This window comes from Gopherus evgoodei, chromosome 2 (assembly GCF_007399415.2).
Source record: "Gopherus evgoodei ecotype Sinaloan lineage chromosome 2, rGopEvg1_v1.p, whole genome shotgun sequence".
Classification (NCBI taxonomy): Eukaryota; Metazoa; Chordata; order Testudines; family Testudinidae; genus Gopherus; species Gopherus evgoodei.
Window position 1 is genome coordinate 177,045,046 of NC_044323.1, and position 58,170 is coordinate 177,103,215.

At 42.4% G+C, this 58,170-nt stretch overlaps 1 protein-coding gene across 3 annotated transcripts; it reads left to right on the plus strand.

Annotated features, from left to right (window-relative positions):
• Window positions 1-6,391: 6,391 nt before the first annotated feature.
• Window positions 6,392-57,330, plus strand: DSP (desmoplakin). Of its 3 annotated transcripts, none has more exons than XM_030552365.1 (24): window positions 6,392-7,082; window positions 18,077-18,179; window positions 20,224-20,372; window positions 21,337-21,511; window positions 26,394-26,522; window positions 28,223-28,273; window positions 29,133-29,294; window positions 30,241-30,345; window positions 31,222-31,317; window positions 32,714-32,839; window positions 34,697-34,849; window positions 35,716-35,870; window positions 36,668-36,794; window positions 37,753-37,963; window positions 38,560-38,777; window positions 39,846-40,012; window positions 40,511-40,649; window positions 41,615-41,808; window positions 43,049-43,211; window positions 45,228-45,311; window positions 46,580-46,687; window positions 47,856-47,954; window positions 49,512-51,806; window positions 53,699-57,330. In XM_030552365.1, exons 1-24 carry the CDS (start codon window positions 6,886-6,888, stop codon window positions 56,873-56,875), a joined length of 8,583 nt encoding a protein of 2,860 aa, XP_030408225.1. In that variant the 5' UTR covers window positions 6,392-6,885; the 3' UTR covers window positions 56,876-57,330. The 3 variants fall into 3 exon arrangements, with proteins under 3 accessions (XP_030408225.1, XP_030408226.1, XP_030408227.1); XM_030552366.1 differs by having other exon boundaries at window positions 49,512-50,477; XM_030552367.1 differs by having other exon boundaries at window positions 49,512-50,009.
• Window positions 57,331-58,170: the final 840 nt, after the last annotated feature.

A 58,170-nucleotide genomic window follows, 5' to 3' on the forward strand; every position in this document is an offset into this window, starting at 1 on the left:
CATACGAAAGATAGAGGAAAAAATATTCTCTCTTGCCACAGAGGGTAGGACAAGAGACAATGGGTGAAAACTACAAATCAGATTTATCTTAAATCTCAAGAAAAACTTCTTACCTGTGAGAAAAGTAGGACAATGGAACAAACTGCCTAGGGAAGTCACGGAATCTCCTTCACTGGAGTTTTTTCAAAAGAGACTGGATAGCCATCTGTCTTAGATGGTTTAGACAAAACAAATCCTGCATCTTTGCAGGGGGTTACACTAGATGACTCTTACGGTCCCTTCTAATGCTATGGTTCTATGATTCTGTTTCATGCATTCACTTTTATTTTGTATAACAACATTCAGGCACCCCGCTGAGATAGAGACAAATTCAGCTTGCCATACTCACATAATTAATAATGAAAAGGATGCTGACCAGTAGTTCAGGCCCAAAACTTTGCTTATTTGGGTTTTTTTTGGCAGGTAGGGAAGGGAACAGTTTTACAAAAGCTGATTGGATAGATTGTGCCTACCCCTTGTGTAATGCATAAAGGAGCCTCCCACTTCTCTGTAAAGAGTTCAGGGACAAATTCACAGATTTCTCCTTGCTAGTGTCCTCTTGGTACAAGCCACCCCAAAAAGGATGGAGATGGGTGGAGAGGAAGAAGGAGGGGCTGGCTCAGCCCCACTGTACACTGGCCAGCAGAGCTGATTTGACGTGTAGGGGAGAGAAATGTTATACCCACACCTGATGTGGATCCTCTAAAGATCTGCATGGTTCTTGGGGTTATGTGGGTTAAAGAAATGGAACCCCTGGCTTCATTCCCAGGGGGGACAAAACATGTCCCCCTTGGTGGAACAATGACTAAGATACTCCAGATGGTGAAATTAATAGATTTTATTCACTTCTATGCGGAGGGGAGAATGACACCCTCAGATTTTACTTCAAGTGGGGATTACTCAATCCTTACTCCTTCAAACTCTTTGAAGCCAAAGAGTGTTAAGGACTACAGGATTGGGACTTAAAGTAGCAACAGTGTGAGGTCTAAGCAATGTTTTTCTATTTCTAATTGGGACATTGACATTTTCCATTGGTAAATGTAATTTTAAGATAAACTTGCAATGACTTGTTATTGTCTTAGTCTGCCTAACTGTCTCTGTTCTACCAAATGAAATATTCATAACAGAGTTTCGTTTTGTAGGGTAAAAATATTTTTATTCTATAATTTATAATCATATGGAGAATTAACCATTTTACAGGTCAAACCCTTCTCACTTTTCTCATTACTGTTGATTTCAGTGGGGCTATCTGCTCAAAGTAGGACAAGTGAAATCTAGCCCTTTTGCTGTAAAGCATGCTGTACATGTCCAGGAAAAAATGACTCATAGAGCCTTTGGGATGTATCACAAACATGCTGCATGTCCATTCAAAATAAAGGAATGTCTCACTAAATTCTAAGCCAGTGTGAGCTGAAAGGTGGGGCAGGACAGGGTTTATTTTAAAACTAAACATAAAAACAATTTTTGAGCTATGTTAACCCAGTTAGCAGATGTTAAATATTTATAAAAATGCATAGGGCACATCCTCAGCAGGTGTAACTGGCAATGCTCCAGGGAAACCAATAGAATTATGCTGATTTATGTCAGTTAAGGTTGTAACCCATGTACCTAATGCTGTGTTAAGAAAGCAGTTGACACTGCTTACTAGATATAACATTAGGCTAAACTGCTCATGTTTATACATGAGAAACCCCACTGAAATCAATGGGAGTTGTGGATGTTAGGCATCCAAACAACAGCCTAACTACAGATGTAGGTGCCTAACTTTATGAACCTTGATGTTAGGCAGAACTATGCCAATAATTCAGTAATCTGTATTTAAATAAACCCTTTTATCAGATTTCAGACTGGAGGGTCTGAGGCATGAAACTCAACCGTCTCCTCATCCCTCTAATAGGTGTCCTTTACTTGGCTCCTGCCTTTACCCTTATTTCCTTCCATACTCCTTCCTGCTTTCCTAACTTTGCTGAAGCATCAAACATAAGTGCTCACTTGTTCTTATTTGCTCATCCTTGGTGTTTTTCTGCACTGCTCCCTTATGCCTGCAAAAACACCCAAGTCATGGGCACAAAACTCAGTCACGCTCTTCCTTCAAATAACCCAACACTGAAAACCATCTGTTCTCTGACACAGTAGATACCATACAAACACTGAGGCCTGGTCTACACTATGAGTTTAAACTGATTTTAGTAGCGTTAAACTGATTTAACCCTGCACCCGTCCACACAATGAGGCCCTTTATATCGATATAAAGGGCTCTTTAAACTGATTTCTGTACTCCTTCCCAACGAGAGGAGTAGCGCTGAAATCAGTATTGCCATGTCGGATTAGGATTAGTGTGGCCGCAAATCGACGGTATTGGCCTCCAAGCAGTATCCCATAGTGCACCACTGTGACCACTCTGGAAAGCGATCTGAACTCGGATGCACTGGCCAGGTAGACAGGAAAAGCCCCGTGAACTTTTGAATTGCATTTCCTGTTTGCCCAGCGTGGAGCTCTGATCAGCACGGGTGGCGATGCAGTCCCAAATCCAAAAAGAGCTCCAGCATGGACCGTATGGGAGATACTGGATCTGATCGCTGTATGGGGAGACAAATCTGTTCTATCAGAGCTCCGTTACAGAAGACGAAATGCCAAAGCATTTGAAAAAAATCTCCAGGCTATGATACAGAGTCTACAGCACAGTGCTATGTGACAAGCGTAACGGAAAGCCAAAGAATCAAATGGACGCTCATGGAGAAAGGGAGGGGGGACTGAGGACTCCAGCTATCCCACAGTCCCCGCAGTCTCCAAAAAGTATTTGCATTCTTGGCTGAGCTCCCAATGGCTGTAGGGTCAAACACATTGTCCGGGGTGATTCAGGGTATATCTTGTCAATTTACCCCCCCTCCCCATGAAAGAAAAGGGAAAAAAATCGTTTCTTGACTTTTTTCAATATCACCCTATGTCTATTGCATGCTACTGGTAGACAGGGTGTTGCAGCACTGAACAGCAGCATCCTCTCCCCTCCCTAGTGGCAGATGGTACAGTGTAGAAGGACTGGTAGCTGTCCTTGTCACCATCCCATGAGTGCTCCTGGCTGGCCTCAGGTGAGGTTGGCTGGGGTGCCTGGGTAAAAATAGGAAGGACTCCTGGTTATTCCCAGCAAATGGTACAGAACGGCTGGTATCTGTCCTCATCAAAGCAACTGGGGGCTGACCTCCATCAACCCCTCCTCCTTTCGTGTCTAAAGAAAAGATTCTGTACTGCCTGGACTATCATAGCAGTGGGATGCTGGGCTTCTCTTCCCCCCCGCCGTTTAATGTCCTGCCTGAATTATCATAGCAGCAGGATGCTGGGCTCCTCTCCGCCCCACCATTTAATGTCCTGGCTGGACTATCATAGCAGCTGGATGCTGCCTCCCCCTCTTTTTATCTCACTAAAAAGTCAGTGTTTCTTATTCCTGCATTCTTTATTACTTCATCACACAAACGGGGGGACCCTGCAATGGTAGCCCAGGAGGGTTGGGGGAGGAGGGAAGCAACGGGTGGGGTTATGCAGGGGCACCCCCTAGAATGGCATGCAGCTCATCATTTCTGCGGGATCTGACATGGAGCAGTTGTGCTCTCTGGTACACTGGTTCTCTAGTACACTTACCCCATATTCGAGGCAGGACTGACTCTATTTTTAGATACAACATAAAGGAGGGAATGACCCAGGAAGTCATTCCCATTTTTGTCTTTGCGCCCCCGGCCGACCTCAGCGAAGGTCAGCCAGGAGCACCCATGACAGCAGCAGACGGTACAGAACAACTGATAACCATTATCTCATTGCCAATTTACAATGGCACAGCAGACAGTACAGAACAACTGATAACCATCTCTACTACCTTGCAAAGGCAAATGAATGCTGCTGTGTAGCACTGCAGTACCGCCTCTGTCAGCGGCATCCAGTACACATACGGTGACAGTGACAAAAGGCAAAACGGGCTCCATGATTGCCATGCTATGGCGTCTGCCAGGGCAATCCAGGGGAAAATGGCACGAAATGATTGTCTGCTGTTGCTTTCACGGAGGTAGGAATGAGTGACGACATTTACCCAGAATCACCCGCGACACTGTTTTTGCACCATCATGCATTGAGATCTCAACCCAGAATTCCAATGGGCGGGGGGGGACTGCAGGAACTATGGGATAGCTACGGGATAGCTACCCACAGTGCAACGCTCCAGAAACATGGATGCACACCACCGAATTATTGTGCTTTATGTGGCCACGTGCACTCGACTTTATACAATCTGTTTTACAAAACCGGTTTATGTAAAATTGGAATAATCCTGCAGTGTAGACGTACCCAGAGTTGCAGTGGGTTAGCATTTTAAATTGTTTACATTATAGATAGCATTTAGACTGCTTACTGAGAGAAGGGACCTGTTCTTTGTTTGAAACAGCTGTCTCTCCTCTACAATGTCACCTGTACTTAGGGCCACATTCTGATCTAATTTACATGGGTGCATTCCCAGAGTAACTACTTTGACTTCAGTGAGATCAATGGGTACCCAACACCTCTAAAAATCAGGCAATGTAGGTGTGTTCCTCTTTTGCGCAGGCATACCCCCAACATGCCCTTCCCATGCAGGCTATTTCTAGGAGCAAGAATGGCTCCTTGCAAGCTGAAGTCAGCACAACTTTTAATGACTCTGAGGTTGTTCTAAATTGATCCTCAAGACTGGGCTTGGGGCCTGAGGATCAAGAAGCCATAATGCATCTTATAGGCACCTTTGCTGACTCCAAATTTTACTGAGAACAGACCAGCCCTAGAATCCAGTTATTAAAAAACAAACACACAAAAACAATGCTTAGATTCTGGAGCACAAGAGGGCAGCCATCAAGGAAAACTAGCAATGAGTGAGTGAGCCCAGTTAGACCCCTGGTTGCTGTTAAAGATATCTCTGCTCCCCCATACAAGAGAGTCACAGACCCTGTCTCCTCGCTGCTTCCCATGCAAGAGATTCTCATACACACATGCTCCAACTTCCTATAGGAGAGAGACACAAAGTCTGCAAATTACTTAACAAACATTTCCTTTGCTGACACAGGAAATGCAGTGCTACTTCAGCAGTACATTTGATTTGGTGGTGGAAAGCTTTTACCCCTTGAGAAATGTTCCCAGAACTGAGCCTTTATTTTATTGACAATGGTGAAAAGATGGTAATTAACCTCAATTTACTAATACACACTGCAAACCCCTAGATCATAGATTATTAGGGTTGGAAGGGACCTCAGAAGATCATCTAGTCCAACCTGCTGCTCAAAACAGGGCCAATCCCCAAATGGCCCCCTCAAGGATTGAACTCATAACCCTGGGTTTAGTAGGCCAATGCTCAAACCACTGAGCTATCCCTCCTCCTTTAAGTATATAAACAGAATTTTCTTCTGGGGGCATGAATTGTGGCCCAAACTAATCTCTGTTATGATTCTATTAATGCAGATTATTTTGGCTCTTTGTGTCCACATTGGTTCTGCCATTTAGAACAGGCTGTACCTATTAGGCACTGGTGCCAGCTTTGGGGGCAGAGCAGCTCTCTACTGCCTTAGTAGAAGCTCCAGGAAAATACTCCTCAGGTAGGAACAATACTTGTGCAGTTTCGCCTTCCCTCTGTGGCTGCCTATTTCTGCCTCAGAAGAGGGTGTGCCTATACCTCCGCCTTACGTCCCCGGATTGCTCCGGGGAAGCTACCAGTCCTCAGTCCCTCCCAGCAGGTCAGTTTGCAGCACTTATCTACAGCTGTGCCTCACCTGTGAATGCAAGGATGGGGGGAGAGGCCCTGCACGCTGTTGTGCAGCTAGCTCAGTGACCCTTAGACTGAAACCCCTTGGGGAGCAGGTCTCCGCTGTGTTTACACACGGTGGGCGTGAGCACGTAGGTACTACCCGCCCCAGAACCCCGCTGCTGATCGCAGGACAAGAGAGAAACACCATCCACAGAGACGCAAAGAACCAGCCGTGCCTCCAGAGTGTTAATAAAAACAGCCGCGCGCTTGCAAAAGCTCGCTGGGCTGGGGGGCTCTACAATGCGCTGCTGAGAACAGGGCGCCTCGCTTCCCTGGGAGCCTTCCCCCACGCGGGGACACTCCCCTGCACTGCTGCGGATCCTCGCCCTGCCTCCCGGTGGTGGGGCCGTTGTAAAGCAGGAACCCAGCAGGGGTGTGTGTGTGTGTTGGCCAGGGGCCCCGCGCGCCGAGAGCAAGCGCCTGGGCTGGGCTCAGGTGGGGGGCGGGAGTCAGACACAGGAGGCGAGGGTTGGGAGCGGCGGCAGCTCCACGCCCAGGCTTGTTGTTGTTTAAAAAAGCACCCAAAAGGTGTGGCTGCGCTTGTCCTCCGCCAGCAGGGAGGGACTGGATCTCCACCACCACTACCTGCAGCAGCCCGGCTTTCCTGCCACTGCTGCCCCAGCCTGGGCACCGCGGAGACAGACGCCTGCGCCCCTACCACGCTCGTTCCCGCTCTGCTTCGTTTTGTACCCGGTGCCATTTCTCCTGCTCCCCTCGCTACCTCTGCTTGGCAGGCCCCTCTCCTTCCCCTCCCGCCGAGGACAGCCGATCCGCTCCCCCCCTTTGCACACCTGTACTTTGCACCCTCTTCCATTCTGCACGCCTGCCCCCACTCCCCTGAACTCTCACCAGTCCCCTGCCTACCCTTCCTTTACAGACACTCCTGCTAGGGGCGCTGGCACTGCCCTCCTTCTCCTCCCCACCTGTCGCCCCTTGCAGCCCCGATCCCTGGGAGCCGGCCTGGCCGTGAATGACTCTGTCCTGATCGCTTTGTCCTCCCCGGTGCGTTCGCCGAGCCCCCGGCCGCCGCCGAGATGAGCATGAACGGCGAGTCCCACCCGCGGCTCAACACCTTGGCCCGGATGGTCAGAGCCGAATCCGGCCCGGATATGCGCTACGAAATGAACTCCCATATGGTGGGGGGCGGGGGTAGCAGCAGCAGCCATGCTACCCACAAAATGTACACCATCCAGAAAAACTATGTACAGGACTTCAGCTCGGAGGGATACGGGTGAGTGCAGCCGAACGGCGGGAGTCGGTCCCCCGACGGGATAGCGGGCAAAAAAAAGAAAACATTGATCGGCTGAGCGCTGGGGGGTCACACATGCAGTTGGGGGTGAGGTTGCGGCTCAGTCCGACTAGAGATCAGGCTCTGCAAATGAGTGGAGAAGCTGCAAAAATGCCTGTTCCTCTTTAGGTACTCTTGATGCAAAGGGGGAGGGGATGAGTTGTTCCACCCAAACTCCTTTCCAATGCAGTTGAGCCTTGTAGTTTGTAACTTACTGCTACTTTTGCATGCTGGTTTTCTACAGGCGATTCATTTCGCCTCAGTAGTTCCTTGTTTGTTTGGTACATTTGGGCAGGGAGAAGAGCGAATAAACACCCCCTGCAGGAAGAGGGACTTTTTATAAATTACTTATTCCATGTGCCGAACAAGATTTGTGTCCTGGACGTTTAACCTGTTAAAATATGAAATCTTTACCTTGCCAGTGGCTCTTTGATCTCTTTCCCTGGGAAATACAAGAACATTTATGGTTATCATGTCTGGCTCTGCAGGCTTTCTTTTTATTCTCCCTTGGAATGGAGATCTGGGCCTCTTCAGAAGCTGTTAAAGCTCTTTGCAGCTCATCTACGCCCATGGTATTTTGCTGTCTGTGAGCGAAGCAAAGCTAACCATAACACAAAGAAGGTTCAGCAGCATTTAGTCATCTCAAAATGGAATAAAAATAAAGGGAGCCATTGAAAGACTGTGCAAACCCCATAATAGGGGGGTGATTTTCTTGGGGGCTGCTGTTCAGCACCCTGGGAAGAGATCAAGTTGCCTTATTATCTTTGTTTCCGTTTGGATCCTTTTTTTTTTTAAATATAAGTTTACCAAATGCTGTTTATTGCTTATTGTTTAATGCTGTTTCTATAACAAAATCCGGCCTGAAATTGTGGGGTTCTAACTCTGAATTTGTATCCAGAGCAGGGATGTGGCAGGGTTGACAACTTGTGTAGAAGTTTCCAATTTCAACAGTATAAAGACTCCTGTAATGGCGTCGCTGTTGCTTATTAACGGGAGACATCCGTCATTGTTGCTCTTAGCATTCTGTCAGGTGCTTTAAAGAGTTAGGACAAGCAAATACAAGTGGATTGTCTAGGTGGACAAAAAGGGAACTAGTTTGGAGTTCACCTTTACTTTTCAAAACCCGGATCCACTTTTTGTCTCTGTGCAGCTTGTAATACACTACACTTTTGAAAACTGTTTGCATGTTGTGGTAATTCAGAATCTTTTAACTCCTTTCCCCCACCTGTCAAATTCTTTGAAGAAAATCCTTTAAAAATAAATCACTCTTAGTTGGCTCTGGGGTTGGTGGAGGTAGCCTAATAACAGAATATTTCCATAAACATTTCTGGTTTATTGTAACTGCTGTGAACCAGGTTTGAAGTCAACACAGAGATTAGTACTATTTACAGCTTATTTGATCAGATCTTGCTACCTTTCTAAGTAAGTTAATTTTTGTGAGTCCTTTGAGGGCAAGCAAAGAATAAGTTTAATTATTACTTGGATCACTTTTCTACTTCATATGGGGGCTCTCTCTGCAGGACTTAAGTACTAGTTAGAGCCACTACAATATGGCATAGTTAAAGCACGAAAATTCCCCTAGTGTAGATGCAATTATACCAGTATAAAAGTGCATATATCTGTATAGTCTGTTCCGATTTGTTGAAGTGAAATAAACTATGCTGATGCAAAGCACCTTATACTGATAAAGCTGCATGCATGTTAGGGCTTTTACTGTCATAACTATGAAACTGAAAAATTACAGCTCTTACTGACAATGTCATGCTAGTAAAACTTTTTACATGTAGGCCAGACCATAAATTGTGAAACCGCTTTTTATTAATTCTTGCATTTATTTTTAATCTCTGCCAGCCATTACATTCTAAGGCCATGATCCTGTAATATATTCCATCAGATAAGACCCCTGTACTCTCAAGAAGGATTTCTTTACATAGCTCAGATTGTGAGACTTGGTCCTAGATGTTTTACTGAAGACTTTGAGTAACATGGGGGGTAGAACTTGACCCTACCAAAGCCTTTTGGTTAGTGATTCACATGGCTGAAAAGTAGCATAAATATTTTACTTCAATCATACATTGATATTGCCTGCATGAAAGATAAACCACCTAAATCAAATTCTGCTCTCAATTACACTTTGGTAAATCTGGAGTGTCTCTATTAAAGTTATCATTGATTTAATCATGTCATTGACTTCAGCTGAGTTGCTTTGGCTACACAATGGTGTAACCTTGATTTAGAATAGAATTTGACCCTGTGATTTTTGTTGATGGCACATTGTCTCATTTCTTCCCAGGATTATGCTAAAGGAACTAGACATGTATAAACAATCAAGTACCTCCATAAAAGACATTTGGAAGTAAGGCTGCCCAAGCCACCACTTGCAACTCTGCTTAGGTACATATAATCCTTTATTAGTGGGCCCCACAACAGTAAACATTACATGTTTGTTTATTGTGAATTATGTGCCCAATCTTCTGGTTCTTAGTATACTTTATTTCTGATAAGGTGCCCTTATGTCATAATTTAAGATAATTAATTGTTATTACAAATCAATATATTATTATTACACATATTGTAATAATATAAATTATAATACCTAGTCATGTTTGAACTCTAAATTGCTGTAAAACTGTAATAATACAATGTTTTACCAGTGGTGTGTATGTAGCATCATTCAGCTGTGGAATCCTTTGATGGAGATCTCCTATCCTTTAACTCTGAGATGCATAGGCTGTGTTGCATTCTTAAGGCTTTATTCTGCCATCAAGAGCTCACCCACTAATCCAATTAATAACATTTAATATAAGTAATACATGTAAATTAATGGAAGAATACACTCCTCCTTTACTCTCTTCCGTCCTTTATGGGTTTTATCCCAGTGTAACTACGTTGGCTTCATTGGAGTTATTCCTAAAATTCTCCTGATTTGAACCAGAATAAGTGAGAGGAGATATGAGGTCCCTTTAATTTATTTTTGTTTAACACTTAATTTAATTTAGCTTTTCTTTATTTTTTAATAGTGGTATAAAAAGCATAGGCATAATTTATTTCAATTTGGACTTGATTGAGTATGCTGTTGTTAATGGTCTAGCATCAACATCCTTTCATTTCTTCTTGACAGCATATCCTTTGTTTTCATCTTTTTATTGATAATCTTGCCAGGAGTTCAGACTAAAAATCCTCTTGACTCCATTAGGAGCTCTCCCCATGGAACCCTAGTCCCATAGTTTTGGTCCCATTTTCATGAGATTTCGTGTCAAAACTTCACGCGAATGCAGGGGCGCTGGAACAGTTTATATAGTGGAGGTGCTGAGAACCATTGAACCAAACTGTAAACCCTGTATGTAATAGAAACCACTTCAAGCCAGCGTGTGTAGTAGCATCCCTACTTCCAGCGCCTAGGTGTGAATGGGAAATGAATGTTCTAAACAAAGAGATGAAATGCATTTGTCCAAAATGTTTGAAACGTTTCTCTTCAAAACATTGAACATCTTTCCCCCAGTCTGAGGAATAATTCTTTTGCAAAGGTTGATGTTTCTAAAATCAGTTAGGTGTTTAGCTGGGATGTGTCCAAAAGGTATAAGGACATTTTTATTACTGTATAACTAGAAAATAATTAGTGCCTGATCCTGCAGCTGTGCTGTTTGCAGAGCTCCCATTGAAATCGAAAGTTCTGCCTGTAGCAGGTCTGTAGAATCGGGGCCATAATCTATTCAATCAATCTTATAAATGGCATTCAGGCTGGCAGTTTGTATGCCAGATTTCAGGGGAGATGTTAAAGCTCCAAAACTGGGATATTTTTAAAATGCAAAAGCTACCCTACCTTAATCTTAAAATCAATAGGGTTAAATTTGGTTCCGGAACCTGCTGCTTTGAGGCCTACACACCTCCCCCTCGCATTGAGTAACATCTTACTCACAGCAGTGCGAGGCGCTCCCTACCCTTAGGGCTGAGTATGCTGTCTCTGCCGTATTCCCAGCTTCTGCTGGCCTGGGAACTTGGGATGAGCTTGACTCCTGAAAGTAGATACTGTTTGACAATGAATCTCACCAGTTGCCAGTTCACAGGCAATTGACTGTCTAACCCTTTGCTATCTAGAGATAAAATCCAATAAACTGTGAAGGGAAAAAAAGAGTCAAATTCTGCAATTTAACTTGTCATTTCTAAGATCAGAAAAAAGTTCAGTGTATAGCTACATAATGCTTGGCTGCAAATCCAAATTAACTTAAATACATGAGCTATTTTGAAATGTACTGTAGCTCCCACGCCCAGCAAACTGCAAGGGAGTGAGAAAGTCACATACCAGCTCTGAAGTAACTTGTAGGGTCTGGCAGAATAACAAACAGTAAACCCAGAAGAAAAGACTGGAGTTGCCTTTCTTCCTGCCTGTGGAGCATGGCTGTGGTTTACAGGGCATTGGCCAATGTGAATCCTCTTCACTGGCAAGATTGCTATGCCTTCACAGTCTCAAGCTGTGAGTGAGGAGGGCCCCTGCTGTGACCAGTAAAAAGATCAAAAGATAGAAAGCAAAGAACACAATCAGCTAACAAAGCTATTACTGTCTGTCTAAGTCAGCAAAAGAAGAAAATCCACAGCAAGAAACGGGGTGGGCAATTGGGAGTTGTTTGGGAAATAAGGAATAAAAATAGGTTGTCACTTTGATAACTTGCTCTTTACAGGAGAGTGGGTGAGACCACTTCCTTACAAGCTGTCTTCCTAGAAAAAAAACCTCTTTCAAATGATGTATGTAGTGTAGTTGTAGCCTTGTCAATCTCTCTTTCAAGTGAGGCTTCTGCTAGAAGAAATATATTTCCTGGATCTGCACACTAAGCTAGAGCCTTTGGGCCCAATTCCATATTCCTTGAGATTTAAGAATGGGAAAGACAAAGACAAAGACAAATGTTAGTGAAGCATATTAAACACGCTGTCTATCTGCTGAGTATAAGAAGATGTTGTTGTTCCTAAGGCTTAATCCTGTATGCTTTAACCTAAAGAAACTCCCACTGAAGTCAATGGGAGTTTTGCATATATACAGCCTGCAACATAGGTGATTTCCTGGCTCCATTGAAGTCAGTGGGTATTTTTCCATTGACTTCACTCGAACCAGGATTTCACCCAAGCCTTTCTCTATTACAGGATTAAAGGCTTGATCCAGCAAGGTACAGAGAGAGCCTACTGAGCTGTGCTCCCTCAACTTCTGTTGAGTGGAGGATGCTACTATCTCTCAGAAGGTGTTCAGCACCTCGCAAGATGAGTCCCTTTGGTGAGGCTTCAATATACAAAATTAGCACTTGTAACAAAAGTGATATATCAATAACTCAGTTACAACATTCCTGATTTTTCATGCATTCACCTAGGGAAACCTTGTTTTATGGTATTTTAATTTTTGGTTACATCTATTTAAATATTGTGACTAGATATGTTGCTACTTTTTTTACATGCTCTTCTTCAAAATATGTCTCATTTGTATTTTCCTGTGAGCATGTAAAATGTATAATATGCAGGTCACAGCTTTTGTTAGTATTTGATTGGAGTACTTTTGTGTCCAAGTTCAGGAACACCTGTGACTAGTAGGCAGCAAATATAAAGTTGTTTAGCAGTTGGTTAAACAAGGATGCATACAGCACTTGCTCTTGGAATTTAGAATCCAGTTCAGGTTTTTATTAACCACTGCTGAGTGAGCATATCAAGTAATGCCTTGATGAATCTGTTGCTTGTTCAGACAAGTTTGAGGGAATGAAAAAAAACATAATTTTTTTCCTCAAGTGTTGGCTTGTTGCATATGGCAATTGCTTGGGTCTTTGAACCTGAGCATAAAGATCATTTAAAAAACTTGTTTTAATTGTGAAAACAGGAAAAATTGTTTCTCTGGGGTGCTAACTCCTTCTTTAGGTGATGTTGGCCCTTTGATGTGTATCCTCTTGTACACACACAGGCCTTTTTGCATCCTTTCTGTGCTGCTCTCCAGGCATAAAGGGGCTGTAAAGCTGCCCTAAGGATTCTTCATGGTACCCACTAGTTTTGCCGAGGGCATCTGGCTGTGCACAAGCCCCACCCCACCCCACCTCTCTGCACTGCCTGCAGCGAGAGTGCTGCTATGCTCCAGTCGATATCCAGTTGGCGAAGTTAGATCAGCCCTAAGGCTGTGCCAGCTTACACTAGGACCGTACTTGTCTTCAGGAGTCCTGGGCCTCTGGGACTGCAAAAGTGCTATGTACTCCCCCTCCAGCTTTGCTCACCCCTTGGGTTCTGTACCGAGAACAACTCAGCTGGATTTGAGGATCAGGGCTTAAGTGTTAACAAAGGAGAAATCTCTTATTTTCAAAATATATAATGTAAGAAATCTTTAGACTATTTAAATGTTTCTAATAACGCTAGCAATGAGCAACATTGGGTGATAGAGAACAGGCGCAGAACTGCAAGCGAGTTCTTGCTTACTGCAGCTCTGTTGCTAATTCACTGTGTGGCCTTGGGAAAGTGTTTCTGTCTCATTTTAAAAGTAATGTTTTCTTGTTTTCCTCCCGTTGGAGTTGTGAGGATTGTTGCTAATTAATGATCATATATAGGCTTGGGTGTGGGACGTCCTGTACGTGTACATGTAAAAACATGGTTTAAAATCTAAGAATAATTAGTTCGGGCCAGATTGAGACCCACCCTTCTGTAGGCTGCTCATGAAATCTCCTGTTCCTGTACAAAGACTGATCACAACAGCAATCCCTGGGGAGCCGCATCCCTGCTCCCTCATGGAGAACCATGGACTGATGTAGCAGGGGAGTAACCTCCATCCTAAGGAATGGAGCAAAGTGCAAGCCTTCAGTGCACAAGGAGCAGAACTTGGAGAGATTCTGCCTCATTTCTCTTCCGGTGCTCCTCCTGGAGTGGTACATGCTGGACTTATTGAAAAATATACAACCCTACCCTATGTTTTAAAAGCTGCATCCCTGCCCCAAAGTTAAAGTGTTTTGACATATACACATACTTTTATATAAAAGCACAAAATGCTTCTTTACTGCTTTAGGATATTTTAATATCATGCTTTTAAAAGTCATGAATTAGCATCAGAATAAATATTCTTGTTTAAGACTTTGAGATGTAATAAAAAATATGGATTTATAAATCGTTCCAGACCTAAGGTATGATTCACCATTGCCGGACTCTGGTTTTATGCCAGTGTAATTCCATGGGTTTCCATTCACTTAAACAATGTAAAACTAGAATAATGTAACAGTGAATCAGGTCCCAAATGCATATTTAGTAAAAGTCAGTGCACTCTTGTTTTGGAAGTCCAGACAAAAGACCTGATCTCTGATTTTTTCCCTCTATCTAAATAGACAGGTTGTCTGATTTTGACAGAATCACTGGTTCTTCTAGACTAAATGAAAGAATGACTCCATGTGTGATAGGGACCATCTTCTTACTGTATGTGTGTACAATTCCTTGTGCAATGGGACCTTGATCCCTAACCAGGGACTCTGTGTGCTATCTCAGTACAAATAATAACAGTCCTTCAATTTCATATCCAGAAGTCAGTTTCATCTCAAACAATCTCAGAAGATGTGTGCGTCAGAGGGATGCGTCTGTAGCAGCTCATTTGGTTTGAATCACATCAGGGTTAACTAGATCCTACATCCTTGTGAAGAAAATAAATGGAGTTGTGTGCAGGGTGTATTGGCCATTTGGATGAGACTTTAAAAATCAAGGTTCTGTCTTCCATGCATGCATATTAAAGATGCCATATCACATTTTAGAAGAGTAGGATTTTGCCCTGATTTCTCTGGCCCAAGCTTCTCTTCCCAGCTGTTCATCCACTTGGCTGTTGTCTCCATCACAAGGTTAGCTATGTGATTGCTAGGCAGCATGGATTGGATTTTCAGAAGAATGCAGACTTGGGATTGGATTTTCAGAAGAATGTAGACTTGTCCTAACTGTTTCTATTGAAGTCAAGAGGAGTTTTACCATTGACTTCAATAGGAATAAACTCTTCTGGACTTCAGTAGGAACAAAGAGTTAGGCCATGGCTGATAGTTTTTGAAAATGCTACCCTGTATTGCTTATAAAATACCTTCCAGTTCTAGAGAGTGAAAAATATTATAGTGTATTAATGTAAGAGATTGCAACATGTTGGTGAAAAATCATAGTGATATTTAATCCTTGATATCATAGGAGGTGGTATATATTTCAACAACTGGTTAGATTTGTTTGCTGCCACTGTTTGTAGAGTTTGTGTCAATCAAAGTGTGTTTATGCATTATTAGCTAATAATTCATTTGAGAACTTGTTAGAAAGTTCACCTCCATATTCTTTTAGTTTTAAAATAGGAGGGACACTTTTGAATGTGAGTGCATGTTTGTGCAGATAAATCCTCTTCAAAGGCCAGCTCCTTGGCTAGTGTAAATCGGCATAGCTCCATTGACTTCCTGGAGCTACCCTGTCTTACACCAGCTGGGGCTTTGGCACCAAATAGCTACACCTGCCTGGTGATTCTAGGCAGAACCATTTGTTGCACTTCACCAAAGCAAAGTTTTTATTTGTGGAATTAGTTTGTCTAAATTTTTAAAGTGAAACTGATGCTGAAGTACAGAATCTTGTGGTTACACCTTTACTTTCAGATACAGGGAACTTTTCTCTAGTCAGTGCATGCCAGTTAATGCACACATGTGTAGACTTCCTGGATTTATCCTTGTTCTTCAGTCTTTTAAATTGTTGTAGTAGGTTAGTTTATTTGGAAAGGATTTTCTTTGTCACCTTTGGAGATTCTTAGACTGACATAATGGACCTTTTGGAATTTTCTTACATTCTTTGTGCCTTACCTCATTTGGTATGAATCAGCAGAGCTCAACTGAAGTCAATGAAGCTAATCTCATTTGTCCCAGCGGCAGATCTGGTCCCTTACATAAAACTCCTGTGAATATAAGGCATTTTACTTTCAGAGAGGGTACCTAAAAGATTAGTAGGCAAAAATACTGTTCTCATATGCTAGTAAAAAAAAATTTGAAAAATATAGGCCACTTAACAAGAATGCTCCCTTTTTATTTTTTTAATTTTATGAGTGCAAATAATTGCAGGTGCAATTGTTGTAATGTAGACTTTAGGTGCAGACAGATAGTTGTAGATCCGAAGACATCAGCTGAGCCCACAAAGAATCATGGGTGTAGAAAAGGAGCTTGGGTTAAAGTCAAGTCCGTACTGTTTGGCTTTTCTTCAATCTGGTTTCAAAATACCCAGGAGTACATATGGCCCAGATCCTGTGCTGCTGCCGAGGAGTGCATGCTACAGCTTGGAAAGTTAGCTTCATGTCACCTTTGTGCTTCTCCAGTCTTGGATTGTTCGTACTCCAGTTCTGGTCCCCTGGAATAACCTAAAGCAGCTTAGGCGCTGCTCTGAATTGTGCTAGCTGCCATTGGCTGTTCCAGCAGATGCTTATTGCTGGGGCACAGAGAAGTTCCAACCAGTCCTCCTTTGCTAGCTGCAGGGAGGAAGGTGCAATAGGAGGTGTTACACCAGCTCTTCACCACATAAGGATTTTCCTATACTAGAATGATTCTCCTGTGTCCAGCTATTCCAAAGGATTTAGTGCCTCTTTGTGCTGGTGGCACAAAGTGGGGGAGAATCCAGGCATGTATCTTTAGAGTTAGTATCTTAAGGCCTAGTTCTGAAAACCTGTTTTTATAGGGCCTAATCCAAAGTCCACTGAAGTCAATGGAAAAATTCCTGTTGACTTCAGAGGATGTTCTCACTCATTAGATGTCAGTGGAATTACTTGGGATAAAGATTTGGGTCTTTAGCAATTTGTAATGGGAAAATTCTATATACAGTGAGCATGGTACACAGAGAGCTGGGTTAGTACAGGAAGCGTATAAGTTTCTTACCGTCTTCTGGCAGTGGTTTATTTCTTTTTCAGTGGCAGGATGTGTTGGAAATACGAACCTAGGAACAGTCTGAGCTTGTCTGGAAGCTCTGATTCCATCTGCAAGGGGTGGTTTCCAGTTTGAAGCACTTCACCCATATTCAACTAGCAGTGCTTCGCTTTGGTGGCTGAATCCCAGGATAGGCAAATACTGGCAAAACAAACCTGCCCACGAGCACTATCTGGTCATGGGATCTGTAGGTGAATGGCAATATACAGTAGATCATATGCAAATAATCACCCAGAAAGGATTTCTGACCCATCTACTTAACTTGGGCACTCATATTTAGCACCTCAGATAAATCTAATAGCAGGTTTTTGCTTAGAGCCCTGACATTTTTTTATTACTATTATTATTATTTGGTAGAACAAGTGCTCATACAGTTCCCTTATTGTAATGCCTTTAAGACATTGTGCTAGGTTCAAATATTTCCTCTGATACAAGAATACTTTATGCATCTCATTATTACATTAAATTAAATTAGGACATATATCTTTCTTGCTCTAATATACACTGTTCCATAGGCTTGTGTATAAAGCCAGATCCTGCATTCCTTGTGCACTCCAAAGTTCAGGATCAGGCTCATAATGGATACGGATAGTATGCTACTATTTGGTATAGACTTTGAAGAATTTAAGGAATTTGTTACTCTTATATGATGGGTATGTTCCCCTGCTATGGTCACAGATCTATGCTAGAATAAGAACTTTCTCCTTTACCCGGTGCCAGCTTCTCCCTTCTGCTCGATCCTGCCTTGAAGTCATCATCAAGCCTATGCTTCTAGAGTTACAGCCTGTTCCCACGGAGATTGTTATGATGTTGCAGAGTCAGCATTCTAACTTCACTGCAGGATAAAATAGGAGGGGCAGGTGCAACATATCGATCTCTGGGAAGCCTGACTAAATTTATTATTTCATATCACTTAATTGTTGGGAATATGAATTTCTTACTTCCTTTGAAAATGTATTTAAATTAAAGCCTAATTCATGCTGCAAATTTCATTCTACTGTTCTTGTTTTTCCCTCCCAGTCAAAATGGTACCGGTACCATGTCAAGACGTCAGAACACCATTCAGGATCTTTTGCAGAATTGTGCGGATTGTCTGATGCGTGCTGAACTTATAGTGCAGCCTGTGAGTCCCCTTTATTTTGCTTATCCAAAATGAATATTAACACTGTAGGTAATTGTACTTCAGAACTTTCACACAATTAACTTTGGTTCAAAGTTGAAATCCCACTTTTCTTCTTCTCACTGATCCTTTCAGATGTTCTGCAAAGGAAAGCTTGCCTTTCCTCTGTTGGCCTGAAATACTATATATCCTTTTCACATCTTGCTCTTGAAACATGTATCTTTCACTTAGGATTGACTTTTCAGTGGAGCTGGTTGGAAAAAAATTAATTCCAAGATTTTCTGATTTAAGGAAAAGGAATATGCTTTCTGTGAAAACTGTCATGGAACATTAATCACACGGGCTCTAATTTTCAGTGTCAGACTGTGATCACTCTCAGTGCAAACCATCTCCATAAATGGCGTGGCCACTTATATGCGTCCCCAAACTTGGCTGTATTTGTTCAGAAAAGTGTTCTGAGCTGCAGTTGCCCTGAAATTGAACCAGCCCTGCACAAAACTGCTGTATCTTGGCTGGTAAGAAAGGGTATGAAACTAGGCTGAGGTCCCCTTAGGTGTCTCTTCTTAAATGTATCCATTCCAGTTCTGCTCTCAGCTCCCCCAGTGTAAATGCAGAGTTAGTCAATGGTGTACAGTGGAGTTATTCTGGATTTACACTGGAGTAACTGGGTTTGATCCTGCCAGGTGTTGAGCACCCTGAACTCTGATTGAGATCAAAGGGAATTCAGGATGCTGAGCACATGATGAGCTTGAGGTCACTGAAATCTGAATTAATTACATGCTCTGCAGAGATTGTGGGCTTAAAATTACATTTTAGGGCCCTCTGTGGGCTCCAGTCTCTTCCAGGAATGAACATTCTGGTTCAGAGTTTTGTTTCCTTTTCTGAGTTATTGCACGTGTGTGTCCATGCTTTTGGAAATGCCAGTGCCAAAGCAAATACTGTCTCTTTCACCTAATATTATTTCAGTGGTGTTAAAACAAAGAAGTGCTTCATTCTGGCTCTGGGCCACTTGTTGCACTATTTAATTTTTATTCTTTTGGGGCCAAAGAGTGTGAAGTCCATAAGAATTTTGCCTTCCCAAAGGTGGAGGGAGGAAAAAAATGCATGTTCGATTGTGACAGGTCCTGTGTAGGTGGACAAGTAGGGAGACAGGTCAGGCATTCTTTACCCCTTGTGCAGCGGATGTGTGCACTGTGATTCGTGACTCCGAGGTAGCAATTATCGCCAGCCTCCACAAGTTGGTAGGGAGGAATGTGAGAGGGGCTGGCCATGGCCTGTCCCTGCTCTATCCCAAGTTAATAGCACTAGCCCCATGCAGGGTGAATTCTGTGATTCTCAGAAGGTATTTTGCTTGAATCAGGACAATGTCTAGCAATTCCCATTGGGGCACAGCACTTACTTATTACTCCCTTGATTCCTGGGGTGAAATATTGGCTTCATTTAGGTAAATGGGAGTTTTGCCGTTGACTTCTACAGAGCTAGGATTTCATCTCTGGTGTTTATAAAGACCATAAGCATTCAAGTCTTTGCACTGAAATTGGCAATGGATTTAGGGGCAGTTCTTAACACAACAATGTGGGAAATGTGACCATTGTAGATAAGTGTAGAGACACTTTTCATTTTGAGGGTTAGTATGGTGGTCCCAATGCTGGATTCAAGGAAACTCAAGCTATGTGTACTAAGGAGCCTATTGTTGTTTTTTTGGAAGGATTTGATTTGTATCTATAGTGCTGACATTTTGGTATAGTGGGAAATAAAACAAAAGGAGAGACATTAATTATTATTTAAAAGTATAATCACAGAAGAGGAGATTCATAGGGAATTCTGAAAGTCACATTTCAAATCATATTTATTAATATTCATTTCTCATTTATTGATTGTTGACAGAACTGAAAGCAAAAAGAGTTTATCAGCTGTCTCCAAGTGCAGTGTGTCATACCTTTTAAATGTAATTGCTCCTGATAACAGATCAAAGCATTGTCTCTCTTTAAATAAATTACTGAGCTTGGATTTGTACAATTTATGATTTTTCTTCTCTTTCATTTAGGAATTGAAATATGGGGATGGCATTCAAATAAGCAGGAACAGAGAACTGGAAGAATGTTTTGCACAGGCTAATGAACATATGGATATCCTCGATGGACTGATCAGAGAGATGAGGCAAATGGGCCAGCCTTGTGATTTATATCAGAAAAGGTACTACCATTGGTGAATGACAAGAGGAATGTGCTCCCATAACACTGTAAACAAACAGCCTTCTCATTATGCCTTCAGAGCTTTAAAAAAAAACCAATCAGCAATTGGACAAATGATTGTGATCTTGTTTACCAAAGTGTAAATCTGGAGTAACTCCACTGAAGTCAGTGACATTATCCTGCTTTTATGCTGTAACTGAGATCAGAGTCTGATCCAGCATGCTGTCCTTATAGTGCGGAATCTTTGGCGGATATGAAAGTGCATACTGTTTTATTCCTCTCTGCATGTGAATTGTGTCACACCTTGTGCATATAAAGCTGGGGGGAAAACAAGCCACCTAAGATGTCGGAAAAGATAGCTTTCATGAGATTTGTGTACTGTGTACACAGGCATTTTTGCAGCAGAGGCCAGCAGAAATAATTACTTTCCATGTACGTATATGAGACTTACTGCTGTGTGTGAACACCACATGGGGATTTTTAGTGTGGAGCTTTAGCAGACAGGATGTAGCTCTTGTCTGTTTGACCTACAGTAATGATCCTTCATTTGAGGATTGGCAGGATTTCCTTCTGAACCTGTCATCCTCACTCCCATTCAGTCAGAATGAAGAAGGAATGATATCAGGGACTCTCCTCCTCACCAGACACAAATTTGCTGCCTCTGAAATGCTCACAGTTCCTGCTGCCAGAAAAACAAGCGATCAGAACATGGAACTAAACTCCAGTTCCCTTCATGCTTGTGCAGGGCAATACCACTCAGTGGGACTGGCAGCATTATACTTCTCATGAAGTCTCCTGTCTCAGTTGCTATTCTGAGATTTTTGTCAAGGTTCTATTCCTCAATCAGATCACTTGGGGGGTTTTCTTGCACACTTACTTGTTCTGTAGGAGATGTGAATTGCTTAATTTACATCTCTTTTGGGTATTTTCCTGGTTCATGCTAACTATTTCCCTTCCCTTTTCAGGCTTCTTCAGCTTCAAGAGCAAATGCGTGCCCTTTATAAAGCCATCACTGGGCCTCGCGTCCGGAGGGCCAGCTCTAAGGGTGGTGGCTGCTATTCCTCTCAGAGCGGCTCAGGCTGGGATGAGTACACCAAACGCATCACCAGTGAATGTTTGGCTTGGATGAGGCAGCAGAAGGTAAACCTATCCGAAGCACAAATAGGGTAGTCAAAAATGGTGCAGCAGTTAATCTCACTTCACACTCAGTGATGGTGTGGGAACCATCAGAACATATTTTAAAAAAGCTTGTGAGACAATGTTGTGTTGTCTCTTCTTTCTTTTTTTTTTTAATTGCAGTTCATTATATATATGTATTTTCACTGAAATAATGAACAGGATCCAGAACCCTATGTAACAGAGAAAAGGTGGCTCTCAGATAGACTCATAGACTCTAGGACTGGAAGGGACCTCGAGAGGTCATCGAGTCCAGTCCCCTGCCCTCATGGCAGGACCAAATACTGTCTAGACCATCCCTAATAGACATTTATCTAACCTACTCTTAAATATCTCCAGAGATGGAGATTCCACAACTTCCCTAGCAATTTATTCCAGTGTTTAACTACCCTGACAGTTAGGAACTATTTCCTAATGTCCAACCTAAATCTCCCTTGCTGCAGTTGAAGCCCATTGCTTCTTGTTCTATCATTGGAGGCTAAGGTGAACAAGTTTTCTCCCTCCTCCTGAAGACACCCTTTTAGATACCTGAAAACTGCTATCAGGTCCCCTCTCAGTCTTCTCTTTTCCAAACTAAACAAACCCAATTCCTTCAGCCTTCCTTCATAGGTCATGTTCTCAAGACCTTTAATCATTCTTGTTGCTCTTCTCTGGACCCTCTCCAATTTCTCCACATCTTTCTTGAAATGCGGTGCCCAGAACTGGACACAATACTCCAGTTGAGGCCTAACCAGCGCAGAGTAAAGCGGAAGAATGACTTCTCGTGTCTTTTTTACAACACACCTGTTAATGCATCCCAGAATCATGTTTGCTTTTTTTTGCAACAGTATCACACTGTTGACTCATATTAAGCTTGTGGTCTACTATGACCCCTAGATCTCTTTCTGCCATACTCCCTCCTAGACAGTCTCTTCCCATTCTGTATGTTTGAAACTGATTGTTCCTTCCTAGGTGGAGCACTTTGCATTTATCTTTATTGAACTTCATCCTGTTTACCTCAGACCATTTCTCCAATTTGTCCAGATCATTTTGAATTTTGACCCTGTCCTCCAAAGCAGTTGCAATCCCTCCCAGTTTGGTATCGTCCGCAAACTTAATAAGCATACTTTCTATGCCAACATCTAAATCGTTGATGAAGATATTGAACAGAACCGGTCCCAAAACAGACCCCTGCGGAACCCCACTTGTTAGTTTAACAAAGACTGTGACACAAAGAAATAATGAGCCATTTATTTTAGATTAGTGCTCAGCATTTGCACTATTCCTGCATGCCTGGCGTTTTGCCTTCACATATACCCTCTATGCCTTTGATTTATATTTACCAACTGCCCAGTTAAGACCATCTGCCATGGTTTTATCCTTTTGGCCAGTACACTGTGGCTAGTATCCCACTAGTCTAGGAAAGTAGCATTGCTGGTTAGAGGACTAAGCTTTCAAAAATGTTTCCCTACGTAGCAAAATTTCAGATGTGACAAATGTTCACGTGCACCGGCCGCTTGTGAAAAATTCACATTTGTCTGTGTACACAAGTTGCTGAAGACACTTGTTATAACCCAGTAGTCTGGTTCTGTGCTTATGAGGTGGTTACCCTATTTTTATGATTTGATCAATCCCTTGGAGTGCACCCATTATCTGGCTGGTGGGAAGTGTGGGAGAAAATGGCTGCAGTTGGAATTTGCACCAGTCCAGCCTTGAAATTTAAATTTCTATTATTATTTTTCCAAAACCAAGAACTGTTTAATCTGCTTTTATGATAATACTTACGGTTACAGCCCCATCTTCCTAGCTTCTGTTTACAGTATTTACCAGGTGGCTTTTTTGCAAACCACATGAGGAAAGATAAGCTCCTTGCACACTCCCTTCACACCTGTGTGAATACCAATCACTCTCCAGTGCTGTGGGTTCTGTCATAGCTCTAGTACACAAACTGAAGGATGTTGTAGGGGTGGGTGGTGAAGTGCAGATGCACCAGCATTGTGCCTGCAGAGGCCAGGAGTAGGTATGATTCCTCTAAACATGCTGAAGGAGGAGCACACTCACTGCTAGCCCTTGTTACAGTTTAGGAAATGGTGTATTTTGCACAGGGGGACTTTCAGCTACAAGCCAGTGTGAAGACCAGAGATCACCCACCAGCCATTGTACTTAACATGGGACATCCCATTCAGACAGGCCTATCTGTGCACAGGGAGCACAGACTTTCTGGCTGCATCCTGCAAAGAAGCTCTAGAGGAAAAAGAGGATTCACTCCCCATGCCAGTTCCCTTAGCTCACCTAGGCGGGGGGCAGCTACCATTTGGCCCCTTTGCACTTTTTTTGTTTGACAGTTCACATTAGTTTTGAACTCTTCCCCATTCCCTGTACTCCACAATACATACTGTATTTCACTCCCCCAGAGTCTAGGATCTATTATGCAGAGCCTGGCTCCAGGACCAAGGTAGTGTTTTCCCTTGTAATATGATACATGGGAAACCATTCACAGCAGCTGTTGCTTTCTGCCTCTGCTTTATTTTTCTTTCATGGTGGTTTGTTGATAGGAGAATCAGATGCTGAATATCCCAACTGAATTTCCATGGTGTATAGAGAGGCAGTGAGCTGGAATCCAGCTACCCCTTATTCACACAGTGGCAATCATCTAATGTTGCTGCTGCTTCAAACACTTTGGCCTTTAGCTGTAATGAAAAGGGTCAAAGTCCTGTGTGACTTATAGATGGACGACTGTATAAAATGGCTTCCTTTGTTGGAATCTTTCCATCTCTGCCTAACCATGGGTGTGGCTCTGGATAGCAGGTATTGTAGTAGTAGTTGTATTGCAAGGCTGAGTCATAGCGATTTGTTTTCAGGCTAATAATTACCTGATATGCTCTCAGCCCAAGAGCATATCAGGTAATTATTAGCCTGGGCATCTATGTGTATGCACAGACACCACATATATACATATCAGTCTCTTTCTCAGACTGAGATAATATCTGGTAATTATCAGCATGGAAACAATTCTTCATATCTAATATAGAAGAAGCCAAATATAAAAAAAAAAAAGGATTTGGCTGTGTTTTTATAGTTGGCGGCATAATGATTTTGATCATCCTTATAATGGATTTAATGGACTTCGATATTTAAAAATATTAAAACAAGGAATTGTGATCCTTGACAGCTATTGCTCGGATTCATTGTAACTTTTTCAAAGAACGTTTCTAGAGATTTTCCCTTGACATAGCAAGGCATCCCAAATAGAAATGTTACCAACTGGTAGGGCCTTACCAAATTCACAGCCATGAAAAATGCGTCACAGATTGTGAAATCTGGTCTTTTGTGTGCTTTTATCCTATATTTTACAGATTTCATGAGGAGACCAGCATTTCTCAAATTGGGGGTCCTGACCCAAAAGGGAGTTTGGTGTGTATGAGTGGTGGTGGTGTGTGTGTGTGTGTGTGTGTGTGTAAGGGGAGTCACGGTATTGCTATCCTTGCTTCTGTGCTGCCTTCAAAGGTGGGCAAATGGAGAGTGGCATCTGTTGACCGGGAACCCAGCTCTAAAGGCAGCACCCCACCAGCAGCAGTGCAGAAGTCAGGGTGGCAATACCATATCATGCCATCCTTACTTCCGTGCTGCTGCCTTCAGAGCTGGGCGGCCAGAGTGGCGCCTGCTGACTAAGAGCCCAACTCTGCAGGCAGCAGTGCAGAAGTAAGGATGACGATTCCATATTAGGCCATCTTTACTTCTGTGCTGCTGCTGACAGTGGCTCTGCCTTCAGAGCTGGGCTCCTGGCCAGCAGCCACTGCTCTCCAGCCACCCAGCTCTGAAGGCAGCGCTGTCGTCAGCAGCAGTGCAGAAGTAACGGTAGCAATACTGCAACGCCCGCCCTACAATAATCTTGTGACCTCCCCTCCCCCCACAACTCCTTTTTGGGTCAGGACCCCTACAATTACACCATGAAATTTCAGATTTAAATAGCTGAAATAATGAAATTTATGATTTTTTAAATCCTGTGACTGTGAAATTGACCAAAATGAACTGTGAATTTGGTAGAGCTCTATCAATAAGCCACTCTGTCTTGAATAGTCCCTTACCATATGTGCTAACTGCTTATACTAAACAATTGGTTCCACTTCATGTTTGCTGTGACACTAGGAGTACCTTTCCCAGACCCGAAAAAGAGCTCTGTGTGGCTGAGAAGCTTGTCTCTTTCACCAACAGAAGTTGGTCCAATAAAAGATATAATTCATCCACCTTGTGTCTCTAATATTCTGGGACCAATACAACTACAACTGCATATACCAATAGGCCGGACAAACAGTGTGTCCCAGAGTCATTCTGGTCTAAATAATATAGTCCAAATTTTGCTCTTAGATATACCTGTGCTGCCCCCTATTGAAGTCTGTAAGTTACTGTAATTTATTTTGATGGAAATGTAATGTGTAACTGAGAGTAGAATTTTGCTGTGTGTGTTTTCACAAGCTACATGAGTCTCATAGAGTCATAGGGCCAGATTCTGTTTCCAGAGACATCAGAGCAGCTCCTGTGATGTCAGTTAAGTTACACGGGGGAACATAAAGGAATAGTTTAGCTCAGACCCACTAGAGATTAAAATATACCTTATCTAGTCCAATTTTAAGTGACTCAAGTGATGATTCCTCAGCCACTATGTTAGGAGCCTGTTACACCATCTAATAAAAATCTCACTTTTAGGAAACTTTTTAACTCCTATTCTGATCTTCCCATTGCTCAGCTGTATACCTTACCTCCTAGAGACAGATTTCCCTGTGTGTGTGTTTCCCTGATGCTTTGTTTTGGATAATATGTGCCTTATTGCAAACAAAGAGACATGTGCTTTCCCTTTTTTCTATAGTCTGAAATGGAGTTAGTGAAATGGGGTTTTGACGCAGCAGCTATTGAGCAACAAATTAATGACCACAGGAGATTTCACAATGCCATCGGGGACTATCGCTGGCACCTGGACAAAGTGAAAACAGATCTGGTAATCTACTTTCTCCACCCTTCTAAGTTCATATCCACAGGCTGCTAAAATGACTGCAGCAGTGAGGATAGCCAGGTGTCTTCTGGTCAAAAGGTCTGGCTGTCAAGATTGCAGCAGCTTTAGGCCCAGATGCTTGTAATACATCCTGCCCTCTTTGCTGTCCCCTTCTTTTTCCAATATTTCCATGAAAATAATGATAATATCGAGCAATGATGTGGAATTTCATAATTTTGTACAAATCTTAACAAATGAATCCTCACAACTCTTCAGGGGATAGGTAGTTGTTCCTATTTTATGGCTAGGGGAGTCTGATACACAGAGATTAAGGGCTAGATTGTGCCCTGTAAATTCAGCCCTGAGCAAGGGGTGCTGTGAAGACAGCTCCACCCCAGGAGCAGACCAGGCAGGTATTTTGTCTGACCTCTCTGAGGCATGACACCTTCCCTGTTCCCCTTTGGTTCTAGGGTGGGGAATGGGCCAGGCCTTTAAAAGGTGCTGCTTGCATCCCCCTGGTACTTGGCCAGCAAGTGGGAGGAATGGGGGAGTCAAAGCTCCACCTTCTTTATTCCTTTCCCATGCACTTGGTCACATGGGAGCTCAAAGGCTGTGTGCTACAGACCTGGAGCCAAGACCTAAGTATGTCTGTCTTGGCCAAGCAGAAGGGAGTGGAGGAGCATACTCCTTTTTACACCCCTGCTTGGACAAGTAAGAAGGGGCACAATCTAACCCTAAGTGATTTACCTGACGTTATGCAAGGAGTCAGAGGCAGACCTGAGATTAAAACCAAGAACTTCCAGCTCCATGCTCAAACCACTAGATCATGCTGTCTCTGGGTATATGTCTACAGTGCACACTGTTTACAGTGGTGTGTAAAGTACATACATTGCACTCTTCCCTAGCATGAATGTAAATAGCAGCATTGATTGCGAGGTAAAGAAAGATACACCTGCACCTTTGGGTATATACCCTGCACAGCTATTTATACACCTAAGCAATTCCGCCCCCATCTACACTGCTATTTTTAGCAATGTAGTGCCCCACTACCTCCTTACTACTAGAGCCTTGTCCTGTTACTGGATGCTACCTAGCTTTCCCCAGCTACCTCCCCAGTGCCAGTGCCTTTCACTGATGTGTATAGCTACACGCTGCAGCGTGGATGCAACTTGCTTTTCATTGCAGCATGTAGCTAGACATACCCTACATGCTGCTGCCAGTGGTGTGGTGTGTAGACATAGTGTTGTGGAATTTGTAAGGCCATCCACTAGTTCTAAAAATGTGTCAGTTCCATGTAATTGCACAGGACACCCACTTTCAGGAGTAGTTCAGTGAATTGCAGAGATTATGTACATACCAAGCAGCAATAGGGAGATTGCTCATCCAACGCATGGTCAGACTGTCCTGGTGCTGCCCAAGGGGTGCTGGAGCTCTGCACCACCCCTTGCGGAAGGTTTTTCCAAAGTGTGCAGTCTGCGTCTAAGTTAATTGGGTCACAACAGAAATATGAGCGGACAACTGAGTCTATCTGATATCGATTCATGAGACAGAGTGTGATTTCATTCAGCCCTAATAGCGATCTGTTTTAGGATTGTCTGTGGCACCCATCGCTATAGTATGTAAGCATCCTAGAGTATGCACAGTTCTCTCATCACTAGGTTTGTCAGTATGCAAAGCACAGTAAATAATTATTGTCTTTATTTCAGCGTGAGAAGGCTGCAGTTCATCAGCTAGAAGAAGAATATGAAACTCTGCTGGTAAGCACAACATTTGTTTACCTCTGACGTGATTGGAATGTGTGCTCTGTTTGATTTAATTGCTTACAGTTGATACAATAAGGATAAAATAGCCTCCTGTGCAGAGACCCAGCACACAGCTTGTGCACCTTGCCAGTCCCACTTCAGCCCAATCTGCACAGGGGTGAATTTCACCCCTCACTGTTTAAGAGGCAGGTTGGATTTTAAAACATAGATACCGACAGTGTCTATTTCACACTTTTGTGCCGTATTCTTTTAGCATCTTTTGACCTGCAGTCCACTTCCAAGGGTCTGTTCTGCTGTTGGCATATGAACATAACTCCCACTAGCTGTATTGGGACTTAGCAGGGGCAGCAGGAAAACTGACCCCTTCATTTTTAGTCTCCCTTTTATTTTTATTTTTGGTATCTTTCTTGCCTCTGAGATTCACTCCCTACTATTTGCTGCAGTGGTTCCTGAAGTTCACTACTCTCTGATCTACAGCAGATTTGTCCCTTGCTGGGCTCTGCTAATGGTTGTACCAATAACAATCGCACATTGTGTTTCTCTTTAGATCAGGTGAGACTTTCTTGAACTATTTCCTCCTTTTGGAAGTAAATAGATGCACCTCTTTAACACCCCAAACTCACTCAACAAAACACATACAAATACTGAGTCATGCAGTTCTATTTATGCTTGAACCGAATGTTTTCAGAGGCTGATGACTTCTGGATCCCACTACTTAATAAATCCAGACACTTTGTCTATTTTCAACAGTTGTCTTGCAACATTTTTTTTGTATTAATTTTAAAAGAAGGTGTATTTTGTGATTCTGATTTTTTTTTTTACCTTTTTGTTTTATTGTTTTTTTTCCTTATAGAGATCCTCCTTTGAGAGAATGGATCAACTGCGTCAGTTTCAGAACCTCATCCAAGCCACTAGCAGAGAGATCATGTGGATCAATGACTGTGAGGAAGAGGAGCTTCTGTATGACTGGAGTGACAGGAACACAGATATTGCCAGGAAGCAGGAGGCCTTTTCTGTAAGTTAGAGCCAAAAACAACCTCCCTGTGGACTTTCATAATAAATCCTGATGATGGGGGCACTGCACTGCTCAGGAGACTAGTACTGTCTGAATTCCTTCACTTTCCAGGTTGCTAGTTTGTATCTACGTGTGTCGGGTATTTGAATCAGGATTGGATGCCTTTTTAAAGCTAGGCTGTAGCTAAACTAGAAGTCATGGGCTTGCTGCAGGAATCGCTGGTAGATATTCTATACCCTATCAGACTGGATAGCCATAACGGTCTTTTCTGGCTTTAAAATCTGTGACTCTCTGGTGCCCTTTGTGATATGGCTTGGTGACCCCAGGCCAGTTCCTTGTGGACTGATAGCCACTATTTCCATTAGCACTTCTGTTGGCAAACTGTGCAGAGACCAACGATCACATGGACATAGAGAAGAAACTACTGTCTCACCTCTATTGATTGTCTCTTGGCACACAGGTAGTGTTGGAAAGATGCTGCATCTAGACAGTGAAGGACGCAGGCAGCTACAATACAAGCTTTCTTTCCCAAGCACCATATTCATTTAAAGAAGAAAACAAAGTTTACAGTCCTGAGCAGATACTTTTTTAGTCATGTTACGTTAGATTTTGCAAGGTGCTGCAAATTTTCCTTTGATCACTGCACATAGACAGTAAGAGCTAGAAGGTGGCTTTGTTGCACTGCAGAGGGAGCAGTGCAGAGCTGTACATCCCCAGGAGAAGCACTGGAGAGGTTGTTCTTTTAACACTTTTTTTTTAATGGACTATATTAATATATCACTTTGAATACATTACATATAATTTAATTTTTATATGCTAGTAGGTTTCTGCAGTACTTTTTCAGCCTTTAACCTTTTTTTTGGAAACTCTTATTAAACAAGATAAGGACATGTGATTGTTAATTTGCCTGTGAAGTGTTGTTTAATGCTGTGCTTTGAATTCACAGAAACGCATGAGCCAGCTGGAACTTAAAGAAAAAGACCTCAACAAACTTAAGCAAGAAAGTGACCAACTAGTGCTCAATCAGCACCCTGCTTCTGACAAAATTGAGGTAGGTTAGGCTGTCTGGGATTAAGCCCAATCCCATAGCTCTTCTGTGAGTGAAATTCCCAGTGAAGTGGAAGGTCTGTAAATTAAATTCCATATTTGTATGGCAGCTCTGGGGAGACCCGTTTGTTGGCAAAACTGATTGCTTTCCTAAAGGGGGGCGGGAGGAGAGAGAGTGTGTGTGTGTGTTTAGAAAATTCATGGTTGGTCTTAAGGCAATATTTAGATGTATCCTGAATTCCTTCATCTCACGTTGATTGATTTATATGAGACATAGTTAATTGTAGCTAGGCATCTCATTCTTGTTGCTCTAATTGTTTAGCTGTCCAGGTTTTGAAGGTAGCCACACCTTTCATTGAGGGATCGTTGAATCTGACTGTAAGCACTTTCTCCAACTGAAATCTAGAATGTAAATCAGTAGGTAGGCCAGGAAATTTTGTTTTTTCACAGATTGGAATACGTTGTTTTGTCTTATCTAACATTTAAAGAGACTCCATCAATTTGAAAATAACATTTCTGTCTGAAAACATTAGAACTACTAAAGTTACAAGTAACACCTAAGAACACTGTAACTGAAAAGTTACTGGGGAAAAAAAGATTTTCCTTTATTTTTCTGATTATCAAATGCATGGAGTAAGCAGTCCTTTATAGAGAGGAAATGGTGAATATTGACTTTACACAGTCAGTTAGCTGGTCAGTTGCTGCCTTGTTGAAAAGTGGAATTATTTGCATGAGTCAAGTCACTCACGGTTGCATGTATTTGCAGTAGCAGACCCTGCCTTTGTAGGTAGCTTAAAGAGAAAGAATCATGTTCTAGGCTGAGGTGAGGTGGAAGATCGGTGCAATGAATCGTGTTCTTTTCTTAAATTAATTTTTGTAGGCATACATGGACACACTGCAAACTCAGTGGAGCTGGATTCTTCAGATCACCAAATGCATTGATGTTCATCTGAAGGAGAACGCAGCATACTTTCAGGTGAGTTCTGGTGTTTGCAGTAATAATGCTCATAGACTTTAAGGTTAGAAGAGACCATTATGATCATCTAGTCTGATCTCCTGCACAATGCAAGCCACAGAATCTCACCCACCCACTTCTGTAACAAGCCCCTAACCTATGTCTGAGTTATTGAAGTCCTCAAATTGTGGTTTAAAGACCTCAAGATGCAGAGAATCCTCCAGCAAGTGACCCATGCCCCACACTACAGAGGAAGGCGAAAAACCTCCAGGGCCTCTGCCAATCTGCCCTGGAGGAAAATTCCTTCCCGACCCCAAATATGGCGATCAGCTAAACCCTGAGCATGTGGGCAAGACTCACCAGCCAGCATCCAGGAAAGAATTCTCTGTAGTAACTCAGATCTAACCCATCTAACATCTCATCACAGACCACTGGGCATATTTATCTGCTATTAATCAAAGATCAATTAATTGCCAGAATTAGGCTGTCTCGTCCTACCATCCCCTCCATAAACTTATCAAGCTTAGTCTTGAAGCCAGATATGTCTTTTGCCCCTACTATTCCCCTTGGAAGGCTGTTCCAGAACTTCACTCCTCTAATGGTTAGAAACCTTCATCTAATTTCAAGTCTAAACTTCCTAGCGGCCAGTTTATATCCATTTGTTCTTGTGTTCACATTGGTACTAAGCTTAAATAATTCCTCTCCCTCCCTGATATTTATCCCTCTGATATATTTATAAAGAGCAATTATATCTCCCCTCCGCCTTCTTTTGGTTAGGCTAAACAAGCCAAGCTCTTTGAGTCTCCTTTCATAAGACAGGTTTTCCATTCCTCGGAACATCCTAGTAGCTCTTCTCTGTACCTGTTCCAGTTTGAATTCATCCTTCTTAAACATGGGAGACATGATCTTTGTGTATCAGAGATTTTATTTCTCTTTATTTATTCTTCAAGCTTTGTATAACATTTTTTTGAAAATGTCTCATTTCAAAAACTCAATTAGATTATTTTGAGTAACGTAAGACCATGTTCTCTAGCCCTTCCTGGAGTAAAATTCAGTATGATTTCAGTGTGAGTTTTGCTCAGGTAAGAACTGCAGAATTTGGCCTGTTGATCTGACCAACAATTCATAGGAAGTTGGCATTTCCCTTACTTCTGTAGTTGATTAAAAGCATGAACTTCGTCTCTAGGTACCTGAAAGCCATTTTTCCTATGTCCAAATCTTCATAAATTCATATATTTAGGTATCAATACCCAGTAACATTATTTGTTTTATACACTGCACTTCTCCATAATGTAAATTGGGATTCTCATGTTGGATAATGATTCTAATTCATTTTACTTGTGAAAATACCCATCGCTTTTTAAAGGAGTATTTTTTGAGAGTTCTGTGTAACTGAAATTACAATCCTTCTTTGTAGTTTTTTGAAGAGGCTCAATCCACTGAAAACTACCTGAAGAACCTACAGGACTCCATCAGAAAGAAGTACATATGTGATAAGAACATGTCACTCCAAAGCCTACTGGAACAGATCAAAGAACTTGAGGTACTGTCACACCTTGCAAATTTCATTAACAAATTATGGGCCTGCTCCAATTGAAATCAATAGCAAAACTCTCATTGATGTCAGTGGAAGCAGGATTGGGCCCATTTTGTGTACTAATGCATGCAGTACTCTAGAGCAGGGGTCGACAACCTGTGGCACGGGTGCCAAACATGGCACGCGAGCCAATTTTTGAGCGGCACGCAGCTGCCTGCTGCAGTCCTGGCCCTCAGCCCCCCCGCCCACCGCTCTCCCCTGTGGGGGCAGGAGGCAGAAGCTTGGTTCTGCGGCAGCCAAGCTTCCCCCCTCCCTCGCTTCTTCCCCCCAGCATGCTGCTTTCCTGCCCCTCCTCCTCTCCTTCCCTGCGCCAATCAGCTGCTGGCCCTAGCAAGGGGGTGGTGGGAAGAGCAACAGCATGCATGCAGTTCCCTAGAGGAAACAGAGAGAGGTAGGGACGGAGCCTTGGGGAAAGGAAGGGAACAGGCATATCCCTTCCAGCCCCCTGCCCTGAGCCGCTCAGGCAAAGGGCTGGGAGCACCCCTACGAGCGGAGCACTCCAGCCCTCTGCCCTGACCCCTCCCCACACAGTCAGCTTTCTGCCCTGCATCGCCCACACATCCAGCCTTCTGCCCTGAACCCCCACACACACCCAGCCCTCTGTCCTGACGCTTAACCCCCCCACCCCAGCCTTCTGCCCTGAACCCCCTCCCCCAGCCCTCTGCCCTGATCCCTGAAACCCCCTCACCCAGGTCTGGGGTCCCAGCCGCAGGCCCTGCTCTGCCTGCTCCCAGTCTAGGTGAACAGAACCCCAGGCTGGCAGCGAGCTGAGCAGGCTGGTGGTGTAAGATCAGCATTTTAATTTAATTTTAAATGATGCTTCTTAAACATTTTGAAAACTTTGTTTACTTAACATACAATAGTTTAGTTATATATTATAGACTTATAGAAAGAGACCTTCTAAAAATGTTAAAATGTATTACTGGCACAGAAACCTTAAATTAGAGTGAATAAATGAAGACTCGGCATACCACTTCTGAAAGGTTGCCGACCCCTGCTCTAGAGTATAAGACAGAATGACAATACATTGATGGATCTTTCTTGTGATGTCTCACACGTGGGTCAGCATCATTTGAGTTTGTATTTCAACTCTTCATAAGCAACTTTGCTGAACATTGTGTTATGTTCTATAGTGTGGGCCCAGCTCATTCCCAAGTGTAAAGGGTGCTAGAAAATAGAGAGAACAGACATCAAATGAATCTGTAGGCACCAAAACAGATTCTCTACCTTTCCCTCCAAAAAAGTATAGTATGCTTAATAAAGGATCTAATACATAATTCTGTATTGTAGTAGTCTCCCTGGCAAATCTTAAGACCTGAAGCTATATTTGACTTAAATGTTTGTTCATCAGGAGCTGGTCATACAGTCCTGACTTACTCCTGATTCAGAGAAAACAGCCGATGATTTTAGTGGGAGCTTGCCTGAACAAGAACTGAGTGAAGATTCGAGGTGGTGGTGTTTGATTCTGAGAGCATGCATAGTGCTCTAGGCTCTTTTCATTTGGCCCCATGCTTTTGCACTTCACTTTAAAGTCATAGATCCAGATAAAATACTATGGGATGCCTCAGTAGGTGGTAGAGCTGTAGAAATACTTTAATTCACTTACAGCCTTTAAAAAAATAACAAAAAAAACCCTACAGTTTTTTCATAGATCATATCCTGGTCCCGTTGAGGTCAATATAAGTTTTGCCACTGTCTTCGGGGAGAGCCAGATGTGGGCCATTGTGACATTAATACAGAAGTGTGATGTGAATATGGTTTCTTTTTTTAAATGAAGAGTTAAAATACAATTTACCTTTCCAGAATGAACGAGAGAAAATTCTGGAATACAAGAGGCAAGTGCAGAACTTGGTGAATAAGTCCAGGAAGATTGTGCAGTTGAAGCCTCGTAACCCAGACTACAGGAGTAACAGGCCCATTATCCTCAAGGCCCTGTGTGACTACAAACAGGATCTGGTAGAGTACTCATTACTGATTTGAGAATGAACACTATAAAAAGTAGAGCTGACCAAATAATTGCCAATGAATCACTGGTCTGACAAATGTAACCTTTAATCCTCTATTTGATTAGATTTGAATGTTTTGAATTGATTTGAATCTTTCTGAATAGTTTGCTCAAATATTCGTAATTGTACTGTGTCACTTAGTTGTTATTAGTCAGATAGATTGCATGCTTTTGTTTCTGTCCCCTGATTGGATGAATTCACAATTTGTTCTGGAGCAGATATTTACACATGCAAATGTAAAGTTCCTCTGTGGATCAGAGGGCCAGCGCAAGGTTCTTCACACCACTCAGATGCTGGATAGGAGCTGATGGTGGGGACTGCAGGTGGAGCAGCCATTGAGGGGTGCCTGAACAGCTTTGCATGCTGTGGAAAGGGTCTCCACACCAGCCCTGTAATGGCTGGTGAGGAAGGACATGATGGAGTGGCCCTAGACCTGTATTCATGACTGCACAGTGCCTGAGTAATTGGGCTGTACACTGGGAAGTTTTTTGAGGGCAAATAGAGGAAGGAATCTTCCCTTTCTGGATAGGAGAGGGCAGTGGAGATGCATTGTGGCCATGACTGCAGCCTCAGGGCTGCAGGAACTCCTGGCAGACATAGATGGTGGATCTAGATAATTATGACCCACAAGCACGGTGCTTTGGGAAATGCCAGTGAGGCAATGGCCTCCATACGCCACCATAGGAAGTGGGTTAAAGCCACAGACACACACACACCCTCCTCCCCCTGGGTTAATGGTCTGTCCGTCTTGCCTAGAAAACCATATTTTGCTTAAGGGGAATGTTTTTAAAAATAATTCTCCTGTTTTACTTACAGAAAACCATCCGCAAAGGAGATGAATGCATACTGAAGGACAACACCGAACGCAGCAAATGGCTTGTGACTGGGCCAGGAGGAGTAGATATGCTGGTGCCATCTGTCAGTCTTATTATTCCTCCTCCTAATCCATTAGCTGTAGATCTTGCTACTAAGTGAGTTACTGAAAGGTTCTGAATATTTTGCCTAGGTTTGGGAAGCATCTGCTTAAAAAGCCCTGCTTTATAACTTGAGCCTAATCAGGCCCAGGAGTAAAGGATCAGGCCCCTTATTTGTAGAAATTCACCCCATGGATGTACTTGATGCATACTAAGAATATTTTAAAATCAAATTGAAAAAGAAATGTTGTCTGGTTGCATCCCTGCTCCCTAATGACCTCAGCTGCCTTGGAGCCATTGGCAATTGACACAGATTAGAGCAGACCACAGGTTACTCTAACTTGTGCCAGGGATTGGCCTGGTCTGAAGCAGCTGTAGGATTGGGAACTTCCCCTCTAACAGCCACACTGAGTACTCCTGGACTGCAGTTGTGGATCTGGCCTGGAGAGTCTGAATCATCTTCAGCCAAAAATTTTTGTGGCTCTTGCTGTTTGTGTCACACTTCTAACATCACTTTAATGTGGCCTGCATGGGGGTGGGGAAGGGATTGTGCCCCTTTTTTTCTCTTCTTCGTCATGTGTAAAAGCCTTCTCCCTTTTCACTAGTAGCTTCACATGTCCTCATGATTAAAATACACTGTAGAACTTGAAATACTACCTGCAAATTAATTTGTACTGTATTTTCTAGTTTAAAAATAAGGAAAAGCTAATTGATGACAGAGATCATTTCTAGTTACAGGCCAGTCTCAGCACGCAGCTAGACAGGCTGGCCGGAGTTTCTTAAACTAATGTTTCTGCGATGGACAGGAGACTTAAAAGTTGTAACTGATTGTGAAACCTCTTTTCCTGTCTCAGGATTGAGCAGTACTATGAAGCTATTCTGGCTCTGTGGAACCAGCTCTACATCAACATGAAGAGTCTGGTGTCCTGGCACTATTGCATGATTGACATTGAGAAAATCAAGGCTATGACTATTGCTAAGGTGGGTATTTAATTGGCCTTCGCGATGATGGACCATGGAGCTCTGCCTTTTTCATACAGCTGTGCCAGTTGACTAGACTTCTAGCTATACAAAGCAATGCTCACTGTGTCCCATTCAGTTGTCTCTCTAACAGACGGTAGACTGTGGGGTGCTCTAAACTCCCAGTACTGTGATTTAGAACAGCCTAAACTCTGTCTCAGATTACAGCATGCACATTAGTTAGAGTCTTGCGGGAATACAAAAATGTGGATCCACATCCGATTCATGAACCGCCAAGATGGTAAACAATACATGCCCAAATGCAGATATTCTTGGATATAAAGCAGATAGCCATGGATTTGTAGGGCTCTACACATTCATATGGTAGGAGAACAGTGGGAATGAACTGGGGTCCAGAACAGCAATTCATCACTGAAGTGGATCAAAGCTCAGAAAATCAGTCACCAAAAGCCTGAAGTACTAGTATTGCCACTGACCACACATACTGTACTGGCACTGATGTCACATGTAAGTCATGCCTAGAACCACTGTGTTAGACTTCATGACTTTGTTGTGCAAGGGACTATAGATACATAAAACCTTTCATTCTATTAATGGAGAAGCAAAACACATTCCTGTTTGACTGTGGCAGGGATGTACTGGAAGATTAGCAAGTGGGAAAGTTTGCCTTTTGGGTCCTTTCATAGCCCCCGTTTCATTATATACTGCTGGTACTGATAGGTGCTGAGGTGTGAACAGCAGACCCATCCGGTTACCACCCAACTTCAGCAGCCCGAGAGTAAATGTATCTGCTCTACAGAGCACTCACTTTCAATTATAGACAGGCTGGGAAACTTTGTTCTAAAGTGTGCATCCTCTATTGTTTCATAGCAGTTAGGCTAATATTTGCTGGTGATTAACTTATCATTAGCCTGCTCCACTTGTTCCATTTTTAACAATTTCTGCATCTTTCTTTTAGCTGAAAACAATGCGCACAGAAGATTATCAGAGAATCATAACTGATCTGGAGATCCATTACCAAGAATTCCTTAGGAACAGTCAAGGCTCAGAGATGTTTGGTGATGATGACAAACGGAAAATCCAGACTCAGTTCACTGATGCTCAGAAGCACTATCAAACCTTGGTTATACAACTGCCATGTCAACAACGGCCTCAGCAACAGCAGCAAGGTTTGTTGTCTAGGTTGTGGATTTTTTTTTTCATGAAAATATTTGTTTAAGCTCTCTTTGGCTAAGCTTGATCCAGTGTCATTTAAAATCAATAAAAAGACTACTTTTGACTTCACTGGGCACTGGATTGGGCCACTACAGGCACAAGAGTAATTAAGAAAATCCTCTTAGGCATATATCTTAAGAACCTTTATTACTTCTCCCAAGAAACAAAATTGGATGTGCAGTAGTTTTCCCATAGGAACAAATTGTGTTCTCAGTTACACTGGTATGAATCTGAACTTATCCAAGCAAATCAGTGGAGATGCTGTGGGTTTGCACCAGCACAGATGAGAGCAGAAGTTAGCCCATATTGTGTATTTACAATGATCATAAAGTAAAACCTCATTGTTGCATTTTTTTAAAATAGCCTTTTCTTTGTGGCACCTGATTTTTTGTTTGTTCTATTACAGCAGCATAAGAACAAATGAAAGTTTGGGATCTTAATTCCACAAGCCAAATGAACCGTTAGGTCAAATTGTTATTGCTGTGACTTTGCATGTTAGCTCTTTGACAGGTTTCATATGCCAATGGTTAGCTCCTAATGTGTTCTACAGTGGTAACAACTGAAGTAACTCAGTTGGATGCATCAAAACAAGTTCTAATTAATGAAAGAAACCGGGAACTTGAGAAGCAGGAGGCCTGGCTGCTGACAGAACTCCAGAAACTTCGTCGGCAAATAGAAATCTGTGAGATGCGTATGGTACAACGAACCCCACTCAGAGTGGATCAGGGGGCGTCCCACAATTTTTCAGTCAAAATAAATGAGTTAGAGGTAAGTGTAGATGTTTTTCCTGGAGCCTTTCAGTCTGAGTGTGAACATTTCCAGCAGACTCTGCTGTATTGCATTCCAGATCAGCTAGGAAATAGCTAAATCCTGTTCTTTTCTGTGAGTGTTTGTGAGTGTAATTAAGAGAAGACATTTTTCAAGTGGAAACTACCTGTAGTTTTATGGATTGGATTTTCATTCTTCCCTTGAGGGATTAAACAGAAAGAGACAACAATCTGATTTTAGAAGCAAACTCCATTGAACTAGATGCGGGCCCCTCGGCTTGTGGTGTGGACATGGGTTCACCTTTTGCACACGTGCGAAAGCAATATTGACATCTTCCTGCCAGCTGTAATCTGTGTGAAATGCAGACTGGATGCTCTAGTCCCTGAATTTTCCTTCCATTGCTTTGGCTGCAGCAGACCTAAGGGCTACGAACTCTGAACGGGGGAATGGATCAGAAAAGTGACACCTGGCAGTTCCCCTTCTGACCATGACGTTTTGGGCATGTGCCTGTTCATAGCCTGAATTGGGCCCATTGTGTAATGATTAAAAACATGACCAGCTTCAGTTAATTGTATTAGACTATACTTCAGTGTCCCCTTTCTGCAAGATACCTCAGTGGCTCAGAAAGTGATAAGAAAAGAAGCTGGTTTTCTTTTTCTGAACTGACTCATTTTTTCAAGGTTGAAATTCCCCAGGGACATGGAGGCTGCAAAGGCCTCCAGAAAAACAGGACCATGGCAGTGCTGCTGTAGGGGGTTGGGCAGTGCTGAAGCAGACACTGTTTGGTGGTGGTGCCTGTAGAGCTGAACTCTGTGTAGCTCAGCGTAGAGCAGGAGGGACTTGGGGGAGGAGTGGCCAGTGGTTCTACACTTTTTGTGCTTGTGCATGAAAATGAGTAGAGCTGTGAATAGAGGTAATAGGTGAATATTATTAATGCAGGTTGAGGACACTACTTTAGTCCTCAGTGAAATATTTTGGAGGGAAGATTAGTGGCATATACAATGCAGAATGTTCATCTAGCCACGAGAAATGTATCTGCATAAAATGGACATCTCTCTCTCATATCAGGGTATACAGAATGATTCACAAACAATGGCCGACACCCTCAACAAGCATAAGGACCTGCTGCCCAACTTCAGAGGCTCTGAAAAGTATGTCTATTTGCAGTTGGAGATAACTAACTTGTTTCAGAGACTGGAAAATATTAATGGTGTGTCTGCTGGCTACTTAGACAGGTAAGAAAATAAAAGTTATAACAACAAATCATGAACTTTAAACATTTTCCTTTCTCTTAACTAGTCCCATAAATCCCTTAGATTCCATTAGTCCAGAAATCTGCTTTTGTTTTCAGTAAAAAAGATTATTTTATGTAGGGCCTTTCATATGAATATGTAACAAGACACTTCCTAGAATTAATATTCTAGGCCTTGATCCTGCAGAGTGGCCCATGTGGATTGGCCCATACACCTATGTTGACTTTTATCTCTGTTTCCGAAGAGTCTGATGTAGCAGGGATTTCTTTGTCAGACTCCCCCTTTTGACTGGTAAGATACAGTGAAATTATAGTGGGTTTAGTGTGTGGATGCTGGGTGTTGCTGGTGGCCTGTGAAGTCTAGCAGGTCAGACAGATGATCTGATGGTCCCTTCTGGCCTTAAACTCTGTTCCTGTAAAACCAAACTGCATCATTTTCCTGGATTTATGGATTTATTTTGGGTCACATTGTTTATTGCAGTTTGAATGCACTAAGATCACTGCTCCAGGTTATTCTACAAGCAGAAGATGTGATCAAAGTTTTTGAAGTCAGACTCACTGAAGAGGAAACGGTTTCTTTGGACCTTGATAAAGTGGAGGCTTACCGAGCCTGTCTGAAGGTGAGAGGTTAAATGCCTGCTGTCGTGCTGTAGTTCCTGATGTTCCAAAGATGCGGGAGGGGAGAGATCCTCAGCTGGTGTAAATCGGCATATCTCTGTTGATTTTCAGTGAAACTATGCTGATTTACACCAGCTGAGGATCTGGCCTTCTAGTGTTTAGAAAGCTTCACCGGTGATATTTCAGCTTTCCTGACATCTCAGATATGACTAGTTAAATCATAGTGTTGTGTTAGCCAGTGACCTGGTCCTACGACAGAGCTTACCTCAGATCTTCCACTAGAGTTAGGCACATGCAATCCCTCAACTGCAGGGTTGGACCCTACATGAATAGGTATCATCAGCTTTGACAGAAAATAGGGTTCGATTAAATGCTTTTATAGCTAGAGATTATGAATATATATGGATGTGTAACTGTTAGGGACATTTTTCATACTGAAATTATATTTTAGATTCCTGGTGACCTTCAGGAATGAACCTTTCATGGGGATGAGAGGGGACTCCTGTGGTTCCCTGAGTAACAGGGAACCAAAAGAAAAAAGTCTTGTCATTGTTTAAAGATCCGCAAAGATTTTTTTTTTTAAATACAGTTAGATAAAAAGTATTTGACAGTATTGTGGCCTGATCCTGTAGCTGTTCCATGTACAGATAAATCCTCTGAAATTAAATGAGACTTGGGTGTAGAGCAACTGGAAGAGCAGGCCAGACCTTTTTATGTTTAAAATCCACCCTTTATCATTTAAAAGAGCTGAGATGGTACTCACAGACGAGAGCTCAATTCAAGAAATCACTTACATACATGCTTAATTTCACGCACATACTGAAGGCCTGTTGACATCCCTATGGTTCAGAGCTTTGCTGAATCAGGGCCAAAATGCTAAACCAACCCTAATAACACACTATACATACTATAGAAGGTCAAGACCTGGTGGGGAACTAAATGTTTAATTGTTTTCTCTCACATCCAGAAAATGAAAGTAGACCTAACCCAGAAAAAGTCATTGCTGAACGCCCTGGAATCTGAGCTGCAGAAAGTGATGCAAATCCACTCGCAGTCTAGCCAGGCTTATGTTCTCTATGATTTGGACCTTGGGAAGTATACTGACAAAGTCAACCAGCTAATAGACCGTTGGCACAGGGTAGAGAAACAGATAGACCACAGGTTTGTCTATATTTCCTAATAGTTGTCTTCTCCCTCACCCCCCCTGCCCTTCCCCCACCATTTTTCTTGATGTTGTGATAATCATCAGGTTGTAGCTAGAAGGAAAACAATGAGCTAATGTAACCAGCATTCTGGTAATTTTGGTCTTCTCTGCACAGAGCTTGGTTTTTTGGCAATGGGAGAACTGTAAAAAAAAGAGGCTAAGCACACTTTAAAGGACACCGTTGGGTAGGAAAGGTCCAAAATGTAGAGTTCTGTTGGGGGAAGGGAAAGATTTATATAAGCTAATATGGAAATAAATGTTTTTAGGATTTTTTTTTAATGTCACTGAAAATAGTTTATTGTTTGTTTAGATTTAAAACATTCCTGTATAGTGTTTTGCCACTGCAACACTGTGCAAGTGTGTGAGAGACAGAAAACAACACTAACTAGAAAAGATTAAACTGATTAATCTGTATTCATTGTTTAGGTTGAATAAATTGAAAAAAAAAATGAACAGCATGAAGAGTAAAAAGGAAATTAGATTTTTTTAAATAATATTTCACTTTTAATATATTAGTCAAACCCTGAAGTTGTTACTTCAGGCAGTGGCACTGGAACAATTTTTATAGTGGGGGTGCTGATGGCGGAAACAGTGTATGTGGGTTGTTGTTGCTGCTTCGAGCCAAGGGGTGCGGTAGCACTTCAAGCACTCCTTATTCCAGCACTGATGACTTCAGGCCAAATTCTGCTCTCAGTTACAGTAAACAAGCTTATGCTGAGGTAAATCCAGATAACTGCATCAGTGGTCCTGATTCTTGTCATACTTAAGGTCTGATCAAACCCTTGCTTCCTCCCTCTGCCACTCCCCCCCCCCCCCCCAAAATTAATAGGAGTCTCTCCAGTCACTTTGGCGGGAATTAGACAGGCACTTATATGGTATCCTCACACAACAGTTAGGCAGCAAAATCCATACGGGTCAACTAAATAAGTGGTCTGATTTTTAGAGGTGCTGAGATGTCACAATTTGCAGTGACCTCTGAAAATAAGAGCAGTTATTTAGGTACCTAAAGATGGGTTTAGATGTAAATTTCAGCATACAAATTTGAAAATTTTGACCTTAAATCTTCTTTCAGCAGCTGCTGTTGTTTTACATCTTGTAATAATGAGCACAAAGAGATGGGATTGTCTAAACATTAGAAAATTTGTGAAAAATGAGACTGTACTTTTCACATTGATGGTTTTTCTTTGTTTTTTCTAGATCGTGGGATCTAGAAAGACAGGTCAAACAGCTGAAAACTTACCGTGATTTCTACCAGGCTCTGAACAAATGGATCTGTGATGCTAAGCGCAGGCAAGATGCAATTGAAGCTGTGAAATTAGGAGATTGCAACACCATCATGAGATATTCACATGAGCAGAAGGTACGTGGCACCTTACTGCCATGCGTTCAGTGAACCAGATTTTTCAAATGTATTAATTGTGCAGTAGTATTGTCTTCATAGTAATGGCCTGTTTTGAGTTAGAAAATATTTGCACTACCAAAAAAACAAAAACAAGCCACAGGCAAAAGGTTGCCTCAGAGTTTGTACGGTGTCAGTTGAAAAGTTGATTAAACTTAGCCACTTAAGAAATGCAACCACCATCCTGAGATGCTCCCCATAAGTGACTTATTCCTATTCTGAAATGGTGTTATACCTAAACATGGAAAACAGACTCTTCTTTTTTGCTACTTCCCTCTTTGGGGCGGCAACTTGGATAGCTGTCTTCCAAAACTCATGATTGTACGCATGGCTGTCATGCAAGTTAACCTCTCTACGGTCTTCTGATATCCAGTCCATTTACTGAGTCTTTGGCCTCTCCTTCAGTTGTCTTCCATTTGCAATCATTGGCAAGGGCCATCCTACCACTATAACTCTTAGGTCCTAACATGAAAATCAGACTGACCTGTGTATTTTCTGAACATTATTCATAAGTATGACATTAAGTATCAGAGGTGTAGTTAGTCTGGATCTGTAAAAGCAGCAAAGAATCCTGTGGCACCTTATAGACTAACAGACATTTTGGAGCATGAGCTTTTGTGGGTGAATACCCACTTCGTCAGATGACATTGTTAGGATTGTTACTTCTACGGTAACTGTCATCCTATAAATAAGGTAAATAACCGAGAATCATAAAGGATATTAGAACATATAGATTGGCCATGAAAACCATTCTGGAAGTACTGTCCTCCAGCTCTTAAAAAACAGTGACTGCCACAACCCGAGTCCTTGCTGGTGAGTTGAGTGTTTAGAAATACCAGGCATTTCTGGGCCAGCTCATCCCTGCTCAAGTAGAGTCTGAGTTTGCTCTCTCAAAATTTCCAGTCTATTTTCAGGAGGGCGGAGGGGGAAGCCTGGAGCCCAGTGTGCCCATAGAGTTAGGGTCAGGAATGGTTTTGTCCTTAAAGCATTCAACTGGGACTCAGAAAGGCTAGTTTCAATTCCTCTCTCTGCCACTGATTTTTTTATGTGACTTTGATCAAGTCGCCTATAGCCAGACTGTGAAGCTCTTCCTCATGCTGGTGAGCACTTACTGTCACAAGTAGTCCCATTGAAATCCACAGTGCTACTCATGAGTAGCTGCTCACCATTGTGTGTTGGGTTTCACAGTTTGGTCTCCAATCTGTCTGTTCCTCAGGGCAGGTCTATACTACAGCCTAAGTTGATCTAACTTACATCGCTTAGGGGTGTAAAAAAGCCACTCGCCCTCAAGTGACACAAGTTTCGCGCTTTCCACACTGGAGCTATGTTGGCTGGAGACGTTCTCCCCCTCTGACATAGCTTCCACTTCTCGATAAAGTGGAGTAATTATGCTGACGGGCAAGCACTCGCCTGTCAGCATAGTGCATCTTCACCAGATGCTTTACAGCAGTGCAGCTGCGCTGACAAAGCGCTGTAGTGTAGACTTGCCCTCAGCGCTGTATAAACGGAGGCTGCAAGGCAGTATTACCATCCCTACTATGTGCAACAGCACAGCCAAGAATTGAACACAGACCCTTGTAGACTCACGCCACCTACTGACACTTCCTTACGCATCACCTTTGAATTTAGTCCAAGGGAGTCTAATTGATATAAGCTACGTGATAAGTACAGCCAGAAAATCCAGTAAAAAGAGGATTTTTAATTGGGTGTTAGCCAAAGTCAGGCAGTTCCCAAATCCTGAGGTCCTTACTCAGTTGTTACTTAGTCCTCAGGCAAGTTTCCAATGAGAGTCCGTGGAAGGCCTGAGGAACAGAGTAAGGATTTTAGGCTTAAGCCATTTATGATTCCATCATATTATATTGCAGTCACCCTTTCAAGAAAGTGACAGGCACCTGCTGTTCTCCTCAGCAAGGGAGAATCTTGGCAAGTGGAAATGCAGTAAGTTTTTTAAAATATGCTTTATTGTTTCCTGCACAGAACTTGCATAGTGAAATAACAGGAAAACGAGACAAAGTGGAGGAGGTTCTCAAGCAAGCAGATCTGTGTGCAGCTGCAATTAAGGTACATTTACTCCAGCACTTACACAAGGAATGGCTTTTCACTATGTGGACCCCCTCCTGCAGTTTTCACTTAGCTCTTACTCAGGCAAAACTCCCACGCTCACCTCTTTCATACTGGACTGTATGTGGAGAAATTGCTAGTGTAAAGCACTTGGGGAAAGCAGAGCTTACTGAAAGCAATTTGTACTCTCAGTTACTTGCATATTTAGGGCCATTACTTCCTTTCATCCTAGCATGCAGCTTCCACTGACCTCTGCTGGATTTCTGAAGGAGGATCAAAGGCACTATATATCCAGACCAAATTTTCCATGTCACACATTTAAAAGGGTGGGAGAAGAAGTGGATGAGAAATCTGGGGCTTCTGGGTTGCTTTGGAAGACAGGGCCAATGGCAGTGCAGATCAGGGAGGAAGAGTATACAGTAGTCACAGAGGTCAAGAAAGATCCACAGGGGACAATAATGGTGATCTTTGGTGATCCTTCTGTGTGGCTTGCCTGTGTCTTCATGTTTCTCCCAGTCCCATCTTGTGCTCTGCAGTAGTAGCTCTGTTGTGTCTGGCACGTGTTCACACCCCTTCTGTGATGTAAAAAAGGCACAGAGGAGGTTATTCTGTTAATGCTCTAGGGCAGGGGTTCTCAACCTTTTTCTTTCTGAGGTCCCCCCAACATGCTATAAAAACTCCATGGTCTAGCTGTGCTACAAAAACTGCTTTTCTGCATATAAAAGCCAGGGCCAGCATTAGGGGGTAGCAAGCAGGGCAACTGCCTGGGGTTCCACACCACACAGGGCCCATTGAAGCTAAGTTGCTCAGGCTTCAGCTTCAATCCCATCTGGTGGAGTTTGGAGCGACGGGGCTTCAGCTTTCTGCCCTGGACCCCAGTGAGTCTAATGCTGACCCTGCTTGGAGGACCCCCTGAAATCTGCTCACAGTCCCCTGGGGGTTTCGGACCCCTAGTTAAGAACTGCTGTTCTAGGGGAAAAGGTGACAGAACAATTGCACCCAGGAGTCTTTCCAGCTAACTGACCGTGTCACCTCAGTCACAGATAGCCAAATACCTTTCCCTTCTGCGCAGCGCGCGCGCACACACACTCATCTGAGTCTCCTCTGCAGTATTCAGGCTGATCAGATTCCCCCATACTACATAAACAGAGGAGCGTATATAGCCTTTTACAGCAATAAATACTTGTGTACAGGTCTAAAAATCTGGACCAGGAGAGATTTTTCAGCATTTATTAAAAATGTATTGTATTCTGTTTCCATCCTTACAGGATTATGAATTACTGGCTGCTTCCTACAGTTCAGGATTGGAAACGTTGCTCAACATACCTATCAAGAAGACTATAGTTCAGTCACCTGCAGGGTTGATTCTTCAAGAGGTACATTGCCTTTTTCCCCAAGTTCCTTTTAAACTGTCTTTAGTCACATGAGATGTTTCAACTGAAGCTATCCTGCTAGATATGCTGCTGAATCCTAATTGCTAGCACTACTGTTGTTTAGGGTCTATGAGCATTTCTGTTAAGCCAGTCTGGACTCTTAAGGGAAAATCCTTTCCATCATGCCGTGCCTGACTTGCCAGACTTTGTGCAGGAGAGTTCCAGGGGGCTGAATGGATGGATCCGCCTGTGGAGCAGCAATAGAGCTGCTTACACACAGATGTGCATAGCTGATGGATCTACATTGTCATGGATACAACATCCAATTCTTCCTTCTGGAATCACCAGATCTCCTTTCACATCCTTGTATAGCAAGCCCCCTGTGCAGTGGAACCGCACCGGTTTCACTGTGTCCAAATCCCCTTTGGATGCAGAAAATGAGAGAGAAAAGTTCTGTGCCATCATTGCTGCTTCACTGTGAGAAATGTTACATTCCATCATACATCAAAAAAGGTTAGAATATCTTGGCGGCTTCTATTTGTGATGTTTAACTTCAGCATGTCACCACTGAATAGATAATGTGGTCACAAAGCATTTTTGAATCTATTACATTTCAAAATAAAATGAGAAGTGTGAAACCTTCCTCTCTTATCCTAGGAGCAGAGTAGAAATCAGTGGCTGAAATATAGAAGTGTTGCTTCATTATATCTCCCTAATCAGCTCTTAGGGCAGGACAGGGATATCATCTCCATTTTACAGGTGGGGTAAAATTTTCAAAAGTGCCTAAGTCACTTATGAAAATGGAACATAGGTTCATTAGTCACTTAGGTACTTTTGACACTTTTTTACCTGAAGTGATTTGCCCCAGTCACACAGGAAATATATGCTGTTGTGGGGAACTGAACCTAGGATTTCACACCACATCTGCAGTGGGGCAAATGGATCTTGGAGGGGGAAAAGAGGCATAGTTGTCTCAGAAAGGGGCATTTTCACTTCCCAAAGTCTTCTAGGGTTATTGGGAGTTGTTTGAAGGCAGAGAATTAGCTCCACACTCTCTCTAAATCAGTGTTTCTTGGAATATATTTAAACCATTAAAAAAAACCTGAGCACCTATTTGGTCTCATACAGCTTTCTAATATAGACTGACCATGGTTCTGTTATTATTTTCCAGGCTGCAGAAATTCAGTCTCGGTACATAGAACTTCTTACAAGATCAGGGGATTATTACAAATTCTTAAGTGAAATATTGAAGAGCATGGAGGATTTGAAGGTAACCTGCTTGTTTTATTTCTGGTACTTTCCATTGTCACCACAATGTCTGACAGCAAGGTATCTCTGGTCAAAAGCTTTTTCCCTTAGTGAAATGCAAAACAAAGTATTGGAAAGGAAAAAAAAAACCCTGGACTATATCAACAGCAAGCTAATGAATCCTCACAACACACTTCTGAAGTTGGCAAATAAATTCCATTTTCCCCGTTTTAAAGATGGTGGTAGTGACTTTCAGGGCCAATTTTGAGGTGATGTAGAAGCTGGTGTATATTAGACTTACACATGAGGTGGGAATAGCAAAAGTACCCAGCACTCACCTTATAGGTCAACTCTGACTGCTTCTGCAAACCTCATACCCATTCTGTGGGCCTAAGTCTGATCTTGTGTCCTTTTGCAGTGTTGTGATTACACTTATTTTTAGTGGCGTTACTGTTGATGTGATGCATCATGGTGAGACCAGAATTGGGCCCAGTTCAGAGGTCATGTGTGAGGAATGTAAGGTATATGTAGGAAAGTGATTGGTTGCAAATATAGTGAGCCCATTAAAGTGAGCTTATTTAAGGGAACATTTGTGCCTTTTGGGTACACCATCTCTGAAGGAACTCCCTGGAGCACAGAGGGAATGTGCCCACTTCTACATCCCTTTATCGGCATATAATCCACTCACTCTGCTATACTAGTCCTGTTCTACAGGCCAGTTCAGACAGCTGGGATCCTACCTCAACCCTACCTCTTTTGGGGAACTGTGAACCTACAGGAAGGTCGGGGGAGGGTATGAATCTGGCAAAGATCTTGTCATGGATATTTTTAGTAAAAGTTGTGGACAAGTCACAGGCAATAAAGAAAAGGAAGCCTGTGATCTGTTAGTCACGTTTTTACTAAAAATATCCTTGACAAAATCAGTTGTGGGGTCCCCACACCACCTCCAGTGGCTAGACAGCTGCAGGGCCTTCTCGGAGCTCTGGGGGCTCCCATCCCCTGTGGGGGCTTGGAACTCCAGGGTCCCCCCACTGATGATGGTATCAGGAAGCTCTGGGATAGCCTCGCCACCCAGGGCAGCTCTGGGGTATCCATGCCAGGCGGCAGGGAGACCCTGCAGCTCCTGGTTGCCCTGGGCTGAATTCATGGAGGTTGCCGGAAGTGATAGATTCCGTGACCTCCATGAAAGAATTTGTAGCCTTAGATATGAACAATATCAATTGTTAGTAAATTCTGGGTAGAGGGGAATTTTAATGTGTTTGAAGTTAAGATATTTCATTCATTCCCAACAGCATGTAGCACTGGGAGCTTTGACTTTGCCAAAACAAAAAGCCAAATTGTGCCACCCATACTCACATCAGGTAGAATCTTATTCTGGAAATCATCCTATTGATTTTGCAGACTAAGGTACTAGGTACTACTTGGTGTGAATATGAATATCTGAATCTGTCCTGATGTGATTAAATAAAAGTTTTGTGCATCGGGCATGTTCCTTACAGTTGTTGATTTTTAAGATGTAATTCATGGGATGGGTTCAAAATAATTATCACAGCCCATTTTCTCAATTTTGATCCCACAGATGAAAAGCACTAAAATTGAAATGCTTGAAGAAGAGCTCAGGCTTGCCAGAGATGCAAATTCTGATAATAGCAACAAGTATAAATTTCTGGAACAGAATCTGCAGAAGTTCCAGGTGGACTGTTCCCAGCTCAAAGCAAAGCTCATGAGTCTGGAGGAGTTGAAGAGACAAGCTGAGATGGATGGCAGTTCTGCTAAGCAAAACCTGGACAAATGCTATGGTCAGATAAAGGATCTCAATGATAGGATAACCAGACTGACTTATGAAATTGAAGATGAGAAAAGGAAAAGGAAGCAGATGGAGGATAGATACGAGCAGCAGAAAAATGACTATGACCAACTGCAGAAAACAAGACAAAATGAGAAAGATAGCCTGAGCTGGCAAAAGTTAGAGTCTGAGAAGTTCATCAAGGAGAAAGAGTACGAGATAGAAAAGTTAAGGGTTCTTCTCCAGGATGAGGGCGTACGGAAGAGGGAATATGAAAATGAGCTGGCTAAGGTAAGAAACCAGTTTAACGAGGAGATGAGTAATTTAAAGAACAAATATGAGACTGAAATTAATATTAAGACAACCACAATCCATCAGCTAGCTTCCCAAAAAGAAGATGATACAAAAAGTCTCAGAAACCAGTTGGATAGACTGGCAAGGGAGAACAGAGACCTTAAAGATGAGATTGTGAGACTCAATGATGCCATTTTGCAAACAACAGAGCAACGAAGGAGGGCAGAAGAAAATGCTCTTCAGCAGAAGGCCTGTGGTTCTGAAGTGTCACAGCAGAAGCAGCAGCTGGAGCTTGAATTGAAACAGATAATTCAGCTGCGTAATGAAGACAACTCAAGGTATAAGCAGGCACTTGAGGAGGCTGCATTAACTATCCAGGAAAAAACAAAGGAGCTGGAAAGATTAAAGATTCAGCTTCAAGAAGAGGCTAAAAGCCAATGGCAACTTGAAAATGAACTGGCTAAGGTAAGGAACAATTTTGATGAGGAAATTATTAGTTTAAAGAACAAGTATGAGACCGAAATTAATATCACCAAGACTACGATTCACCAGATTACTGTGCAAAAAGATGAGGACACAAATAATTACCGAACACAGCTTGACAATGCCATGCGAGAAAATAGGAATTTGTGTGAGGAGATTAGGAGACTGAAGAACACAATAAGTCAGACAACAGAGAACCTTAGAAAAATAGAGGAAAATGCTCAACAGCAGAAAGCAACTAGCTCAGAGATCTCCCAGAAGAAACATCAACTGGAGGTTGAGCTAAAACAAGTCATTCAGATGCACTCGGAAGAAACCATGCGATACAAGCAGTCACTTGATGATGCGGCAAAGACAATTCAAGAGAAAAACAAAGAGATTGAAAGACTGAGAAAGTCATTTGAAGTGGAAACAAGTAAAAGGAAAGACTTAGAGGAGGAAAATAAACAATTACAAAGAGTTCAGTTTGATCTACAGAAAACTAATGTCAGTGCAACGGAGACGATTAACAAACTGAGGATCCAGGAACAGGAACTGACACGACTGAAAATTGAATATGAAAGAATTTCACAAGAGAAGAAAGGGAAGGATCAAGAAAGTTCAAAGTTGCAAAACACTATAAAAGACTTGCAGCACCAGAAACATAAACTGGAAGAGGAACTTTGTAGGCTGAATAAAAACACAATGGAGGAGTCTTCCAAGAGGAAGAAAGTAGAAGAAGAATTAGAAAGTATGAGGAGATCTTTCAGAGAGCAGTCAGTTAAAATCACCAATCTCACTCAGCAGATAGAGGAAGTGTCCATTGTAAAGAAAAGGAGTGAAGATGACCTTAAGCACCAGAGAGAGTTACTAGATGGTCAAGTAAGAGAAAAGCAGAGATTCATAGAGGAGATAAGAAAATACACATCCGAGATTGAAACTTTAAACCACCAGTTGGTTCAAGAGCAGGAACACTTAAAACAGGCTCACCTCCGAAATGAGCACTTGCAGAAAGCTATTGAGGACAAAAGCAGGAGCCTGAATGAGTGCAAAATAGAAATCGAAAGACTTCAGTCTCTTACTGAGAACCTTACTAAGGAACACTTGATGTTAGAGGAAGAGTTGCGCAATTTAAGATTGGAATATGATGATCTAAGAAGGGGCAAAAGTGAAGCTGATGGTGAAAAAAATGCTACTATTGCTGAACTAAAGAATCAACTCAAAACAAGCAGCAAGCAAACCCTGGAACTTCAGGGGCTGATTAATGATTTGCACAGAGAAAGGGAAAATTTGAGACAGGAAATTGAAAAATTCCAAAAGCAGGCTCTAGAGGTATTCACAAATATTTGATCACAACTTTACTGTTTCTCCGATGCTATAATTGACTCCAATGGCTTTTTGAATCAATTTAATTTACTCTTTGCTGTTTAATTAGAAATGAGATTCATTTCCCTTTTAAATTTGATTTTTAAAATAGTCAGGTCCTGGTCCCTTTTCTAGCTTCTCTGCACGCCTGAAGCAGTGTCAATGGGCCATAAAGCTGTCTTACTCATCTGGCTGAAGATTTCCCCCAGTGTGAAGGAAACCCTAGCTCTGTACTAATCCCCACTTTACAGGCACAGGGCAAGAGGGAGTACCTGGATTGCCACTGTGTTTCAGCTGAGCCCATAGGCTGTATACACCTTGGACTGTTTCATCCAGCACAAGTGAAAACAGTCCGGAGACTATTGTAAATTGCACTAGGTGCTGAACCAGCTGCTAACCCCAGAATTGAAGAGTTGCAAAAGTGACTTAAGAGGCTTTGCCCCTTCTCCTCAAGTGGTTTGAGCATATCTTTGGTTGCAGCTAAGGATTAAGAGTAAAATGTTCAAAAGTGCTAATGCGACTTAGAAGCTTAAGTGTCATTGCCTTTCAGTGGGACTTGGTACTAAGCTACTTAGGTTCCTCTGAAAATTGTACTATGAGCCTGCATTCCCCAAAATATTAATGATATGTGATTACAGAGAAAATTTTTAAATATCAAATTTTATCCTTCATTCTTTTGCTTTGTCACCTGCCAAAGAGCAGTTTCCATTTATTACATGTACAGGTGAGCATTTATGAAACCTTATCTACTGAGCAGGTTTGAATCTACATATATTATATATACAGTAATAGAACAAATCCACATCTGTATTGCTTTGTTTTCCAGAAAGTAATTCTTCTTTACAGTCTGTGTGTGTGTTTTTATATATATGGTTGAATATGTGTAAACAAATATATTTTGTATACACCGCTGTATTACATGATATATTTATGCATGCATATGTAACTATCTGTCAAAAACATTCATAACTCTGCTACTTTGCAGTTTAGTTTCACATCTTCTGTGCTTATCTCAAAATATTTTTCTATTACATCCGTGATTTTCCCTATACTTACTCTCTGTAATCTTTTATTATATCATCCTCGGTATTTGTCTTCCAGTTCTGTTCTCAGAATCGTTCTTTCCCTTTGTTTTTCTCTTTTTAAACTCCTAATATTGTTTCTCTCTCTTTTTTTTTTTTAATAGAGTCTCTGGGTCTGTCTTGTCTGTCTGTCTATCTATTTCTCTACTCAGAAACACAGACACACACACGTTACATACATAGTTTATTTAATTTAATACAATTGATGCATATAGAGTATGCATTCTATATATCTCTGTATATATGTGTACGCATACGTTAAGTGACATTATATTCATTAAAATTTAAAGAAATTCAGAGAAAAATATTTCGAACTGAAAATAAAAAATATTGACAAGAGGAGGAGGCATAAGTAAGTGGAGCTATGCCCATTTTCACCAGCTGATGATCAGGCCCTTTGTGTCGGTGTACACTGTACATATATAGTATGAGTAATAGTAAAAATATAGTCAGAAGGTAACTGATCACCATAAAAGCCAAGGCTTCTGTAACCCACACACAGAATTAAAACCAAGACAGTTAGGATGGGATTCAGTTCTATCTATAAGCGAAAACTGGGTTCGAGGCGCTATGTGCTAGGTGGTAACAGAAATGTTTTCAGAGAAGGTGTCAGTGTGTATTAAAACATATTCATAATCTTGGATACAGCATAAGGATATTCAGAAGGTTTTCCAGTGCCAATACGTGATAGGTTAAGTTATGGGAAAAAGATAACATCAGAAGTGGGAATTATAACTAACATATCTCTCTCTCAATTTTTCGCTTTTTAAATTTTAGGCATCCAACAGGATTCAAGAATCTCAAAATCAGTATACTCACATTATGCAAGAAAGAGAGACACTGCTGATGAAAATAAGTACCTTGGAACAAGACAGGGCAAGGCTGCAGAGATTAGAAGAAGAGCTGAACCGTGCAAAGATTACACTGGAATCAGAGTCTCGTTTGAAACAACGGCTGGAAAGTGAGAAACAACAAATCCTGAATGACTTAAATCAGTGGAAGAGCCAGTATTCCCGAAATGAAGAGACCATTAGAAAGTTTGAATCTGAGAGAGAGAAGAGCGAGAGGGAGAAGAATGCCCTGAGGATTGAGATTGAAAGGTTACAAATGGAGATTAAGAGGATTGAAGACCGATACAAGTGCAGATTGGAAGAGATGAGCTGCAAAAGCCAATCGGAGATGGATGCTGAGCGCCTCAGAATGCAAAGGGAGATTGAGAAACTTAAGTATCGCCCATGTGGATCCCACAGATGTACTCAGACGGAAGAGGAATTTGCCATTGATCCTTCCAAATTGCTGTTTAATGGGCTGCGTAAGAAAATTACAGCAATTCAGCTCTATGAATGTCAGTTAATAGACAAAAGCACCCTGGATAAGCTCCTGAGGGGGCAAAGGTCAGTGGAAGAAGTTGCTGCTGACATCGAACCTTATCTTCGAGGGGCAGGGGCTATTGCAGGAGCATCTCTTACTCCAAAGGAGAAGTACACTTTGTTGGAGGCCAAACGGAAGCAGCTTCTTACCCCAGAAAACACAGTCCTGCTTTTAGAAGCCCAGGCAGCTACAGGAGGCGTGATTGACCCGCACAGAAATGAGTTGTTGACTGTGGACAGTGCAATTGCCAGAGACCTGATTGACTTTGATGACCGAGAACAAATCTATACAGCAGAGAAGGCTATTATGGGATTTAAAGATCCATTCTCAGGAAAAACAGTGCCAGTGTCTGATGCCATCAAGAAAAATCTGATTGACAGGGAAACTGGTATTCGCCTGCTCGAAGCCCAGATGGCTGCAGGAGGCATTGTTGACCCTGTCAACAGTGTTTTCTTGCCAAAAGATGTTGCTTTGTCTCGTGGGTTGATTGACAAAGACCTGTACAGAGTCCTGAATAACCCTCAAGGTGCTTCAAAGAATTTTATTGACCCTGCAACCAAGAAGGCGGTCAGTTACATCCAGCTGAGGGAAAAATGCAGGATTGAACCTCACACTGGCCTACTTCTCCTTCCCGTGCAGAAGAGAAGTATGTCATTTCAAGGGATTAGGCAGCCTGTCCCCATAAGTGAACTGGTCAGCTCTGGAATTATTCAGGAATCGACAGCATGTGGTCTCGAAGCAGGCACAATTAGTGTGGAAGAAGTCAGTGACAGTATTAAGGATTTCCTCCAGGGCTCTAGTTGCATAGCAGGGATCTACAATGAGACCACTAAAGAGAAACTTGGCATTTACCAGGCCATGAAAATAGGCCTGGTTAGACCGGGAACAGCCCTTGAACTTCTAGAAGCCCAAGCAGCCACTGGTTTCATTGTGGATCCTGTCAGCAATATGAGGCTACCAGTTGAGGAAGCTTACAAAAGAGGCCTTGTTGGAATTGAATTTAAAGACAAACTTCTCTCTGCTGAAAGAGCAGTCACAGGGTACAAAGACCCGGAAACAGGAAATATCATCTCCTTGTTCCAGGCAATGAATAAGGAGCTCATTGAGAAAGGCCATGGCATTCGTTTGCTGGAGGCTCAGATTGCCACTGGGGGAATCATTGACCCCAAAGAAAGCCACCGTTTGCCAGTTGACATGGCATACAAACGTGGTTACTTCAATGAAGAGCTCAGTTTAATTCTCTCAGACCCAAGTGATGATACAAAGGGTTTTTTCGATCCTAACACTGAAGAAAATCTGACCTACCTGCAGCTGAAAGAAAGGTGCATAAAGGACGAAGCAACAGGGCTCTGCCTTCTCCCCCTGAGAGACAAGAAAAAGGTGGTGCAAACATCACAGAAGAACACCCTTAGGAAACGCAGGGTTGTTATCGTAGATCCAGAAACAAACCGGGAAATGTCAGTGCAGGAGGCGTACAATAAAGGTCTCATAGATTATGACACCTACATGGAACTTTCTGAGCAGGAGTGTGAGTGGGAAGAAATAACTATTACAGGGTCAGATGGAAGCACAAGAGTGGTCCTTGTGGACAGGAAAACAGGCAATCAATACGACATTCAGGATGCTATTGATAAGGGTCTTGTTGAAAGGAAGTTTTTTGACCAGTACCGTTCTGGAAGCTTGAGCCTTACACAGTTTGCAGACATGATTTCCTGCAAGAATGGTGGTGATGAAGTATTTAAGCATGAGTCAGTAACTAAATCTCCCACAGTGCTGAGTGTCAGGAGTTCTTCAGTGAGACTGAGTGGTTCTTTTTCAGCACCCCTGGAGGAATGCAGCCCCATTGCAGCCGTATTTGATACTGAAAACTTGGAGAGAATCTCCATTTCAGAAGCTATACAACGGGGCATTGTCGACAGCATTACAGGACAGCGGTTGCTCGAAGCCCAGGCCTGCACTGGAGGCATAATGTGCCCTACCACAGGCCAAAGGCTTTCACTTCAGGATGCAGTTGCTCAAGGCATCATTGATCACGATATGGCCACACGGCTCAAGCCAGCTCAGAAGGCCTTCTTAGGGTTTGAAGGCTTAAAGGGTGGCGCTAGAATGTCAGCAGCAGAGGCAGTGAAGGAAAAGTGGCTGCCTTATGAGGCTGGTCAGCGCTTTCTTGAATTCCAGTACCTCACCGGAGGCCTCGTCGATCCAGAAGTGCGTGGAAGAATTAGTATGGAGGAAGCCATTAGGAAAGGATTGATAGATGGACGGAATGCTCAGAGATTGCAAGACACTAACAGCTATACCAAAATTCTGACCTGCCCCAAGACCAAGCTGAAAATATCCTACAAAGATGCAATGAGTCGATCAATGGTGGAGGACGTGACTGGGCTGAGACTGTTGGAAGCTGCTTCTGTTTCATCCAAAGGCATCTCTAGTCCCTATAATGTCTCCTCTGCCCCTGGCTCCCGCTCAGGCTCCCGCTCAGGCTCCCGAAGTGGATCCAGGAGAGGAAGTTTAGATGCATCAGCAAATACTTCATATTCTTATTCCTATTCATCCTTCAGCAGCAGCTCTATCGGGCGTTAGTAGTCAGTTAATAAGTGTATCTGAATTTTAATTTCATTTAGATGAATCTGTATTACTTTCACTTAAAAACAAAACAAACTGGTTTGTGGTTATACTATTATTTGCTTGGGTGCAATGACCTTGCTGGAAAATAAACTCATGCCCAAAATAAATCATAAAAGTCCTTTCTGGGTGTGATTAACTTCTCTAATCTTCTTAAAAAGCTGTAAAATGTTTTGGGTGTAGACTTTTGAAGAGAAGATTGCAGGACAGCAAAATGCAACAGTTACGAGTTTCATAATTTTTTAATGTTTGGATTTTTGTTTAATCTCTTCCTGTACATTTTGCATGGGCTATTGTTTGCGTCTCCCACTTCCATACCCTCAAAATTGTAAGCTGATAACCAAGATTTGAAAATACTGTAACAGTTTACTCTTTTCCCAGGCTAGCCATTTTATTTTACTTTACTTTACTTTTCTTTAAAAAAAAAAAAAAGTTACATTGTGGATGGAAAACACATTTCCTTATCAATCTGGATACTGTACTGTAACATGAGAAGCTGTATCCTCTTCCACAGATAATGCACTTGGTTGACTGTTCAATTATAACTTCATTATTGGGGGATATTATTAGCGTGTACTTTTCTTTCACCATCGTCTATATTGTCTACTCATTTTGCTTGTTCATTTCCATGTAACACCAAAAAAAGGCTGACTGCTGCATTCTGACAATAAACTTTTAAACTTTTAAAGTATTTGTGGTTTATTTTAAAATTTAGACATGAACACATCCTTGAAAGGAAGGGAAATAGAAATAGCCTTTCTTTGCCAAAAGTGAACAAATGTTTGCAGTGCCATAATTACTGTACAAACTCATGACATTAACTCTTGAGTCTCAGGAACTTGTTTCTAATATCAGTCCCATTATCTTCATCAGCATAGAAAACTAATCCTGCATTTTCCAAAAGAAAATACAGACAATGTGAACTGTGGCCCCATAAGCAGAAGGCCACTCTTCACATCTGATTGCAGTTAAGGACAGAAGAATTTTTTTTTACTCCCACTAGTGATCCAGCACGTTTGCAGCTACAAGCAGAACACTCTGGATCAGATTCTGCCCTGCATGAAGATAGCCTTCAGCCAGCACAAAGACCGGTTTAGCCAAACACAGGATGATGCAGCACGACGTGATCTTTGATTATGTACAGCCACTTTAGTAGCTCCTATAATGCCTATTTACCTGTGACTGGTGCAGAGGGCCTAATCTGTGAAATAGCATTTGGCAAGGAAATTTTTGTTCCTTGATGCTCCCTGGCT

Excerpts from the sequence above, each read along its gene's own strand:
- DSP (XM_030552365.1), top strand. The coding sequence starts at position 6,886 with ATGAGCATGAACGGCGAGTCCCACCCGCGGCTCAACACCTTGGCCCGG. Across the intron at positions 36,795-37,752 it reads AGGCTATGACTATTGCTAAG|CTGAAAACAATGCGCACAGA; the intron begins GTGGGTATTTAA and ends TCTTTCTTTTAG. Across the intron at positions 47,955-49,511 it reads AGAGCATGGAGGATTTGAAG|ATGAAAAGCACTAAAATTGA; the intron begins GTAACCTGCTTG and ends TTGATCCCACAG.